Genomic DNA, 67,896 nt, shown 5'->3' with positions numbered 1-67,896 from the left:
CTTTGTCATTATGGGGTATTGTGTGTAGATTGATGGGGGGGGCTATTTCATCAATTTAGAGTAAGGCTGTAACGTAACAAAATGTGGAAAAAGTCAAGGGTTCTGAATACATGTGAATATCCTCAGTCTCAAATCAAATGGCCATAAGCCAGTTCCTTCCCACAACATGTTTTCAATTTTGACAACAGAGTTCACACATGCCAAAGTATATATGGCAACATTGGCCTTGACAAGTTCTCAACTTGAAAAAATAAACCAGGTTGAATCTGTCATCAATACTGATAGGCAGTGTTCACTTTAGAGAGAGGTGAAATACAAGTAATTATTCAAGGGGCAGTATTGTATCAACCAAGTTTCCTCTTAGAGTTTTCAGAATGTCAGCGACGTGATAAAAGCAAATATTTAGCATTCAGATACTTTTAATTAAAGACCCAGTGTAGTCAAAATTCAGTTTTTCCTGCATTTTATATCATATTGTACAACAGCTGATGAAACTAGCTGATGTTTTCTCCTGATAGTTGTTGGTTAAAAATACAATCTACACTAGACCAATAACAAAGAGTTCCAAACCTCTCTGCCAATAACAGCTAGTTTTCTGTTTTCCCCCTCCCCACCCAGGCAGTCCCAGCAAAATTATTGGCAATTTTAATGGAAATCTATTACAGTAAGGTTTTTAATTGTTATCCATAAATTATTTGATATTGATATAAAAACAGCTGCATTTCCTTAAGAATCCAGGGGAGCCAGGTTCTATTTTTAAAGCATGCTCATAACCTGTTCAAAATGCACTATGGTCTTATCAAGAAGGAATTTACAAGATATATTGTATTCTATTATATTTTTGTCAATAAGCAGATGCTTTTATCCAGAGCATTTATTAATTGCCCTAAGGGGACAAGTTGTATTGAATTGAATTGATTAGAAATTTAAATGGGCAATTATTGAAATGCAGTGCCATTTGTGTCCCTCGGATTTGCAACCGTGAAAAACACTTTAAAATGACGTTTTGGTTTACAGTATATTGAACTGTGTATTAATGATAAAACAAAATGCAAGTGGTTTATACTACAAAACTTTGTTTATGCATTGTTTAAAGTACTTAGGGCAGGGGTGCTCAAACATTTGGTCTTGGTGGGCCAAAATATAATCTGAGTGGTGGGCCATGGGCCGAAGAAATATAGAAGGTAAAACATTGTATTTTAGGGTCTTGAAACAACAGCTTTTTTTCATGAAATTACACTTCAAACAATCAAATCGTAGCAATATAACTTGACACCTAACAACACATTCTGATTACCAGTATTAAAGATGTATTACATTTTTACCATTGCAACCAAGTTTCTATGTTCGTAAGGCTAATCACTTGAATAAGGGCAGTTTTGAAACTAATTTCATGTGATTCTTATTGTGCCATGGGATAGAGAGAATGTTGCAGTTTTAATGCTAATTCCTTGTAGTTCTACGCATTTTGCCCTGACTTATGCCATGTTCATATGCTATCTGAGTGAGAGTGACTAACAAAATCAATGGGGGCCCCCTGGAAGTCAGGGCCCCTGGGCACGTGCCTTGGGTTTCCCGGTCAGTAATATGGCCATGATTACTACAAGGTTTAGATAGCTGACTGGACTAACTTACCTAGCAATCTATAAAATGTTAGCTGACATGGGCTAGTTAATTGACTGTCAGTGACTGACATTAGAGGAAAACTGCTGAAGCACTACCAAATTTCGAATTACATGTTGTGTATTCTACATGTTGTGTATTCTACTATGCTATCTCTCAACAGTAAATTGAGACCCCAACTGACTTCCTAATTCAATTTCTTTTGAAAGATAGACATACTGTACAGTATAGACCTGGTGGGATTTGTAGTGATTCGTGCTTGTACTTGGCTGTCAAATATATTGAAAACTGGCATATGGTAAGGAAATTCACGCGGAAACATGTATATATTTTTTTAATGAATCGTAAATGACTGCGTTTCCATGACTTTGACGATGCAATTTTGAGACTCATTCATAGCCTACAAAACGAGAACCCGGAAGTAAAAAAGTTGCGTCACTTTCATGGCATATAGCTAATCGCTTGTGACATAAAATAAACGTAAATGTAGAAATATGTTGCCGATACTTGCTTCATCTGAGATAGGGGAATAAAAATCTTCCGGGTAAGAGCACAGCATCACTGATTCGCTTGACGAATCAAAGTAGTGGTCGAAGTGGAGGCAGGATTTTAGCCAGAATTTACGTAGTGGGGAGGGGCTGAATCTCCCTTTTGCGCTCAGATTTTCACAATCCCCAAACATAAACAAAGTAGCTAGCTCGATAGTGCACACAACATAAGACAACTACAATATGTAAATTAAAATAAGTAAAACGCACACATTTACATTTTTTATCGTTTTTAATAATATGCAAAGGAACATAAACAAGGAACACAAAACATTTACACTAAAGACCGACCTGACAAATCATATTAATAGTTGAAAATTGACAATCAATTTACAGATTACGGGTGGGGGTCGTTCTTAATAAATAAAGACACATTCAATAGTAGTCACTTCCCATAAAATACGTTGTAAAAATCAACAAACTTTCAAAGATTAGGTAACACCATTTTGATGGTCAGAATTGCCTCATTTTTTTGGACATTTTAGTCATTTAGCAGACGCTCTTATCCAGAGCGATTTACAATTAGTGAGTGCATAAATTTTTCATACTGGCCCCCCATGGGAAACGAACCCACAACCCTTGCGTTGCAAGCACCATGCTCTACCAACTGAGCTACAGGAGGGCCTCATATCTTTAAGAAGTTATGCAACTTTGCACTTAGCAATTCCCAAAAATGTAACTCACAAAATATATAAATCGTCAATACTACTACAGAAGGTAGTCAAAAAGCATTATCAATTGATTTTGTAAGAAAAAAATTCAGCCATAACATTTTGTAAGAGACATAAAAATGTCAGTAACACGTACACAAAGTAATTATACCATTTACACAAAAACAGGTTAATATACTAGTTTATAAATACATACAGCTATGTCCATTTTGACTTTTTAATATACTTGTGATGTAATTTACTTGTAGGCTTATATGGATATTTTAAATACATTTTGTCATTTTGATTCAATGTTGGTCTACCATGGTACATTTAAAGTAAAGTTAATTATGGCAAATCATTTATTGCTTGACAGAGCAGTCCTGTTCTCCAAGTCAATCTAAAAAGCATGTTGAAAAAATTTATAATGATAAACAAAATAGTAATTGCATGATTACTGGATGTATAAAGAGAAATAGCTTTATCTTTGTGATAATTTCCTTTAAATCAGAGACCATTTTACCATCTAATTTACCTCAGAATTTACCTCAGAATTCAAATTCAGTCATGTGGGCTCAGTATGGTAGACCCAACTGTGGCTAATTTTACTTTACAGATGATTTAAGAAGTTACACAAACTGTAAAATAATATATGGTACAAAATCTCTGCTTTTTAAGGCAATTCTATGGCTTTCATATTTAGGGCCCTATAAAATCTGCGATGTGGAATCACGGAATCCAGACATGAAAACAGATTTCAACAGTATTCAAAAGTGTGTTGAATTTAGTCTAATATTAATCAAATGTATTGAAAATGTGTTTATTTGCAGAAGTTTCTCACAAGATATTAAAATAATCCATCAGTTATTTTTTCCCCTGATACTTTCTGAAGAAGCAATGGCATGGGAATGCCCATCTGTGTGGTGGCCGCACTTTGTGTAGCCAATTAGAGACGCTAATGATAACTGTATTGTGGGTATTGTAATTTTGACAGTGAAAAAGAAAAGAAACTGAGAAAAAAAATCTGAAACCAGAAAAAATATAAGCGAGAAAACGTAACTTGGGAAAATACTAAAATGAATTTGACAAAAAATATAACCGATTGTACATTTTGAATTTGTACTCAGAAATATTTTCCAATTTGGGGTGCCTGATTTGGGATGTTCTTTTGAGGAAAACCATGTAATGAGTATATTTTCTTCTCAAGATCAGTAACAAATTAATACAACAATACCAATGTACCCATGGTTTCTACAAATTGTCATCTGATGTATTAAACATTTTCTTATCAACATTCAAATTAACAAGGTCATTGCTTGTAGGCATAGCCTATGTCTCTCCAGACGAGAAAATGTCAGATATTTTCAATGAGCAATTGTAACCTAGGGCTGAATTCAATCAAATCTGCCGTAGCAATATTTATGTAGTATCCTTGTGTACACAACTTCTGTCATGTACAAGTGTCTTAATCTGCTGTTTTTACCAAAACCATGTTGCCGTTTTGTTTAGCACTTTGTGACAACTGCTGATGTAAAAAGGGCTTTATAAAATACATTTGATTGATTAATTGTTTGTAAGGGAAATAGTATATTTGTATACATGCTACTGCTTCAATATTGCAATGGGGTTTGATTGAATTGAGATCCTTGATAATTGCAGTCCATTTATAAGAATTATGGTGGTCAACAACAAAAGTTCCTCATAACACAAGAACTTTAACTTACATTTTACAATGCTTTTGATTATGGTCTCAATTGACTTACAGTAATATGCATTATAGAGAGAGGATTTAAGTCACAATGTAAATACAGCTTTATGCACAAGCTATTGAAGAGATATACACTCAGTGGCCAGTTTATTAGGTACCCCTTTCATGAAAATGGTTTGCTCCTACAGACAGTGAGTCACGTGGCCGTGGCTTGCTGTATAAAGAAGGCAGACAGGCATCGAGACATTCCGTTACTGTTCGATTTAATGTTAGGATGGGCAAAGCGAGTGTCCTAAGCGACTTTGAGCGTGGTATGATTGTCGGTGCCAGGCGCGCCGGTTCCGGTATCTCAGAAACGTCCGGCCTCCTGGGCTTTTCACGCACGACAGTGTCTAGGGATTACCAAGAATGGTGTGACAAACAAAAAACATCCAGTCAGCGGCAGTTCTGTGGGTGAAAACAGCTCATTGATGAGAGATCGAAGGAGAATGGCAAGAATCGTGCAAGCTAACAGGCGGGCCACAAACAGGTAAATAGCGGCGCAGTACAACAGTGGTGTGCAGAACGGCATCTCGGAACGCACAACTCGTTGGTCCTTGTCACAGATGGACAATAGCAGCAGACGACCACACCGGGTTCCACTCCTATCAGCTAAAAACAAGAAGAAGCGGCTCTAGTGGGCATGCGATCACCAACACTGGACAATTGAGGAGTGGAAAAACATAGCCTGGTCCGATGAATCCTGGTTCCTGTTGCGTCATACTGATGGCAGAATCAGGATTTGGCCCCATCCTGCCTGGTGTGAACAGTACAGGCTGGTGGCGGTGGTGTAATGGTGTGGGTAATGTTTTCCTGGCACACGTTAGGCCCCTTGATACCAATTGAGCAATGTTTCCATACCCTGAAGAATTCAGGCTGTTCTGGAGGCAAAGGGGGTCTGATCCGGTACTAGATGGGTGTACCTAATATACTGTCCACTGAGTGTATGACAGCACTATACTTGACAAGTTTTCTGCATGCCCAGCATAGACTATTTTTGCATGCATAACATGCATGTGTCTGAGAATGAGTGCAATTGTTGTGAAGGATGCATGTTATTGCCATTTATGGTGATAAAACAACAACAACAAAAAAACTAAAATTCTCTCTCGTTTCATCCCTGGACATTTTTATGGTGTCAAGCAAAGAAAAGTCAAATTCACAAGTGTAATCAATTACTGCTTAAAATCTGAGAAGCATTTGTATTGTAACACAAATTCATTACAGTGTTGATTAGTGCTAGCTGTTTTCAGTCTGGAGTCATACATATTCTAATTAAGCAGCTATGGTGTTGTTATAAATGGGTTAACACCTGCAAGTAATTGCATGGTGCATGTGAAGTGTATTCAGACAACCCATTCTTTCCACAGCCTATTTAGACCAAGTTGCTTCCCAGAAAATTAAATGTAACATTACTGGTTAATCAAATCTTGAACCACATTTTAATCATTTAGCAGACGCTCTTATCTAGAGTGACTTACAGGAGCAATTAGGGTTAAGTGCCTTGCACATTAACAGATTTTTCACCTTGTCAGCTCGGGGATTCAAACCAGCAATCTTTCAGTTACTGGCCCAAAGCTCTAACCGCTAGGCTACCACCATTTGTTCAGTCAGATGTCGAAGGCCATGAAAATGGGATCTTTCTGGAGTTTTTTCTGTTTTCAAGAAATCTACATGAAGAATTCAGCATTTTAAAGGCATATAATTACATTCTTAATATGATAATGCATTTCACCTAATCTAAAATATGAAACTGTTTGATTTTATGAAGTAATTTAAGCCAGAGCTGGAATATAAAAACAAAGACAGGGAATTAAACTATTGTTTTGTGCTATCCTTGAATCCAAAGTGTTATTTTGTTGAGGTATCTGAACAAAAATGTCACATTCACTTAGTTTGTACTAATGACTGTATATGAATGGACAAAGCCATTGATCACGTGACACAATTCATTCCTATGTGAAGACTCAATAGCGCATTTGAAGCCAAGGAAGTCTGTTAAGATGGCGTCTCATGGGTACATACTGTAACATGCGCAGTTTGAGCTACTCCAGGAAGTGACATTACAGGCTAGCTCTGTGCTGCCCCCTCTCATTGTGTAACTCATGTTGAAGGTTGACCGGGATACTGCAGGCTGCCATTAGCAACTAAATTGTCTTTATAATTTCTTCTGTGTGCAATTTTAAAATAATTTGTTCAGGGACATGCATCTGGTGTAATAGAGGCAATTATTGGCACCATGATTGTGTTATTATTTTACACGAAGATAGCCATTTTCCCATTCACTATAATGGGGGATCCTGTTTTCTGCAGACAATGCCTGCAGTACCGCAGTCGGCCTTGTACTTCGTGGCTTCAACGAGAGGAGGCATTCGTTCTCCCCTAGTTTGAACATTGTTTGCATTTAATGGACCTTATGATATACATTTTTTTTTTTTTTTTTACTACTTTTCTAAACAAGCAAATATATAAAATATTGTATAATTTATTTTATTTTATCAGCTGATTTATCAAACACAAGTGTCTGGAAAGACGATTCTCTTCCTCAAAAGTGTGCAGCGAATTCTACTAGATGAAAAGCCAAAATGAGTATAACATCCTGGCATCTAAAGCATACTAGATTTTTGAAATTTCACATTCTATAAAATGTTATAATTTTGCATACCTAAATGCTTACTATTTAGAACGCAAGTATGGGTATTCAGACACGGCCATTGTTTGAACTATTTGACTTGACTCAATCTAAACTAATGAAATGTTAACATGCTTTTAAAGGTAGAATGGCATATGTGGGATTACTCTGAACACAATAACTATCATAATTGCACTGAAATTGCCAAAATGTACACCTACTTGACAGTTACAAAGGGCCACATGAATTTAGCATGCATTGTTTTCAATAAAGATTCAATCATTCTAACATCTACAAACACATGGAGCATGCACCTCTGTATGTTCTGATGATGAACTAAAGAATGCAAATATTCAGGCCATGTTAAACCTTAGAAGAGGATTTTTAGCATTGAGAGATTGAATATGTTCAGTTTGACCAACTAACTTTGGCACAGTATTGTCATGTGTGAAGCAAAATAGTCATCTGAAACTACATGCAGACAAAATGTGCAGCCAAGTTGTAGAAGGTTTCATACTATAATTTACTTTTAAATTACTCACTGCCACTGAAAATATTCTGAAAAGTTATTAATTGCAATTGTCTCGCTCTGTGTGTCTGGAATTAGTTAATCACTTTGGGTGAATAGATGGAAGTATGATGGTACCATTAGAATTACTGTTTGTTCACTACCTAAATAACTAGCAAGAAAGTTTTAAATACTGTACAATACATTTAGCGATGTATGCATTGTATATGTATATTGAAAATAGCATTCTATTACACCATAGTCACAGTCAGATACAACCATTGAGCAGTTAGCTAGTAAATACAGATAGACTACTGTGTATGTAAGAGTATGCTGCAAACAACTATTTCACGTTCCTTTTGGTAATAAAAAAAATTGCATAGCACAATCTCATCAAAGTTCCTAAAGTAGAGATATGCATAGATATGTTTAACTGTTTATGCATTTGTTTAGTTTTGTCTTCATTGATTCAATGGATGATATTCTTCTGTTTCTTACATTTGACATAACACTACTAGTCTTGTGTGATTTATTTTTCTTGAAATACAGGACAGATTGAAATACAGGACAGATTGGGCCGTCAACAAGGTGACACCTTGCAACGCTTGAAATAAATGCTAAAACCTTGCAGCCCATCTGAGAAAATGATCTCAATTATGTCTGATAAGCGGCTAAACTACTGTAATGATGCAATGATTTCAAAAATGGTACATTGAGCTATTTAAAAAAAAAGGAGAGGGAGAAAACATTACAAGGGAAACACTACAGAGCCTTGGCTGAAGTATATAGAGGCAGCTTGGATCAGATGTTCTCAGTATGATGGCAAATCCTGCTACTTGCTACTTGTGGAACAGGATTGGTTTGGCCAAGCCTGCCAGGATCTTTGGCAAATGTACTGAGATTATCTCTGCAATCATCTCTGGAAAGTTGACCTTGGTGGGAAGAGACTGGGCCTGGACAAACAGATCAAATGTAAACTGCTGGAGTTTCCTCACGACCTGGGGGTTGGAAAGATGGACAGAGACAAGACAAAGTTACAATTCTGTCACATTCTACGATTTTGCTCTGGAAAACATTAAGTAAGAATTTCATAACAGATAAAACGTCATCATACATTCTATGACAACAGAATAAATCAAATACAGTTATTGAGGATGCACATTGTCTCTCACCGGTTGGAGGGAATCCATGAGATGGGTGAGTTGATACAACCTCTGAGAGCAGTTAGACTTCCTTCCATAGTTAATGACGCGATCAAGTTCATTGATGTAGGTCAGCCGCAATTCATCAAAGTACTTCTGACTCTTAAGACCGTCCACTGGAACTGCAAAGGAGACAGCATGTAGTTGTTTTGTTCACAATATTGAATCTCTGTTCAACTATAAAAACACACTGTTTGGTTTCATCAATCGAAGCTACACTATACTGTATATACAAAAGTATGTGGACACCCCTTCAAATTAGTGGATTCGGCTATTTCAGCCACACCTGTTGCTGACAGGAGTATAAATCAAGCACACAGCCATGCAATTTCCATAGACAAACATTGGCAGTAGAATGGCCTTAATGAAGAGCTCAGTGACTTTCAACGTGGCACCGTCATAGGATGCCATCTTTCCAACAAGTCAGTTCGTGAAATTTCTGACTTGCTAGAGCTGCCCTGGTCAACTGTAAGTGCTGTTATTGTGAAGTGGAAACGTCTAGGAGCAACAACGGCACAGCCACGAAGTGGTAGGCCATACAAGCTCACCGCCGAGTGCTGAAGCACGTAGCGTGTAAAAATTGTCTGTTCTCTGTTGCAGCACTCACTACCGAGTTCCAAACTGCCTCTGGAAGCAACATCAGCACAAGAACTGTTCGTCGGGAGCTTCATGAAATGGGTTTCCATGGCCGAGCAGCCGCACACAAGCCTAAGATCACCATGCTCAATGCCAAACGTCGGCTGGAGTGGTGTAAAGCTTGCCGCCATTGGACTCTGGAGCAGACTCAATCACGCTGTACCATCTGGCAGTCCGACAGACAAATCTGGGTTTGCTTGATGCCAGGAGAACGCTACCTGCCCCAATGCATAGTGCCAACTGTAAAGTTTGGTGGAGGAGGAATAATGGTCTGGGGCTGTTTTTCATGGTTCGGGCTAGGCCTCTTAGTTCCAGTGAAGGGAAATCTTAACACTACAGCATACAATGACATTCTAGATGATTCTGTGCTTCCAACTTTGTGGCAACAGTTTGGGGAAGGCCCTTTCCTGTTTCAGCATGACAATGCCCCCGTGCACAAAGCGAGGTCCATATAGAAATGGTTTGTCGAGATCGGTGTGGGAGAACTTAACTGGCCTGCACAGAGCCCTGACCTCAACCCAATCGAGCACCTTTGGGATGAATTGGAACGCCGACTGCGAGCCAGGCCTAATCGCCCCAACATCAGTGCCCAACCTCACTAATGCTCTTGTGGCTGAATGGAAGCAAGTCCCCGCAGCAATGTTCCAACATCTAGTGGAAAGCTTTCCCAGAAGAGTGGAGGCTGTTATAGCAGCAAAGGGGGGGAACAACTCCATATTAATGCCCATGATTTTGGAATGAGATGTTCGACAAGCAGTTGTCCATATACTTTTGGTCATGTAGTGTATCTGAAATTGCTTGCAAGTCAATTTCATAAAAGAAGAAATACACAATGTGATGCTTTCTAAAGTATTTTAATGGACCTCTCAGCCTTCGGCTGGGCAGCAACACTCACTGATGCTGAAGAGGAGCAGGGCCTTCATGCAGAGGAACTCTTCCTGAGTGACTTGCAGCAGGACAAACTCTTGGGAGAGGTGTCTCATCCGTATGCAGTGATCGAACATGCTGGAGATGTGCATCCGATGGCTGGGGACGTGAGAAAAGAGAGGAGGGAGGGGGGCAGTGAGAGTCAGGGTGAGATACAGTATAATGAGAATGAGCCAATAAAAAGACCAGAGGGAGTGGGGTAGCCTATGGGGAATATATTAAGAGAGGGATCCTCTGTGAGTGTGTTGCTATGATAGATATGGATAGAGGGGGCAAATAGATGAGAGGATATGATGGTGAGACCATTATGTGAAACTTTTGCAATGATTACAAAATTGTCATCCTCCCTCTTTATGACGATAGTTATATGCTCATATGTGACCTACTGCCCAGCGGGCAAAGCTGCTTGAAATGATGTCATCTCAACCAGTTTTGCCCGCAGGGTATACATTTACATTTTAGTCATTTAGCAGACGCTCTTATCCAGAGCGACTTACATGAGCAATTAGGGTTAAGTTCCTTGCTCAAGGGCACATCAACAGATTTTTCACTTAGTCAGCTTGGGGATTAGAACCAGCGACCTTTCGGTTACTGGCACAACACTCTTAACCACTAAGCTACCTGCTGTATACAGTCTTGGCAGTGATTGGTACTGAATGCTGCTGTTACACAGGTTTCCTGCAAATGTGACCTGATTATACATCTAATGTATAAATAATTTGCAGACCTATAGTAAGTGTTGAGGAGTAGTGACCTACATGTAGTTCAACTAGTAATGTAACTACATTTTGCAGGAGCTTGGAGGTAGTTGAACTAAACTCAAATCTTGGTAGTGTTTTCAGTAGTTAATAACTATTTTTTCCAAGTAGAGGTGTAGCTAACTACTGGAACTACACATAAACTTTTTTGCAAAAATAAAATATGGGTGAAGTAGGAAAGAATTTCCTTTCTTTTTCGGCATCAGACCTGCCTCATTCTCACTTGAATCATAGTTTTTGTGTTTCATAGGCTAAACTACAAATTCTGTTAACATCTGACTCCAAAGTGATCTGTTCTTGCAATTTGTAGTCTATGACATTTCAGATCTAGATATGATAAATATTACAAAGTAGTTTGGAAGTAGTGAACAATTTTTTCAAAGTAACTTCAGTTAAGTAAACTATATTTTACTCAAGGGTAGCTTTAGTGTAGCTTAACTTCTTCCAGTGTGAAGTAATTGGTAGCTTGGTAAACTATATTTTCAGAGTAGCTTCCCCAACATTTCTTGTAATGCATGGTAGTAGAAGGTTGTATTCTCTACATCTTATTTAGCTACATGGATCAATGCTAATAAGGATGCTCTAGTTCTAACATTTATTTTACCAATAATTATTATTTTATTATAGGTAATATACACTACATGACCAAAAGTATGTGAACACCTGCTCGTCGAACATCTCATTCCAAACTCATGGGCATTAATATGGAGTTGGTCCCCCCTTTGCTGCTATAACAGCCTCCACTCTTCTGGGAAGGCTTTCAACTAGATGTTGGAACATTGCTGCGGGGACTTGCTTCCATTCAGCCACAAGAGCATTAGTGAGGTCGGGCACTGATGTTGGGCAATTGGGCCTGGCTCGCAGTCAGCGTTCCAATTAATCCCAAAGGTGTTCGATGGGGTTGAGGTCAGGGCTCTGAGCAGGCCAGTCAAGTTCTTCCACACCAATCTCAACAAACCATTTCTATATGGACCTCGCTTTGTGCACGGGGGCATTGTCATGCTGAAACAGGAAAGGGCCTTCCCCAAACTGTTGCCACAAAGTTGGAAGAACAGAATCGTCTAGAATATCATTGTATGCTGTAGCGTTAAGATTTCCCTTCACTGGAATTTAGGGGCCTATCCCGAACCATGAAAAACAGCCCCAGACCATTATTCCTCCTCCACCAAACTTTACAGTTGGCACTATGCATTGGAACAGGTAGCGTACTCCTGGCGTCTGCCAAACTCAGTCCGACGGACTGCCAGATGGTGAAGCGTGATTCATCACTGCAGAGAACGCGTTTCCACTGCTCCAGAGTCCAATGGCGGCAAGCTTTACACCACTCGAGCCGACGCTTGGCATTGCGCATTGTGATTTTAGGCTTGTGTGCGGCTGCTCGGCCATGGAACACCATTTCATAAAGCTCCCGACGAACAGTTCTTGTGCTGACGTTGCTTCCAGAGGCAGTTTGGAACTCGGTAGTGAGTGTTGCAACCGACAGATCATTTTTACGCACTACGCGCTTCAGCACTTGACGGTACCGTTCTGTGAGCTTGTGTGGCCTACCACTTCGCAGCTGAGCCATTGTTGCTCCTATATGTTTCCCCTTCACAATAACAGCACTTACAGTTGACCGGGGCAGCTCTAGCAGGGCAGAAATTTCACGAACTGACTTGTTGGAAAGGTGGCATCCTATGACGGTGCCTCATTGAAAGTCACTGAGCACTTCAGTAAGGCCATTCTACTGCCAATGTTTGTCTATGGAGATTGCATGGCTGTGTGCTCGATTTTATACACCTGTCAGCAACGGGTGTGGCTGAAATAGCCGAAACAAACTAATTTGAGGGGGTGTCCACATACTTTTGTATATATAGTGTAAATCTGTGCATATTCCTCAGTAATGAATTACTTTAAATGTCATTGAACTCCCTCAGTCACCTATGATACTAGCGTACACAGTAATATTCAGAAATGAACTAAATATCACTACTTCCCCTGACACCTGCACCATTTACAGTGCCTTCAGAAAGTATTCACACCCCTTGACTTTTTCAAAATGTTGCTTTGTTACAGCCTGAATTTAAAATTGATTAAATTGAGATTTGTTGTCAATGGCCTACACACAATACCCCATAATGTCAAAGTGGAATTATATTTTTAGACATTTGTACTAATTAATTACCAATGAAACGCTGAAATGTCTTGAGTCAATAAGTACTCAATCCCTTTATTATGCTAAGTCTCAATAAGTCCAGGAGTAAAAATATGCCTAACAATTTACATAATAAGTTGCATGGACTCACTCTGTGTGCAATAATAGTGTTTAGCATGATTTTTGAATGACTACCTCATCTCTGTACCCCACACATACAATTATCTGTAAGGTCCCTCAGTTGAACAGTTAATTTCAAACACAAAGAACAGGGTGGTTTTCCAATAACTCGCAAAGAAGGGCACCTATTGGTAGATGGGTAAAAATAAAAAAATAAAGCAGGCATTGAATATCACTTTCGAGCATGGTGAAGTTATTAATTCACTACAAAGATACAGGCGTCCTTCCTTACTCAGTTGCCGTAGAGGAAGGAAACCGCTCAGGAATTTCACCATGAGGTCAATGGTGACTTTAAAACAGTTACAGAGTTTAATGGCTGTGATAGGAGAAAACTGAGGATGGATCAACAACATTGTAGTTACTTGACAATACTTACCTAATTGACAGAGTGAAAAGAAGGAAGCCTGTGCAGAAAGCAATTCACTTTTTGTCCTGAATACAAAGTGTTATGTTTGGGACAAATCCAATACAACACATTACTGAGTACCACTCTCCATATTTTCATGCATAGTGGTGGCTGCATCATGTTATGAGTATGCTTGTAATCGTTAACGACTGTGGAGTTTTTCAGGATAAAAAAGAAATGGAATGGAGCTAAGCACAGACATAATCCTAGAGGAAAACCTGGTTCAGTCTGCTTTCTACCAGACACTGGGAGATTAATTCACCTTTCAGCAAAACAATAACCTAAAACACAAGGCCAAATCTACACTGGAGTTGCTTACCAAGAATACAGTGAATGTTCCTGAGTGGCCGAGGTACAGTTTTGACTTAAATCTGCTTGAAAATCTATGGCAAGACTTGAAAATGGTTGTCTAGCAATGATCAACAACCAATTTGACAGAGAAAATAATAATGGGCAAATATTGTACAATCCAGGTGTGCAAAGCTCTTAGAGACTTACCCAGAAAGACTCACAGCTGTAATCACTGCCAAAGATGATTCTAACATGTATTGACTCAGGGGTGTGAATACTTATGTAAAATTGATATTCCTGTATTTCATTTTCAATACATTTCCTAACATTTCTAAAAACATGTTTTCACTTGGTCATTATTGGGTACTGTGTGTAGATGGGTGACAGAGAACAAATATATTTAATCCATTCTGAATTCAGGCTGTAAGACAAATAAATGTGGAATAAGTCCAGGGGTATGAATACCTTTTGAAGGCACTGTATGATTGAAGTCTGAAAAAAATCTAATCTTCCTCCGGACTTTCCACGTGACAAAAGAACACCGAACAAGGAAATTAAATATAAATGTTACTGAAAGCCAGGCTTGTAAGCCCTTCTGCACATGTAATTCTAGACATATCGGTGAGAAAGAGAGACTGAGAGAGACTGAGCGAGAGTGAGCGAGAGTGAGAGAGAGTGAGAGAGACTGAGAGAGAGTGAGAGAGAGTGAGAGAGAGACTGAGACAGGGAAAGAGATGGACCAAAAAGTGGAAATTGGCATCTGCCATACTTATGACAGCCAACTCACTGGAGGAAATCTCCACCAACATAATGGGGACAACACTGAGTTGGTGGCCCTTGTGGTAATATGGTAATTTAGCAGAGATAATTGAATTCACTATCACATAGCTGCACTTACTCATTGAAAACAAGGTCCGGGGCGAAATAGAGCATTTTGCCGTTGACATTCTTGTAGGACCTCCATCCCAAGCCGAACACCATCACCCCCATCCATGAATGCTGGATGACTGTCATCTGGTCATCCACATGCAGATTCCGAAAACCTGAGAAGAAAATGAAGAATCGGAAATCGGAAATGGATAACTATCATTGATTACAATATAATTATTATGAAAACATGATACATGCCTTCACTACCTCCAATTTGCTGCAATGCCATTGCAAACTTGTTATAAATCAAATGATGACATCTTCTAAACAATTAACTTATCAAGGACAACATGGAAATACGTTTCATATTCTTCTTCTAGTCCAGCACTGTACCTGGCAAGCCTTTGGCCCACTTGACCACTTTGACAAGTTGGCGCTCCCCGAGTTCGTTGAGGCTGGTGAGCAGTGCTGCAGCGGAGTCCGGCTGGCCTTGGTCGTGTCCCGCATTTACCACCTCTGGCTCGATGGACTCCAAGATGTTAAGGAACACCAGCTGGGAATGGAAGCTCAGGCCAGATTGAGGAGAGACGCACTGGATGGCATCAGTGGGGCCTTGGGTGGGCAGATCCTCCTCCGGGCTCTTCAGCTGTCCAAGCTTCTTCAGTTTACGTGCTACATAAGGTCAGGAAATAGGACATGGATGAGTAATGGTAGAAGAATAGTGTAATATTTGGTGCAGCTATTAACAACTGCCAAATCAGAGGAAAGGAAAACGTGAGAGGAATGAAAGTTTAAACATAACAACAGAACAACAACAAAGAAGAAGGACGTACCAAGGGAGAGCATACTCTTGACAGGTGAGACTGTAAGATATGTCACACTCTAAGCTATAGTGAAAAGACTCCTTTTTGTTTCAAATAATATCCCATTCAAAGTTTTATTATGATAGACAGTGCATTCGGAAAGTATTCAGACCCCTTTACTTTTTCAACATTTTGTTACGTTACAGCCTTATTCTAAAATGGATTGAATAAAAAATTTCCTCATCAATCTACAAACAATACCCCATAATGACAAAGTGAAAACAGGTTTTTTGAAATGTTTGCAAATGTATTAAAAATTAAAAACTGAAATATCACATTTACATAAGTATTCAGACCCTTTGCTATGAGACTCGAAATTGAGCTCAGGTGCATCCTGTTTCCATTGATCATCCTTGAGATGTTTCTACAACTTGACTGTGGTAAATTCAATTGATTGGACATGATTTGGAAAGGCACACACCTGTCTATATAAGGTCCCACAGTTGACAGTGCATGTCAGATCAAAAACCAAGCCATGAGGTCGAAGGAATTGTCCATAGAACTCCGAGACAGGATTGTGTCAAGGCACAGATCAGGGGAAGGGTACCAAAAAATGTCTGCAGCATTGAAGGTCCCCAAGAACACAGTGGCCGCCATCATTCTTAAATAGAAGAAGTTTGGAACCACCAAGACTCTTCCTGGAGCTGGCCGCCCGGCCAAATTGAGCAACCGTTCCTCTGTGGAGATGGGAGAACCTTCCAGAAGGACAACCATCTCTGCAGCACTGCACCAATCAGGCCTTTATGGTAGAGTGGCCAGACAGAAGCCACTCCTCAGTAATAGGCACATGACAGCCTGCTTGGAGTTTGCCAAAAGGCACCCAAAGGACTCTCAGACCATGAGAAACAAGATTCTCTGGTCTGATGAAACCAAGATTGAACTCTTTGGCCTGAATGCTAAGTGTCACGTCTGGAGGAAACCTGGCACCATCCCTACGGTGAAGCATGGTGGTGGCAGCATCATGCTGTGGGGATGTTTTTCAGCGTCACGGACTGAGAGACTAGTCAGGATCGAGGGAAAGATGAACGGAGCAAAGTACAGAGAGATCCATGATGAAAACCTGCTCCAGAGTGCTCAGGACCTCAGACTGGGGTGAAGGTTCACCTTCCAACAGGACAACGACCCTAAGCACACAGCCAAGACAACGCAGGAGTGGCTTCAGGACAAGTCTCTGAATGTCCTTGAGTGGCCCAGCCAGATCCCAGACTTGAACCTGATCGAACATTTCTGGAGAGACCTGAAAATAGCTGTGCAGCAACGCTGCCCATCCAACCTGACAGAGCTTGAGAGGATCTGCAGAGAAGAATGGGAGAAACTCCCCAAATACAGCTGTGCCAAGCTTGTAGCGTCATACCCAAGAAGACGCGAGGCTGTAATCGCTGCCAAAGGTGCTTCAACAAAGTACTGAGTAAAGGGTCTGAATACTTATGTAAATTATATATATATTATCATTAATTTTGTTATAAATTTGCAAAAAATCTAAAAACCTGTTTTTGATTTGTCAGTATGGGGTATTGTGTGTAGATTTGAGGAACAAAATACAATTTAATCCATTCTAGAATAAGGCTGTAACGTAACAAAATGTGGAAAAAGTCAAGGGTTCTGAATACTTTCCGAATGCACTGTAAGAGAGCATAGAATTCCTTCAAATTTGAATGATGGAATTGTGGTACTGTGGCACTGCAGCTGTGATGGGGTTATGGTCCATTTAAATTCAAGGCCCTGATCAAACAGAACTTGTATCAGGAAGGTTGGTGGCAAAACAGCAATCCTTTCTGAAATGTGAAAATGAAGGTCTGGATTAATAGTTGTTTAGATGTTTACATTCCACATTCTGATCTTAAACATCTTCCACTATCTAATCTCATTCCAGGTTACTATGGAAGTGGAAAATGTTTCCATGTAAACATAAATTCCAGTTTAGCATTTTTTTGTAACACAACAGGAAGAGAGTAGAAGGAGACTAATACGCTAGAACAGCGTGGTCTTCTAATATGTACTTCCAAAATTGAACTGGTAGAGAAGCATGGGATAAATGAAAGGCCAGTGCATATCATACACATCACACTCTTATCATGTTATGTTCCTGTCCTAAATCATGTTGAATAAAGAGGACCTCTTTATTGTACAGAACTGCTCTATTCTGAATATAAATATTTTCAGATGCTAGGAACTCTGCTTTAATTAGCTCAATCATTCGGTAGTATATGGTACAGTAGTATACCCACAATCAATAACAACCACCTAAACTCATTTGGATATAATCGGAAGTCAACTGCTAAAGAAACTGCTTAAGATAAAGATGGATTAGGCAATGTCTCAAAATATTATTCCTTCACTGACAACAAAACTACAACTTTATTGGAGATAAGGAGATACGCTAGTATTATCGTAACTTGCGGGGGAATAAGAGAAAGGTCAATTTGACCCCCGCAATACAATACCATGATGAATTTGATGGATTGGAAAATATTTTCCCACCGTAGCTACTGGCTTTCTGTGGCTTTACACTACGCAGTACTACTCAATTCCTCATTTTATGATTGGATCCCCCAATTATGCTTTTGATTTGGCCCCGTCCTCAGAGGCCGTGGTTTGTGAAGGGTAATCACCCTAAGAATACTTTCAGAACCATATTTATATTTGATTTCAATTGAGAAAATCTATAAAATATATTGGCCCACCCTAGTCTTTATTGACAGAGTTGCATGTGACATTGCAAAGCAGTAAGCTGGTTTATTTCACCTTTATAAATGTTTTCGTGTTGACTTCAATATGGAAGGGAATTTAATTTATTTTCAACTATTCGGTTAGTTAAGAAAAAAATCGTATTTACAATGACGGCCTACAAAACCAGGTACTGGTGTTTGTATGTGCTGTTTCTTGATGAGTAAAATGTATTCTTATACTATAGTTTTGTGCAACAATAGTAGCAGTTCATTCAATTGGGGGAGGTGAGGGGACATGGGGGGAGGGGGGCATAGGATCTTCCCCCATGATGCAAGGGGGCCATGTCTGAAAAAGTTTGGGAAGCACTGATCTAGCTAATGATTAGCACAAATATAGATGAGTAACCCCATGCTTCAGCCTATTTATCTATAGCCACTATGCTGCATCAGTTGGGCTACAGGTGACCATTCCAAATCAAATCAAATCAAATCAAATGTTATTGGTCACATGCGCCGAATACAACAGGTGCAGACATTACAGTGAAATGCTTACTTACAGCCCTTAACCAACAGTGCATTTATTTTAACAAAAAAAGTAAAAATAAAACAACAACAAAAAAAAGTGTTGAGAAAAAAGAGCAGAAGTAAAATAAAATAACAGTAGGGAGGCTATATATACAGGGGGGTACCGGTGCAGAGTCAATGTGCGGGGGGCACCGGCTAGTTGAGATAGTTGAAGTAATATGTACATGTGGGTAGAGTTAAAGTGACTATGCATAAATAATTAACAGAGTAGCAGCAGCGTAAAAAGGATGGGGTGGGGGGAGCAGTGCAAATAGTCCGGGTAGCCATGATTAGCTGTTCAGAGTCTTATGGCTTGGGGGTAAAAGCTGTTGAGAAGTCTTTTGGACCTAGACTTGGCACTCCGGTACCGCTTGCCGTGCGGTAGCAGGGAGAACAGTCTATGACTAGGGTGGCTGGAGTCTTTGACAATTTTGAGGGCCTTCCTCTGACACCGCCTGGTATAGAGGTCCTGGATGGCAGGAAGCTTGGCCCCAGTGATGTACTGGGCCGTACGCACTACCCTCTGTAGTGCCTTGCGGTCGGAGGCCAAGCAGTTGCCATTCCAGGCGGTGATGCAACCAGTCAGGATGCTCTCGATGGTGCAGCTGTAGAATTTTTTGAGGATCTGAGGACCCATGCCAAATCTTTTCAGTCTCCTGAGGGGGAATAGGCTTTGTCGTGCCCTCTTCACGACTGTCTTGGTGTGTTTGGACCATGATAGTTCGTTGGTGATGTGGACACCAAGGAACTTGAAGCTCTCAACCTGTTCCACTACAGCCCCGTCGATGAGAATGGGGGCGTGCTCAGTCCTCTTTTTTTTCCATTCTTATTGCTAAATAACACACCAGCCTGATAATATGGACCAATATGTTGTTATGCTCATTTTTGGAGGGGAAATCACTTTCTGAACTGTTAGAGTTAGACCAACAGTTTAAAGCAATACAGAAAATATTGGTATTTCAGTTGTGGTTGGGATACATTGACCAAATTATCAGGAACGTTTTTGATGTATTTTACCTTCAAAATTCAAAACACAATTCATTTCACAGCTATTTCTTTAAAATAAATCTCCCAGGAGGGCACAACCCTGGACTCCCCTAGAAAGGTGTTGACCCTGGAACCCATTGAACATGAACCCCCCCCCCCCAATATGCAACGAAAAAGTTACATATTGCAACTTGCTACCATCTAGCACGCTATATGCTACCATCTGGCAGACAGCGACGTACAGGTGCATCAAAGCCGGGACCGAAAGACTGAAAAACAGCTTCTATCTCCTGGCCATCAGACTGTTGAACAGTAATCACACCATCTCCTGTAGTAAGAGACAAAGATAGACTCACTCACGCAAAATACACACACAAGCTCACACACACAATGTTAGGAATTGAAAACCGGTCGAGGTGTGGAGAAATGCTCGATACAAAATATAAGGCGAACAACTTCTAGATTTAAAGGTTTAATAGTCAAAGACAGACATAGACAGACACATTCCTCTAAGAGTTTCACAGCAAATCTCTCCCCCTCCAGAGGGGAGGGCAGACCTAAATAATCTTGACTTATCTGTTCAGTTTCACCCTTCCGTGCCTGGTGCCAAAGCATTAAATCAAGGCTGAGACCTTGAGGTTGAATAGACTATACATTTGAAACATCTTAATCACTTAAGGACACCCATGGCCGATTTTTATGGCTCAAGGGCCAAGATACAAGTTAATGAGACCTGCTTTATGGTGACCTCTGGCATTAGAGACGGTACCTAAAGGCCAAATTCCAATAGGGAATAATCAACAGAAAATAGCGTTCTTAACAACACACACACAGACACACCTCATACACAAGCAGACTCCTGTACTCACAAATACACTCACACACATGCATACGCCCATACTCACAAACACACGCACATACACACACACTCAAACACACACAGCCAATGCTGCTGACCCATGTATATAGAGACATTAAACACTGGACACTTCCTTTATACAGTTTTTCATACTGTGTATTTATATACTGTATTCTTCACATTGCTCATTCTAATATATCTACTACTGTGCATTCAACCGTGAAGGGGGTGGCAGCATCACGCCGTGGGGGTGCTTTGCTGCAGGAGGGACTGGTGCACTTCACAAAATAGATGGCATCATGAGGAAGGAATATTATGTGGATATATTGAAGCAACATCTCAAGACATCAGTCAGGAAGTTAAAGCTTGGTCGCAAATGTGTCTTCCAAATGGACAATGACCCCAAGCATCCTTCCAAAGTTGTGGCAAAATGGCTTAAGGACAACAAAGTCAAGGTATTGGAGTGGCCATCACAAAACCTTGACCTCAATCCTATAGAAGATTTGTGGGCAGAACTGAAAAAGTTTGTGCGAGCAGGAGGCCTACAAACCTGACTCAGTTACACCAGCTCTGTCAGGAGGAATGGGCCAAAATTCACCCAATTTATTGTGGGAAGCTTGTGGAAGGCTACCTGAAACATTTGACCCAAGTTAAACAATTTAAAGGCAATGCTACCAAATACTAATTGAGTGTATGTAAACTTCTGACCCACTGGGAATGTGATGAAAGAAATAAAAGCTGAAATAAATAATTCTCTCTACTATTATTCTGACATTTCACATTCTTAAAATAAAGTGGTGATCCTAACTGACCTAGGACAGGGAATTCTTACTAGGATTAAATGTCAGGAATTGTGAAAAACTGAATTTAAATGTATTTGGCTAAGGTGTATGTAAACTTCCGACTTCAACTTTATAAACCCACCATTCACTCAATATAATTATTTCTGCCAGATAACACCAACACTGTGGAGTTGCTGAGCTCTACGTTCACACTGTTAGTTCAGCTGCCTCTATATGCTTGGCACTTGCGTGGCAGTGTGAGTGACAGAGAAATGCAAATTGTTGCTTCCCAACTATCGGATCAATAACCTATAGGCATTTCAAATACTCTAACTGAATGGTATGGCTAAGGTTGATAGGAGACATCCTCACTGCTTTTACAAAGTTTTGTTGAAGTCTAAGGTGAAAATAATTTTCCTGTGCATAGTTACTTCTCAGGTCAGAAGTTTAGTTCAGCACAGTGGGACACTAGATGGAATCTAGAGGATAAGGGATTTGCTTATATGGGATCTTCAGTCTGCTTCCCCGTTTATCCCAGGCTTAAGAAGCCCCTGAAGGATTGACTATTGATGTCCCTCAACATGTGGTGCATGCATAGTAGCTCTGCATAGTAGCTCTAACCTGAATGCAATCATGGGAACTTGAGACTTCATCTTCTCAGTCTTTGTGTTTGTGCCATTAACGAGGGGCGTTATGCTTAAAACATGCATAGTAATATTAATAACAGTATTAGACAAATTATTAATAAATTATAATAAATGAGTAACAATTATGATTTTACTCAGTGTGTGCCTCAACAGGCTTGGCCCCCACTACCACTACCACTACTTTCCTCAATGGCTCTGAGAACTATTTTAATTATAGCTTGGCATATCGCTTTATGAGCACAGGCCCAGAATAGCCATGTCCAGTTCTGATACAGTATACTGTACATGTGAACACCTTTTTTAACCCTCTCAGAGCCTACTCATGTGAAATACATTTTTGGAAGCAATTGTAAAGATAATGGTGGAGAAATCATTGCATATTAATCCCCAAAACGTATCATGTACTGCCAGTACTTAATCTAGCCAAGCCATCCATAGAAACCCAGCCACAGGAAAGGAAAAATCTAATCTTGAATATTACCATAATTCTTCCAAATGCATAAAAGATCAATACACCAGGGCAAGGGATGACACATGGTAATGCATTTAGTGTCAAACGTGTTTGAGAGTTGCATTGTTAGAAGAGTCCAATGTTCCACAGAGGAAAAATATACCAGTTGTGAAGGATAACTAGGTGAGCAATGTGAGAGGGAGGATGGTATGTTGGCTAGCGAATCAATGGCCATGGCAACAGTGGGCAGAGCAGGACATTTGGTAAGGTCACACTTGACAGAGTCAATGGGCACACCATGTCACAGGGATACACCTTGATGATATTATTAGCAGCTGAACAAATGTAGCAATCATTTACTGTACTGTTACAGTATTATAATGGATGTGCTTCAACACAGCAAACAAATTATTTCCATATTTCAACGTTGGGATTAGTGTACTTTGTAATGTGTTATGCTGTTTTTCTATAAGTGTCTACCAGGAGTAAAGTGCTGTGAAAAAGCATTTGCCACCTTGTGGTCCTCTGTAGCTCAGCTGGTAGAGCACGGCGCTTGTAACGCCAAGGTAGTGGGTTCGATCCCCGGGACCACCCATACACAAAAATGTATGCACGCATGACTGTAAGTCGCTTTGGATAAAAGCGTCTGCTAAATGGCATATTATTTATTATTATTTGTTTTTTTCTATAATTGTATATTTTTGACACTGAATTTTCAACCAATACCTAATATTAGATCAAGGAAACCTGAGTGAACAAATAACACATTTGTATACTTATTTCATTTATTTAATTTAGCAAAGTTATGCAACACCCAATGCCACTGTGTGAAAAAGTTATTGACCCCTTACACTCAATAACTGGTTGTGCCACCTTTAGCTGCAATGACTGTAACCAAACGCTTTCTTGTAGTTGTTGATCAGTCTCTCACATGGCTGTGGAGGAATTTTGTCCCACTCTTCCATGCTGAACTGCTTTAACTCAGCAACATTTGTGGGTTTTTGAGCATGAACTGCTCGTTTCAGGTCCTGTTATAACATCTCCATTGGGTTTAAGTCTGGACTTTGGCTAGGCCATTCCAAAACTTTATATTTGTTGCTTTTCAGCCATTCTGATGTAGACTTGCTTGTGTGTTTTGGATCATTGTCTTGCTGCATTCCCCAGCTGCACTTCAGCTTCAGCTCATGGATGGATGGCCTGAATTCTCCTTTAGAATTATCTGATACAGAGCAGAATCCATGGTTCTTTCAATGATGGCAAGTCATCCAGGTCCTGAGGCAGCAAAGCATCCCTAAACCATCACACTACCGCCACCATGCTTGACCATTGGTATGAGGTTCTTACTGTGGAATGCAGTGTTTGGTTTTCGGCAGACATAATGAGACCCATGTCGCTCAGAATTAGCTTAAAGGGGCAATCTGCTGTTGAAACAATAACAAAGTCTATTCCCTGCCACTGTTTCTGTAAAAGGCTGTGATGGGGCTGGAGAAATGTAACCACTCTCAAATTCATAGACAGAGCTCTGGACTGACCATCCATTATATTAAAACTAGAGTTTCAACTCTGTTTTGAGGCTATACAGTGTTTGTTTACATTTACTTTATTTACAAACATTGGAGTAAAACAAGCTTATACAGTATTTGGGGTTCTGATGGGGTATGACAGTTGAACTAAGCTCATGAGGAATTTATAAGTTATATTCTTAAAGAATCAATAGGTACATCTAACTAATTTATAAGTCAAAAAATGGATAACGCAACTGCAGATTGCCCCTTTAAGGAAATGTAGAGTGAACCATCGGCGCACCCTTGGATCCCAGTCTTATTGTTCATTAATTTTTTCAATCTGAGTAATGAAAAGTGCCTCAGTAGCTGAATCATAATATGCTGGTAAATCATGACATTTCTATTTCAGATGTAATAAATAACCCTTCATGTAATTTAGAGAAAGAAAATAATTAAAACATTCCTCCAAAGATTCCCAAATATATTAAAAATGTTAGTATCTTATCTTGGCACTGATCTTTGCATAACACATAGTAAATAGGTCAGGTTAAGATCTTCGCCCCCTTCAAACTGTTGCCAACCCAAACAAAGGCAGCCAAGATATGAGTTTTCTCTGTAACTCACCCAATTTAGAGGAAAGCTAAACATATACAATATACTGATTTCCACATTCTTTACGGAATGGCTCAGACGAGCGTTGGAGATCTATTAATTAAGAGGTACACATGGCATTTGGTATTATGTCAGATTTGTAGGTATAGCTAAACAATATCAAGCTGTAAATGAATTAATACTTGAGCTCCTCCTGGTTTGAATGAGGTTAGAATAACTGTAGTACACTGAGTGTAGAAAACATTAGGAACACCTTCGGAAAACGTTCCAAAGTGATGCTGGCCCATGTTGACTCCAATGCTTCCCACAGTTGTGTCAAGTTGGCTGGATGTCCTTTGGGTGGTGGACCATTCTTGATACACATGGGAAACTGTTGAGCGTGCATTGCAGTTCTTGACACACTCAAACCGATGCTCCTGGTACCTACTATCATACCCCGTTCAAAGGCACTTAAATCATTAGTCTTGCCCATTCACCCTCTAAATGGCACACACATACACAATTAATGTCTCAATTGTCTCACGGCTTAAAAATCCTTTAACCTGTCTCCTATCCTTCATCTACACTGATTGAAGTGGATTTAACAAGTGACATCAATAAGGGATCATAGATTTCACCTGGATTCACATGGTCAGTCTATGTCATGGAAAGAGCAGGTGTTCCTAATGTTTTGTACAGTCAGTGTATATTATGTGGTTGCAGTATATTGTTCAGTTTACACAAAGGGTACAACTTCTGCTTGGCCTACAAGTGTATATGACTTAAATATAACAATGTTACATAACACAGCATATAACTACATTATGCATAAATTATGCTGATAATTTAGATCCAAACGATCCTGATATCAAAATAAAAATCTTAAACAAACGTGAGTAATGAACAACTGGAATGGGTTAGGTTTAAGCATGCTGGCGGGTAGTTATGGTTACAGTTTCATGTCTAAGGTCGATGTCCGCACCCCGTGGAAATCTAAATAGCATAATAATAAAAATCCCGATCAAAATCCATCAGTTTAAGCTAGAGAGATCTGTTGGATGCGTCTCAATCCACCGCATTTGCCTATGTCACACTTCCGCATCTGCGGTGAAAGGTGACAGAGCTAAAGCAGTGTTTGTCAGACCATGAGACATCCCGAAAATCGGTCTTCTCACAAAATGGTCTGTAGCATCTGAACGGTTTGGCCTACAAACTGTTATGACCCCTGTATGGAACGATGAGACTCTCACGAACACAAGCGTCTTGGGACTCGTCTGAAGTCGGTACTGCCAATCTGCCAACTTCTGTCTGTAGTGCCCGAACAGTTTGGGCTACACACTAATATGACCCCTCTGTGCAAAGGTGAGACGCCCACAGGCCTCACAAGACTCGTCTGAAAGTCTCCCGTTACCAGTTGAAAAAATTTATGGAAGTACATAAGTAGACTGTTTAGTGCCAAAAATAAGGTGTTAAATACATGTAAAAACAAATGTTTCCTGATCTTTCTTATGTCTCAGATATAGGACATACACTTAAGAACAAACTTCCTTTAGATTTTTTGAGGGACTATCAGTTGTTCCATGTAGTGAATCTGTTATTTACAGGCCGCAGGTAGCCTAGCGGTTGGGCCAGTAACCGAAAGGTCGCTGGTTTAAATCCCTGAGCCGACTAGGTGACAAATCTGTCAATGTGCCCTTGAGCAAGGCACTTAACCCTAATTGCTCCTGTAAGTCGCTCTGGATAAGAGCGTCTGCTAAATGACTCAAATGTAATTCAATGTGTTTGTAAGGGCTAATATCAGTAAGGCCAAATAAAATGTTTCTCCAAATATTTATTTATATTTGTTATACTTCAAGGGGTCTTAAAATTCAAAATCAAATAGCAAAATGATCCTTTGTATGACCTTCTTAAAACAATTCCTTAGTAGAACCCCCCCTGCCCCAGCTTAGACAGGGCTTAGACTCTTATTTAACATTATTATGATTTTAATCGTCTAACAGTAGTATATACCTTGACACATTTTCATAAAGGTATTGGTGAACGATCATATGCTAGCACATACTCAAACAAATATTTGGCACTTGCTTGTTACTTTCCTGCACAAAATTTTGTTAGAGACTTCTACGCACTCTTCAAAAACATTTTATTCATCATGGTATTTCAATTGTCCTTCACCAAGGCAAATGCAGAGTGGAACGTTTAATGATCTTTTGGATTATGGGAAAAGGTCCAAGTCTCAAGTTCAAGTCATAATTATTTTTTTAAGCAAGAGGAGGTAGGGTGGGTATTGGGAGACAGGGTACCTCTAATATTCCTGGAGTTGGTGTAATTACCTTAAACTGCTACTATACCCTTCTAGACACAACACATTTAATCCCAGGGTTGATTACTAGGCCTCAGCCAACAAAGAAAGTATATCCTCTAACCATATGGCATGTCTCTTTTTATATGCAAATGAGAAGGTTAGGAGCAGGAAAAGGTCGCCCAGGTTATTCAATTATATTTTCTCTTTCAATGAACCTCTGCTAAATGAAATAGCTTAAGTGGATCTGTAAAATGAACTGCCATATCAAAATGTGATGTTCTATTAGGGAAAGTAATTACAGTTCTGAGAGTAATAACGTAATATGGAATTCTGCATTCCAAATGAAAACCTCCATGCAACGATACTTGACTGGTCTCTTCCATTCTTCAGTAGTAGCAAATTCAACCAATGCATTATTCCGTATTCAGAGAAGAATCTTTCATATTTGAAGCTCTCCTCTGAGCTTTAAAATTACTGTCCTTAATTTACCTGTGAGAAAGTGCACAGTGCACAATAAAAATCTATGAGAGAAGCGTCTGAGGGGAAGGAAGGCTCTTTCTAACTACAGCCGGAATAGAGGTACCTTTTCCCTGACAATCACAGCATCACATCACATTTTCCCCCCATGGGCTTGTCAGCGGCTGGTGGCTAAATTACCAGCATTTCTGCTCCTTTAATTCACGTGTCTCGTGTCTACTTTGTGTTTCTCTGTGCAGTTGTCACCATTAACAGAATGAGAAAATGTACTAAAATTAGTCCAGAACATGTCCATCTTTGAGACCTCATATGACAAACAGCTCTGGGTGACTGTAAGGGAAAGTGAATGAAATAGGTCTAAATTGCCTGGTGGCAGTAGTATTCTTCGTTGTGATGCAGCGATTCAAAAAAGCTGGCTAAGATGTGTAGTACGGGTTGAAACATTCACAAGAAATCAGGTACTTAGCCTAAAAGAGACAATGTCTACAAAATAATCTATGCTGAGTTAAACCCTGAAGTTCAGTTGTATGCCCTAAAACTGGAAATGCGCTGGGGGCCTTATGCTGTATATGGGGGATTCTACCGAAGTGGTGCAAATTGCAGTCCCACCCCCAAAAAACGATTTAAAAAAACCTAGGGCATTTACTTACATCATGATATGTTCAAATTCAATCCAATGCAATAACAAACATATTGTTAAATTAATATAGTACAAAGTCATTGTTTATACACCTATTTCTATTGAGAGGTGGCTGTCCCAAACCCTGACTCCTAAACTTAATGTTTGAAAATTAACGCTATTATTAATGATTTTTATAAAAAAATGTAACACTATTATTTCAGTAGAATATCTTGAGTTGTTCTATTATTACACTGAAATATACTGATCTAATTAGTCGTTTTGTTTATTGTTAAACATCTTTTTTTTTCTTTTTATGCTGTCCCAACTTTTGATGTCACTACCGAAACACACACACTAAAAGACTGTAGAATGAATGTGCCTTAAGCCAACCAATATCACCAGGTGATGGCAAATCACCCGACCCAACACAATACGCCTTTTACTAACAGAAGCATCATCAGACTTTAGTAGTAAACAATGTGTTTGTAAGGGCTATTATAAAATGCAAAGACTATTTAATTTCTCTCTTTCAACGCTCTTGAAACCAAGCAGAAAATGCTGTGCACTAAAGCCACACATACATTAGAAGATAATTGTCGATCTGATTAGAAACTGTGCTCACAACCTTTATCTCCTAAATGATGTCACTGGTGTATTTTGTTTGAATTTAGAAATACATTATATTGTGCAAAGGTTTTTGCGAGGTGCAAGTCCATCCAGGCTCGAGTCCCGTGCACAAAACAACACACAACGAGCTCGAGAAATGTATACTGAAGCAAAGTTTAAACCACTTTTTAGATAAGAACATTTCTGCCTGGGTGCCTCCCGAGTGGCGCAGCGGTCTTAGGCACTGCATCGCAGTGCTAGAGGCGTCACTACAGGCCCGGGTTCAATCCCGGGCTGTATCACAACCGGCCGTGATCGGGAGTCCCATAGAGCGACTTTACTTGGCTCATCGTACTCTAGCAGCACCTTGTGGCGGGCCGGGCGTCTGCAGGTTGACCTCGTCGTCAGGTGAACAGTGTTTCCTCCTACACATTGGTGCGGCTGGCTTCCGGGTTAAACTGGTGGGTGTTAAGAAGCGCAGTTTGGCGGGTCATGTTTCGGAGGACGCATGACTCAACCTTCGCCTCCCGAGCCCGTTGGGGAGTTGCAGCGATGAGACAAGATCGAAAAAGGGGGTAAAATACCAAATAAATGAATAATAATAACAATAATATCCGCCTACCTTTCTGTCATGTCAACTATCCATCCAAATCAAATAAATCCATGTGTCAGCCTTTTGTCTTTATTAACTTTCACATAGCCTATTCCATGATATGGGGTAATGTAATGAGCAACACTGCAGCTGTTGATTGCAGTGATCATCATTGATCACGTACTGTATGTATGCTGTACACTGAGTATACCAAACATGATGAGCAGGAAACAAATGATGCCAGTCAGCCTGCACAGCCGGCCCATACAAACTACACCTAAACTATGCCGAAACTAATTTCACATATAATAAGAGTTAGCCTATAGACAATATTAAATTGACAATAATCTGATGAGTGACAATATTAGGCCTATCAGTTGTCAAATTGTACATGAAGAGATGGGCGCATCTTGTAATTTACAGATGCAGGGAAAGAATCATCACTTTATCAAATCCTCCTTCAGAGTCACATGCATGTGAAACATTTTGATTTCTATATTCTGCAGTTTCTATTACACTTACACTATATACAGTGCATTCAGAAAGTGTTCAGACCCCTTCCCTTTTTCCACATTTTGTTACATTACAGCCTTATTCTAAAATAGATTGAATAAACATATTTTCCTCATCAATATACAGTTGAAGTCAGAAGTTCACATACACATAGATTGGAGTCATTAAAACTCGTTTTTCAACCACTCCAATAATTTCTTGTTAACAAACTATAGTTTTGGCAAGTCGGTTAGGACATCTACTTTGTGCATGACACAAGACATTTTTCCAACAATTGTTTACAGACAGATTATTTCACTTATAATTCACTGTATCACAATTACAGTGGGTCAGAAGTTTACATGCAGTGGGGAGAACAAGTATTTGATACACTGCCGATTTTGCAGGTTTTCCTACTTACAAAGCATGTAGAGGTCTGTAATTTTTATCATAGGTACACTTCAACTGTGAGAGACAGAATCTAAAACAAAAATCCAGAAAATCACATTGTATGATTTTTAAGTAATTAATTTGCATTTTATTGCATGACATAAGTATTTGATCAACTACCAACCAGTAACAATTCCGGCTCTCACAGACCTGTTCGTTTTTCTTTAAGAAGCCCTCCTGTTCTCCCCTCATTACCTGTATTAACTGCACCTGTTTGAACTCGTTACCTGTACAAAAGACACCTGTCCATACACTCAATCAAACAGACTCCAACCTCTCCACAATGGCCAAGACCAGAGAGCTGTGTAAGGACATCAGGGATAAAATTGTAGACCTGCACAAGGCTGGGATGGGCTACAGGACAATAGGCAAGCAGCTTGGTGAGAAGGCAACAACTGTTGGCGCAATTATTAGAAAATGGATGAAGTTCAAGATGATGGTCAATCACCCTAGGTCTGGGGCTCCATGCAAGATCTCACCTCGTGGGACATCAATGATCATGAGGAAGGTGAGGGATCAGCCCAGAACTACACGGCAGGACCTGGTCAATGACCTGAAGAGAGCTGGGACCACAGTCTCAAAGAAAACCATTAGTAACACACTACGCCGTCATGGATTAAAATCCTGCAGCGCACGCAAGGTCCCCCTGCTCAAGCTAGCGCATGTCCAGGCCCGTCTGAAGTTTGCCAATGACCATCTGGATGATCCAGAGGAGGAATGGGAGAATGTCATGTGGTCTGATGAGACAAAAATAGAGCTTTTTGGTCTAAACTCCACTCGCCGTGTTTGGAGGAAGAAGAAGGATGAGTACAACCCCAAGAACACCATCCCAACCGTGAAGCATGGATGTGGAAACATCATTCTTTGGGGATGCTTTTCTGAAAAGGGGACAGGACGACTGCACTGTATTGAGGGGAGGATGGATGGGGCCATGTATCGCGAGATCTTGGCCAACAACCTCCTTCCCTCAGTAAGAGCATTGAAGATGGGTCGTGGCTGGGTCTTTCAGCATGACAACGACCCGAAACACAAAGCCAGGGCAATTAAGGAGTGGCTCCGTAAGAAGCATCTCAAGGTCCTGGAGTGGCCTAGCCAATCTCCAGACCTGAACCCAATAGAACATCTTTGGAGGGAGCTGAAAGTCTGTATTGCCCAGCGACAGCCCCGAAACTTGAAGGATCTGGAGAAGGTCTGTATGGAGGAGTGGGCCAAAATCCCTGCTGCAGTGTGTGCAAACCTGGTCAAGACCTACAGGAAACGTATGATCTCAGTAATTGCAAACAAAGGTTTCTGTACCAAATATTAAGTTCTGCTTTTCTGATGTATCAAATACTTATGTCATGCAATAAAATGCAAATTAATTACTTAAAAATCATACAATGTGATTTTCTGGATTTTTGTTTTAGATTCCGTCTCTTACAGACCTCTACATGCTTTGTAAGTAGGAAAAACAGCAAAATCGTCGGTGTATCAAATACTTGTTCTCCCCACTGTACACTAAGTTGACTGTGCCTTTAAACAGATTGAAAAATTCCAGAAAATTATGTAATGGCTTTAGAAGATTCTGATAGGCTAATTGACATCATTTGAGTCAATTGGAGGTGTACCTGTGAATGTAATTCAAGGCCTACCTTCAAACTCAGTGCATCTTTGCTTGACATCATGGGAAAATCAAAAGAAATCAGCCAAGACCTCAGAAAATGAATTTGTAGACCTCCACAAGTCTGGTTCATCCTTCTGAGCAATTTCCAAATGCCTTGAGGTAACGCGTTCATCTGTACAAACAATAGTACGCAAGTATAAATACCATGGGACCATGCAGCCGTCATACCACTCAGGAAGGAGAGGCGTTCTGTCTCCTAGAGATGAACGTACTTTGGTGCAAAAAGTGCAAATCAATCCCAGAACAACAGCAAAGGACCTTGTGAAGATGCTGGAGGAAACAGGTACAAAAGTATCTATATCCACAGTAAAACGAGTCCTATATCGACATAACCTGAAAGGCCGCTCAGCAAGGAAGAAGCCACTGCTCCAAAACCGCCATAAAAAAGCCAGACTACGGTTTGCAACTGCACATGGGGACAAAGATCGTACATTTTGGAGAAATGTCCTCTGGTCTGATGAAACAAAAATAGAACTGTTTGGCCATAATGACCATCGTTATCTTTGGAGAAAAAAGGGTAGGCTTGCAAGCCGAAGAAGACCATCCCAACCGTGAAGCACAGGGGTGGCAGCATCATGCTGTGGGGGTGCTTTGCTGCAGGAGGGACTGGTGCACTTCACAAAATAAATCGCATCAAGAGGAAGGAAAATTATGTGGATATATTGAAGCAACATCTCAAGACATCAGTCAGGAAGTTAAAGCTTGGTCGTAAATGGGTCTTCCAAATGGACAATGACCCCAAGCATACTTCCAAAGTTGTGGCAAAATGGCTTAAGGACAACAAAGTCAAGGTATTGGAGTGGCCATCACAAAGCCCTGACCTCAATTCTATAGAAAATGTGTGGGCAGAACTGAAAAAGCGTGTTCGAGCAAGGAGGCCTACAAACCTGACTCAGTTACACCAGCTCTGTCAGGAAGAATGGGCCAAAATTCACCCAACTTATTGTGGGAAGCTTGTGGATGGCTACCAGAAACGTTTGACCCAAGTTAAACAATTTAAAGGCAATGCTACCAAATACTAATTGTGTGTATGTAAACTTCTGACCCAGTAGGAATGTGATGAAATAAATACAAGCTTAAATAAATCATTCTCTCTACTATTATTCTGACATTTCACATTCTTAAAATAAAGTGGTGATCCTAACTGACCTAAGACAGGGAATGTTTACTAGGATTAAATGTCAGGAATTGTGAAAAACTGAATTTAAATGTATTTGGCTAAGGTGTATGTAAACTTCCGACTTCAACTGTACACACACTACCCCATAATGACAAAGCGAAAACAGGTAAAGACATTTTTGCAAATCTATTACAAATAAAAAACAGAAATACCTTATTTACATTAGTATTCAGACCCTTTGCTCTTTTCTACAACTTGATTGGAGTCCACCTGTGGTAAATTCAATTGATTGGACATTATTTGGAAAGGCACATAGCTGTCTATATAAGGTCCCACACTTGACAATGCATGTCAGAGCAAAAACCAAGCCATGAGGTCGAAGGAATTACCCGTAGAGCTCCGAGACAGGATTGTGTTGAGGCACAGACCTGGGGAAGGGTACCAAAAAATTTCTGCAGCATTGAAGGTCCCCAAGAACACAATGGCCTCCAACATTCTTAAATGGAAGAAGTTTGGAAACACCAGACTCTTCCCAGAGCTGGCCGCCCGGCCAAACTGAGCAATTGGGGGAGAAGGGCCTTGGTCAGGTAGGTGACCAAGAACCCGATGGTCAGAACTCCAGAGTTCCTCTGTGGAGAAGGACAACCATCTCTGCAGCACTCCACCAATCAGGCCTTTATGGTAGAGTGGCCAGAAGGAAGCCACTCCTCAGTAAAAGGCACATGACAGCCTGCTTGGAGTTTGCCAAAAGGCACCTAAAGGAATCTCAGACCATGAGAAACAAGATTCTCTGGTCTGATGAAACCAAGATTGAACTGTTTGGCCTGAATGTCAAGCACCATATCTGGAGGAAACCTGGCACCATCCCTATGGTGAAGCATGGTGGTGGCAGCATCATGATGTGGGGATGTTTTTCAGCAGCAGGGACTGGGAGACTAATCAGGATCGAGGGAAAGATGAACGGAGCAAAGTACAGAGAGATCCTTGATGAAAACCTGCTCCAGAGCGCTCAGGACCTCAGACAGGACAACGACCCTAAGCACACAGCCAAGACAACGCAGGAGTGGCTTCGGGACAAGTCTCTGAATGTCCTTGAGTGGCCCAGCCAGAGCCCAGACTTAAACCCGATCAAACATGTCTGGAGAGACCTGAAAATAGCTGTGCAGCGACGCTCCCCATCCAACCTGACAGAGCTTGAGAGGATCTGCAGAGAAGAATGGTAGAAACTCCCCAAATACAGGTGTGCCAAGCTTGTAGCGTCATACCCAAGAAGACCCGGGGCTGTAATCGCTGTCAAAGGTGCTTCAAGAAAGTACTGAGTAAAGGATTTGAATACTTATGTAAATGTGATATTTCCGTTTTTTAGTTTTTTATAAATGTACAACAATTCTAAAACCCATTTTTTGCTTTGTAATTATGGGGTATTGTGTGTAGATTGATGAGGGGGAAAAAACTATTTAATCAATTTTAGGAAAAGGATGTAAGATAACAATATGTGGAAAAAGTCTTCAAATTAGTGGATTCGGCTATTTCAACCACACCCGTTGTTGACAGATGTATAAAATCAAGCACACAGTCATGCAATCTCCATAGACAAACATTGGCAGTAGAATGGCCTTACTGAAGAGCTCTGTGACGTTCAACGTGGCACCGTCATAGGATGCCACCTTTCCAACAAGTCAGTTCGTGAAATTTCTGCCCTGCTAGAGCTGCCCCGGTCAACTGTAAGTGCTGTTATTGTTAAGTGGAAACGTCTAGGTGCATCAACGGCTCAGCCGCGAAGTGGTATTCCACACAAGCTCACAGAACGGGATCGCCGAGTGCTGAAGCGTGTAGCGTGTAAAAGTTGTCTGTCCTCGGTTGCAACACTCACTATCGAGTTCCAAACTGCCTCTGGAAGCAACGTCAGCACAAGAACTGTTCGAAGAGAGCTTCATGAAATGGGTTTCCATGGCCGAGCAGCCGCACAGAAGCCTAAGATCACCATGCGCAATGCCAAGTGTCGGCTGGAGTGGTGTAAAGCTCGCCACCATTGGACTCTGGAGCAGTGGAATCTTGTTGTCTGGAGTGATGAATCACACTTCACCGTCTGGCAGTCTGACGGACGAATCTGGGTTTGGTGGATGCTAGGAGAACGCTACCTGCCCGAATGCATAGTGCCAACTGTAAAGTTTGGTGGTCTGGGGCTGTAATGCAAATAGTCCGGGTAGCCATGATTAGCTGTTCCGGAGTCTTATGGCTTGGGGGTAGAAGCTGTTAAGATGCCTTTTGGACCTAGACTTGGCGCTCCGGTACCGCCTGTCGTGCGGTAGCTGAGAGAACAGTCTATGACTAGGGTGGCTGGAGTCTTTGACAATTTTCATGGACGGCAGGAAGCTTGGCCCCAGTGATGTACTGGGCCGTACGCACTACCATCTGTAGTGCCTTGCGGTCGGAGGCCGAGCAGTTGCCATACCAGGCGGTGATGCAACCAGTCAGGATGCTTTCGATGGTGCAGCTGTATAACTTTTTGAGGATCTGAGGACCCATGCCAAATCTTTTCAGTCTCCTGAGGGGGAATAGGCTTTGTCGTGCCCTCTTCACGACTGTCTTGGTGTGTTTGGACCATGATAGTTTGTTGGTGATGTGGCACCAAGGAACTTGAAGCTCTCAACCTGTTCCATTACAGCCCCATCGATGAGAATGAGGGCGTGCTCAGTCCTCTTTTTTTTATGTAGTCCACAATCATCTCCTTTGTCTTGATCACGTTGAGGGAGAGGTTGTTATCCTGGCACCACATGGCCAGGTCTCTGACCTCCTCCCTATATGCTGTCTCATCGTTGTCTGTGATCAGGCCTACCACTGTTGTGTCGTCGGCAAACTTAATGATGGTGTTGGAGTCGTTCCTGGTCATGCAGTCATGGGTGAACAGGGAGTACAGGAGGGGACTGAGCACGCACCCCTGAGTGGCACCCATGTTGAGGATCAGCGTGGCAGATGTGTTGTTACCTACCCTTACCACCTGGGGTCGGCCCATCAGGAAGTCCAGGATCCAGTTGCAGAGGGAGGTGTTTAATCCCAGGGTCCTTAGCTTAGTGATGAGCTTTGAGGGCACTATGGTGTTGAACGCTGAGCTGTAGTCACTGAATAGCATTCTCATGTAGGTGTTTCTCTTGTCCAGGTGGGAAAGGGCAGTGTTGAGTGCAATAGAGATTGCATCAGCTGTGGGCGGTATGAAAATTGGAGTGGGTCTAGGGTTTCTGGGATAATGGTGTTGATGTGAGCCATGACCAGCCTTTCAAAGCACTTCATGGCTACAGACGTGAGTGCTACGGGTCGGAAGTCATTTAGGCAGGTTATCTTAGTGTTCTTGGGCACAGGGACTATGGTGATCTGCTTGAAACATGTTGGTATTACAGACTCAGTCAGGGACATGTTGAAAATATCAGTGAAGACAATTGCCAGTTGGTCAGCGTTTGCTCTGAGTATACGCCCTGGTAATCCGGCCTTGTGAATGTTGACCTGCTTAAAAGTCTTACTCATATCGGCTACGGAGAGCGTGATCACATAGTCATCCGGAACAGCTGATGCTCTCATGCATGCTTCAGTGTTGCTTGCCTCAAAGCGAGTATAGAATTGATTTAGCTCGTCTGGTAGGCTCGAATCACTGGGCAGCTCGCGGCTGTGCTTCCCTTTGTAGTCTGTAATAGTTTGCAAGCCCTGCCACACCCGACGAGCGTCGGCGCCGGTGTAGTACAATTCAATCTTAGTCCTGTATTGACTCGTTGCCTGTTTGATGGTTCATAGGAGGACATAGCGGGATTTCTTATAAGCGTCCGGGTTAGAGTCCCGCTCCTTGAAAGTGGCAGCTCTACCCTTTAGCTCAGTGCGGATGTTGCCTGTAATCCATGGCTTCTGGTTGGGGTATGTACGTACAGTCACTGTGGGGATGATGTCATCGATGCACTTATTGATGAAGCCAGTGACTGATGTGGTGTACTCCTCAATGCCATCGGAAGAATCCTGGAACATATTCCAGTCTGTGCTAGCAAAACAGTCCTGTAGCTTAGCATCTGCTTCATCTGACCACTTCCTTATTAACTGAGTCACTGGTGCTTCCTGCTTTAGTTTTTGCTTATAAGCAGGAATCAGGAGGATAGAATTATGGTCAGATTTGCCAAATGGAGGGCGAGGGAGAGCTTTGTACGCGTCTCTGTGTGTGGAGTAAAGGTGGTCTAGAGTTGTTTTCCCTCTGGTTGCACATTTAACATGCTGGTAGAAATTAGGTAGAACGGATTTAAGTTTCCCTGCATTGAAGTCCCCGGCCACTAGGAGCACTGCCTCTGGATGAATGTTTTCCTTAGTGCCAGCGTCAGTTTTTGTTGTTAAATAGACAGCTACGAAAAAGAAAACTCTCTTGGTCAATAGTGTGGTCTACAGCTTATCATGAAATACTCTACCTCAGGCGAGCAAAACCTTGAGACTTCCTTAGTATTAGAGTTCGTGCACCAGCTGTTGTTTACAAATATACACAGACCGCCACCCCTTGTCTTACCGGAGTCAGCCGTTCTATCCTGCCGATGTAACGTATATCCCGCCAGCTGTATGTTATCCATGTCGTCGTTCAGCCACGTGAAACATAAGATATTACAGTTTTTAATGTCCCGTTGGTAGGATATCCTTGATCTTAGGTCGTCCATTTTGTTTTCAAATTATTGTACGTTGGCTAATAGAACTGATGGAAGAGGCAGATTACTCACTCGCCGTCGGATCCTTACAAGGCACCCCAACCTACGTCCACGATATCGCCATTTCTTTCTCATGCAAATGACGGGGATTTGGGCCTTTTCGGGTGTCTATAGAATATCCTTCGCGTCCGACTCGTTGAAGAAAAAATCTTCGTCCAATACGACGTGAGTAATCGCTGTCCTGATATCCAGAAGCTCTTTTTGGTCATACGAGACGGTGGCAGAAACATTATGTACAAGTGGCGCAGTGGTCTAAGGCACTGCATCGCAGTGCTAGCTGTGCCACTAGAGATCCTGGTTCGAATCCAGGCTCTGTCGTAGCCGGCCGCGACCGGGAGACCCATGGGGCGGCGCACAATTGGCCCAGGGTAGGGGAGGGAATGGCCGGCAGTGATGTAGCTCAGTTGGTAGAGCATGGCATTTGCAACGCCAGGGTTATGGGTTCGATTCCAGTATAAAAAATAAAAATGTATGCACTCACTAACTGTAAGTCGCTCTGGATAAGAGCGTCTGCTAAATGACGTAAATGTACTTTAAAGTATTTTTACTTAAGTACTTTACACCACTGATTATTAGCCTAAATGACTATCCAATCTACTCATCACATTACGAATAGTTGGCTGTCTTACATAAGTCTGCAAGCGCAATGATGCATGGAATGCTTTATTAGAAAGGTGCATTTTTATGGTGAAAATTATCTTCCCCAAACTTGAAACTCACGCGCCGCCTGTGTCCCTACATTGATTCTATTGATGGAAAACCGTTGTTTACCTCATGTCGAACACATTTGACATTTCATTCACAATCAAGGACGGCTGTGTATTCCCTCCAGTAGTTGTGAAGTGTAGGCCTATGACTATGTAGCATTGTGACAGTGTCCTACTGCACTCTGTGCCTGTCCCTACTTAAATGTAATAGATTGTTGAGAAATAGCATCCACACATGGGGGCGGCTTCAACTTACAGAGCTCTCTGAAATTAGATGTTCTGGTCCCCCTTGGTCATGCCAAAGTAATGATCGGAGACCTCTATGTTGATAAATGTGTCTATTTTTCTTAATATGTTTTGTAATTTTCTATATTGTATGTGTTTGATGTATTTCTGCAGGGCTCATCTGTAAAAGAGACACTAGTCTCAGTATGACTTCCCTGTCAAAATAAAGGTTAAATAAAAATATATATTCCATTCTCCTTTCTCTTGTTTATATTATGGCTATATTACCACTAATATTCCTTTATGTAATTAAGCTTTTACATATGTATTTTCTGTCTTTATAATAATAATAATAATAATAATAATAATAATAATAATAATAATAATAATAATAATAATAATAATAATAATAATAATATTGAATTTGTAGAGCGTATTTCCCACGCTCAATGCACATGTTGCTAAATGCTTGTTGGGGCTTACTTCTGTGCGCAAATCATTTCACGGCTATAGTTTGAGCGTATTTATTCCCTTTTATTTATGAAAAGAAGGCCTTTATTATTTACCATTTATTCAAGATATTTTAGCTTAATTAAATTGATTTATATTATGGTGTTTCTATTCCAAGAAAAACAAAAATATATTTTACAGTAGCCTATGTATTGCCTACCTAAAACATCCGTTAGTCCTTCAAAAAAGAAACTACATATCCTAATGTTAGAAACTAGATATAGGATACTGTGGGTGGGATATGCTAAATAATTACAACTGAATAGGCCTAATTAAAAACATGGTGATAATGGAAACGAAATATTCTAGGCGGAGCATGCCCAAAGCTTGAGGCTGAGCAGTACCAGAGCAAAATTGGAGCTGAAGAGAAGGCCACATTATTATTTTTGTATCTGCATGCTCTGGCATTCAAAAGCTGCCATGATTTAGGCTATCAAAGAACTGTCAATCATATCAATGGATGGAATCAGTGAATGAATGGTTGCAGCAACCATTACATGGTCTGACAAGCTGCATAACAAATGGGGCCTGATTAGACAAAATAACAATTATCTAGTTTGAATGACTTAGTATCTCATTCAAAAGACTTCGTATCTTGTTTGAATGACTTAGTAAAAACAAACGTGATACTAAGTAATTCAAACGAGATACTAAGTTGTTTGAACAAGATACTTTTAAATGATGGAAGCCCTCAATGGCAATGTCTATACTAAAATGAGTTACATCCATCTAGAGTCCTCCATTTATTCATATGATTCACACTTGACACCGAAACACCTCTTATGTTGCCAAAATAAACATAGGTAAAGCAATAATTTAAACATCTAACAATATAGTTAATTAGATGCATAACTAATTCAATCGATCAACAAGTTTCAGATTCATAAAATCAACATTGAACATTTTACAGAGAACAATAGAGATTATATTTCTCTAAATTAAATTGAAAGGTTTTGAAAATCAGGTAAAAAATCATGTTTTTACTATTTTGTTAATTTTGTATGCAAATGCAATTTCAAAAAAATATCTGTAATGGAAGGTTAATCAAAATGATTACTACTGTGCATTGTTCTCCCTTTATTGCAACTGTTTTACTATGTTTCGGTAGTGACAAATTTAGTGGGGTGGTAAGGAATTCAGGTAAATATTTCAAATATGCTGAGAGGTAGATTAATCTCCCAGTGTCTGGTGGAAAGCAGACTGAACCAGGTTTTCCTCTAGGATTTTGCCTGTGCTTAGCTCCATTCCGTTTATTTTTTATCCTGAAAAACTCCCCAGTCCTTAACGATTATAAGCATACCCATAACATGATGCAGCCACCACTATGCTTGAAAATATGGAGAGTGGTACTCAGTAAGGTGTTGTATTGGATTTGCCCCAAACATAACACTTTGTATTCAGGACAAAAAGTGAATTGCTTTGCCACATTTTTTGCAGTATTACTTTAGTGCCTTGTTGCAAACAGGATGCATGTTTTGGAATATTTGTATTCTGTACAGGCTTCCTTCTTTTCACTCTGTCAATTTGGTTAGTATTGTGGAGTACTGTTACTACAATGTTGTTGATCCATCCTCAGTTTTCTCCTATCACAGCCATTACATTCTGTAACAGTTTTGTAGTCACCATTGGCCTCATGGTGAAGTCCCTGAGCAGTTTCCTTCCTCTCCGGCAACTGAGTTAGGAAGGACGCCTGTATCTTTGTAGTGACTGGGTGTATTGGTACACCATCCATAGTGTAAATAATAACTTCACCATGCTCAAAGGGATATTCAATGTCTGATTTTTTTATTTGTACCCATCTACCAATAAGTGCTCTTCTTTGCGAAGCATTAGAAAACCTCGCTGGTGTTTGTGGATGAATCTGTGTTTGGAATTCACTGCTTGACTGAGGGACCTTACAGATAATTGTATTTGTGGGGTACAGAGATGAGATACTCATTCAAAAATCATGTTAAACACTATTATTGCACACAGAGTGAGTCCGTGTAACTTATTATGTGACTTGTTAAGCTAATTTTTACTCCTGAACTTATTTAGGCTTGACATAAAGGAATATTGGGGTATTTACTGGGGTACTTATAGACTCAAGACATTTCAGCTTTTCATTTTTAATTAATTTGTAAAATATATATATATAGTGGGGAGAACAAGTATTTGATACACTGACAATTTTGCAGGTTTTCCTACTTACAAAGCATGTAGAGGTCTGTAATTTTTATCATAGGTACACTTCAACTGTGAGAGACGGAATCTAAAACAAAAATCCAGAAAATCACATTGTATGATTTTTAAGTAATTAATTTGCATTTTATTGCATGACATACAGTGAGGGAAAAAAGTATTTGATCCCCTGCTGATTCTGTAAGTTTGCCCACTGACAAAGAAATTATCAGTCTATAATTTTAATGGTAGGTTTATTTGAACAGTGAGAGACAGAATAACAACAAAAAAATCAAGAAAAACGCATGTCAAAAATGTTATAAATTGATTTGCATCTTAATGAGGGAAATAAGTATTTGACCCCCTCTCAATCAGAAAGATTTCTGGCTCCCAGGTGTCTTTTATGCAGGTAACAAACTGAGATTAGGAGCACACTCTTAAAGGGAGTGCTCCTAATCTCAGTTTGTTACCTGTATAAAAGACACCTGTCCACAGAAGCAATCAATCAATCAGATTCTAAACTCTCCACAATGGCAAAGACCAAAGAGCTCTTCAAGGATGTCAGGGACAAGATTGTAGACCTACACAAGGCTGGAATGGGCTACAAGACCATCGCCAAGCAGCTTTGTGAGAAGGTGACAACAGTTGGTGTGATTATTCGCAAATGGAAGAAACACAAAATAACTGTCAATCTCCCTCGGCCTGGGGCTCCATGCAAGATCTCACCTCATGGAGTTGCAATGATCATGAGAACGGTGAGGAATCAGCCCAGAACTACACGGGAGGATCTTGTCAATGATCTCAAGGCAGCTGGGACCATAGTCACCAAGAAAACAATTGGTAACACACTACGCCGTGAAGGACTGAAATCCTGCAGCGCCCGCAAGGTCCCCCTGCTCAAGAAAGCACATATACAGGCCCGTCTGAAGTTTGCCAATGAACATCTGAATGATTCAGAGGAGAACTGGGTGAAAGTGTTGTGGTCAGATGAGACCAAAATCGAGCTCTTTGGCATCAACTCAACTCGCCGTGTTTGGAGGAGGAATGCTGCCTATGACCCCAAGAACACCATCCCCACCATTAAACATGGAGGTGGAAACATTATGCTTTGGGGGTGTTTTTCTGCTAAGGGGACAGGACAACTTCACCGCATCAAAGGGACGATGGACAGGGCCATGTACCGTCAGAACCTCCTTCCCTCAGCCAGGGCATTGAAAATGGGTCGTGGATGGGTATTCCAGCATGACAATGACCCAAAACCCACAGCCAAGGCAACAAAGGAGTGGCTCAAGAAGAAGCACATTAAGGTCCTGGAGTGGCCTAGCCAGTCTCTAGACCTTAATCTCATAGGAAATCTGTGGAGGGAGCTGAAGGTTCGAGTTGCCAAACGTCAGGCTCGAGACCTTAATGACTTGGAGAAGATCTGCAAAGAGGAGTGGGACAAAATCCCTCCTGAGATGTGTGCAAACCTGGTGGCCAACTACAAGAAACGTCTGACCTCTGTGATTGCCAACAAGGGTTTTGCCACCAAGTACTAAGTCATGTTTTGCAGAGGGGTCAAATACTTATTTCCCTCATTCAAATGCAAATCAATTTATAACATTTTTGACATGCATTTTTCTGGATTTTGTTGTTGTTATTCTGTCTCTCACTGTTCAAATAAACCTACCATTAAAATTATAAACTGATCATGTCTTTGTCAGTGGGCAAACGTACAAAATCAGCAGGGGATCAAATACTATTTTCCCTCACTGTAAGTATTTGATACATCAGAAAAGCAGAACTTAATATTTGGTACGTGTAGCTCAGTTGGAAGAGCATGGCATTTGCAACGCCAGGGTTGTGGGTTCGATTCCCACGGGGGGCCAGTATGAAAATGAATGCACTCGCTCTGGATAAGAGCGTCTGCGTAAATGTAAAATGTAGATGTAAGGTACAGAAACCTTTGTTTGCAATTACAGAGATCATATGTTTCCTGTAGGTCTTGACCAGGTTTGCACACACTGCAGCAGGGATTTTGGCCCACTCCTCCATATAGACCTTCTCCAGATCCTTCAGGTTTCGGGGCTGTCGCTGAGCATTATGGACTTTCAGCTCCCTCCAAAGATTTTCTATTGGGTTCAGGTCTGGAGACTGGCTAGGTCACTCCAGGACCTTGAGATGCTCTTATGGTGCCACTCCTTAGTTGCCCTGGCTGTGTGTTTCGGGTCGTTGTCATGCTGGAAGAACCAGCCACGACCCATCTTCAATGCTCTTACTGAGGGAAGGAGGTTGTTGGCCAAGATCTCGCGATACATGTCCCCACCCATCCTCCCCTCAATACGGTGCAGTCGTCCTGTCCCCTTTACAGAAAAGCATCCCCAAAGAATGATGTTTCCACCTCCATGCTTCACGGTTGGGATGGTGTTCTTGGGGTTGTACTCATCCTTCTTCTTCCTCGGCGAGTGGAGGTTAGACCAAAAAGCTCTATTTTTGTCTCATCAGATCACATGACCTTCTCCCATTCCTCCTCTGGATCTTCCAGATGGTCATTGGCAAACTTCAGACGGGCCTGGACATGCGCTGGCTTGAGCAGGGGGACCTTGCGTGCGCTGCAGGATTTTAATCCATGACGGCGTAGTGTGTTACTAATGGTTTTCTTTGAGACTGTGGTCCCAGCTCTCTTCAGGTCATTGACCAGGTTCTGGGCTGATTCCTCACCTTCCTCATGATCATTGATGCCCCACGAGGTGAGATCTTGCATGGAGCCCCAGACTGAGGGTGATTGACCGTCATCTTGAACTTCTTCCATCTTCTAATAATTGTGCCAACAGTTGTTGCCTTCTCACCAAGCTGCTTGCCTATCCCAGCCTTGTGCAGGTCTACAATTTTATCCCTGATGTCCTTACACAGCTCTCTGGTCTTGGCCATTGTGGAGAGGTTGGAGTCTGTTTGATTGAGTGTGTGGACAGGTGTCTTTTATACAGGTAACGAGTTCAAACAGGTGCAGTTAATACAGGTAATGAGTGGAGAACAGGAGGGCTTCTTAAAGAAAAACTAACAGGTCTGTGAGAGCTGGAATTCTTACTGGTTGGTAGGTGATCAAATACTTATGTCATGCAATAAAATGCAAATTAATTACTTAAAAATCATACAATGTGATTTTCTGGATTTTTGTTTTAGATTACGTCTCTCACAGTTGAAGTGTACCTATGATAAAAATTACAGACCTCTACATGCTTTGTAAGTAGGAAAACCTGCAAAATCGGCAGTGTATCAAATACTTGTTCTCCCCACTGTATATATATATAACAATAATAATAACTCATTCCACTTTGACATTATGGGGTATTGTGTGTAGGCCAGAGACAACAAATCTCAATTTAATCCATTTAAAATTCAGGCTGTAACATAACAAAATGTGGAAAAAGTTTAAGGGGTGTGAATACTTTCTGATGGCATGGAGGTTGGAAGACGTGTGCTGAAAGTTTGGGAAAAATAGGATACAAATTAGCTTTTTTTTCAAACCCCAATTTGCACCACTTCTGTAGAATGACCCATATACACTCACCGGCCAGTTTATTAGGTAGACCCACCTAGTACCTGGTCGGACCCCCCTTTGCCTCCAGAACCGGCTGAATTCTTGGGGGCATTTTACAAGGTGTCGGCAACATTCCACAGGAATGTTGTTCCATGCTGATGCGATGGCATCACGCAGTTGCTGCAGATTGGACAGTGGTACGTTCATGCTGCGAACAGCCCGTTCCATCTCATCCCAAAGATGCTCTATTGGGCATGGCCGCTGGAAGATGTTTTGGGGTGGGGGTGCTGTAGGGAATAATAAAGGCCTAGTGCACTATTTTTATTGTATTTTTTCAGGGGGGGGTGCTGCAGCTCCCTCAGCACCCCTACTTCCCGCAGCTATGCTATTGGGTTGAGGTCTGGGGACTGTGCAGGCCACTCAAGTAAACTGAACTCGCTGTTATGTTCAATTGTCTAGTGTTGGTGATCGCGTGGCAATTGGAGCCACTTCTTCTTTTTTTTAGCTGATAGGAGTGGAACCCGGTGTGGTTGTCTGCTGCAATAGCCCATCCGTGACAAGGATCGACGAGTTGTGTGTTATGAGATGCTGTACTGCACACCACTGTTGTACTGCACCGTTATTTGCCTGTTTGTAGCCCGCCTGTTATCTTGCACGATTCTTGCCATTCTTCTTTGACCTCTCTCATCAACGAGCTGTTTTCGCTGACTGGATGTTTTTTGTTTGTCGCATCATTCTCAGTAAACCCTAGACACTGTCGTGCGTGAAAAGCCTAGGAGGGCGGCTGTTTCTGAGATACTGGATCCGGCGCCCCTGGCACCGACAATCATACCACACGATTTGTTTTGCCCATTCTAAAGTTCAATTGAACAGTAACTGAATGCTTCAATGCCTGTCTGCCTGCTATATATAGCAACCCACAGCCATGTGACTCACTGTCTGTAGGAGCGATATGTTTTCATGAACGGGGTCGTGTACCTAATAAACTGTCCGGTGAGTCTATGTAACAGTTCATTCACAAACTTTTGTCCATGATTATCGATCAGTGGGTGGGTGGATGGGAGGCTAAGTACTTACAGTGAGGGAAAAAAGTATTTGATCCCCTGCTGATTTTGTACGTTTGCCCACTGACAAAGACATGATCAGTCTATAATTTTAATGGTAGGTTTATTTGAACAGTGAGAGACAGAATAACAACAAAAAAATCCGGAAAAACGCATGTCAAAAATGTTATAAATTGATTTGCATTTTAATGAGGGAAATAAGTATTTGACCCCTCTGCAAAACATGACTAAAGTACTTGGTGGCAAAACCCTTGTTGGCAATCACAGAGGTCAGACGTTTCTTGTAGTTGGCCACCAGGTTTGCACACATCTCAGGAGGGATTTTGTCCCACTCCTCTTTGCAGATCTTCTCCAAGTCATTAAGGTTTCGAGCCTGACGTTTGGCAACTCGAACCTTCAGCTCCCTCCACAGATTTTCTATGGGATTAAGGTCTGGAGACTGGCTAGGCCACTCCAGGACCTTAATGTGCTTCTTCTTGAGCCACTCCTTTGTTGCCTTGGCCGTGTGTTTTGGGTCATTGTCATGCTGGAATACCCATCCATGACCCATTTTCAATGCCCTGGCTGAGGGAAGGAGGTTCTCACCCAAGATTTGACGGTACATGGCGCCGTCCATCGTCCCTTTCATGCGGTGAAGTTGTCCTGTCCCCTTAGCAGAAAAACACCCCCAAAGCATAATTTTTCCACCTCCATGTTTGACGTTGGGGATGGTGTTCTTGGGGTCATAGGCAGCATTCCTCCTCCTCCAAACATGGCGAGTTGAGTTGATGCCATTTTGGTCTCATCTGAATCATTCAGATGTTCATTGGCAAACTTCAGACGGGCCTGTATATGTGCTTTCTTGAGCAGGGGGACCTTGCGGGCGCTGCAGGATTTCAGTCCTTCACGGCGTAGTGTGTTACCAATTGTTTTCTTGGTGACTATGGTCCCAGCTGCCTTGAGATCATTGACAAGATCCTCCCGTGTAGTTCTGGGCTGAATCCTCACCGTTCTCATGATCATTGCAACTCCACAAGGTGAGATCTTGCCTGGAGCCCCAGGCCGAGGGAGATTGACAGATCTTTTGTGTTTCTTCCATTTGCGAATAATCGCACCAACTGTTGTCACCTTCTCACCAAGCTGCTTGGTGATGGTCTTGTAGCCCATTCCAGCCTTGTGTAGGTCTACAATCTTGTCCCTGACATCCTTGGAGAGCTCTTTGGTCTTGGCCATGGTGGAGAGTTTGGAATCTGATTGATTGCTTCTGTGGACAGGTGTCTTTTATACAGGTAACAAACTGAGATTAGGAGCACTCCCTTTAAGAGTGTGCTCCTAATCTCAGCTCGTTACCTGTATAAAAGACACCTGGGAGCCAGAAATCTTTCTGATTGAGAGGGGGTCAAATACTTATTTCCCTCATTAAAATGCAAATCAATTTATAACATTTTTGACATGCGTTTTTCTGGATTTTCTTGTTGTTATTCTGTCTCTCACTGTTCAAATAAACCTACCATTAAAATTACAGACTGATCATTTCTTTGTCAGTGGGCAAACGTACAAAATCAGCAGGGGATCAAATACTTTTTTCCCTCACTGTAGATTATTTCTCATTGATTTAAGAAATTGACATAATAGTTGTATTTACCTCCGAGGGTCATCCCAGCTTCAAAACACCTCCTCAGTCGACATGATGGGCAGTTCTTCCTTCTCAGTTTATCGATGGTACAGTCGTTTCTGCTGGCACACAGGTATTTCTGTTTCCCTAACAAAGACGCAAACAGAGATGAGAATTCTACTTTGAATGAGGAGGAAAGTTACGTCATGGTGGTAAGTTTTCACATGGTTGTTAGTTACATCATGAATGATTACAACAGGAACAGTCATACATTTTGCTCTCTTGCTTATCATGTGGTAATCATAAAAAGCAGGAGCTTAGACTATAAAATCTCCTCAGTGTACACACTTTTGTTGAAGAGTACATTGACGTGCTCTTTGAGTAGCACATTGAATTAATCAAATCTGTAATTTTACATGGCTTGGTTTGATGGCAGTTATGGGGCTTCCACTCACAGTTCGAGTAAGAAAGGAAAATACTGAACAAAACAAATTAATACCTAGGAGGTGGAAGGCAGCATTTAGCTGGTGTTTTCTGTTATTTTCATGGCAGATCATGGTCAATTAAAGAGAAAATATATTGCATCCAAAACTGCCATTGTAATGAAATAGTAATGAATTAGATATAATTGACAGTAAAAGCCTGATTAGCTTGCCTTGGTAGCTCAGAATGTTTGTGTTTGAATCTGACTTAAGGATTTCCCAGAGGGGTAGGCTAGGATGAATGTAACTTTAGGCAATTTTGTAAAAATAATTACATAGATTGCTGTTGACATATTCCAAAATCAACCATACTATGGACCATGGGAATTTTCCTTTGAAATACATTTAACTATTTTCCTTATGGCATCATTTACATCTATACTGAACAAAAATATAAACGCAACATGCAAAAGTGTTGGTCTCATGTTTCATGAGCTGAAAGAAAAGATCGCAGAAATGTTCCATACGCACAAAAAGCTTATTTCTCTCAAATTTGATGTACAAATTTGTTTACATCCCTGTTAGTGAGCATTTCTCCTTTGCCAAGACAATCCATCCACCTGACAGGTTTGGCATATCAATAAGCTGATTAAACAGCATGATCATTACAGAGGTGCACCTCGTGCTGGGGACAATAAAAGGCCAATCTAAAATGTGCAGTTTTGTCACTCAACACAATGCCACATACATCTCAAGTTTTGAGGGAGTGTGCAATTGGCATGCTGACTGCAGGAATGTCCACCAAAGATGTTGTCAGATAATTGAATGTTAATTTCTCTACCATAAGCTGCCTCCGACGTCATTTTAGAGAACTTGGAAGTACGTCCAACCGGCTTCACAACCGCAGACCATATGTAACCATGCCAGCCCCGGACTTCCACATCCGGCTTCTTCACCTGCGGGATCATCTGAGACAGCCACCCGGACAGCTGATCAAACTGAGGATTATTTCTGTCTGTAATAAAACTATTGCGGGGACAAACACATTCTGATTGGCTGAGCCTGGCCAGTCATGTGAAATCCATAGATTAGGGCCTAATTAATTAATTTCAATTTACTGATTTCCTTATATGAACTGTAACTCAGTAAAATCGTTGAAATTGTTGCATGTTGCGTTTACAATGCATTCGGAAAGTATTCAGACCCCTGGACTTTTTCCACATTTTGTTACGTTACACCCACTCTATTTCCCATCAACAATCTACTCACAATACCCCATAATAACAAAGCAAAAACAGGTTTAGAATTTTTTTGACATTTATAGATATTTTTTTTACGGAAATATCACATTTACATAATAATTCAGATCCTTTCCTCCATACTTTGTTGAAGCACCTTTGGCAGCGATTACAGCCTTGAGTCTTCTTGGGTATGACACTACAAGCTTGACACACCTCTATTTGGAGAGTTTCTCCCATTCTTCTCTGCAGATCCTCTCAAGCTCTGTCAGGTTGGATGGGGAGCGTTGCTGCACAGCTATTTTCAGGTCTCTCCAATCAGGTTCAAGTCCGGGCTCTGGCTGGCCACTTAAGGACATTCAGAGACTTGTCCCTAAGCCACTCCTGTGTTGTCTTGGCTGGTTTTGGTTTCATCAGACCAGAGAATCTTGTTTCTCATGGTCTGAGAGTCCTTGAGGTGCCTTTTGGCAAACTCCAAGCGGGCTGTCATGTGCCTTTTACTGAGAAGTGGCTTCCGTCTGGCCACTACCATAAAGGCCTGATTGGTGGAGTGCTGCAGAGATGGTTGTCCTTCTGGAAGGTTCTCCCATCTCCACAGAGGAACTCTGGAGCTCTGTCAGAGTGACCATCGAGTTCTTGGTCACCTCCCTGACCAAGACCCTTCTCCCCCGATTCCACTGTGTTCTTGGGGACCTTCAATGCTGCAGACATTTTTTTGTACCCATCCCCAGATCTGTGTCTAGACACAATTCTGTCTCAGAGCTCTACGGACAATTCCTTCAACCTCATGGCTTGGTTTTTGCTCTGACATGCACTGTCAACTGTGGGACCTTATATGGATAGGTGTGTGCCTTTCCAAATCATGTCCAATCAATTGAATTTACCACAGGTTGACTCCAATCAAGTTGTAGAAACATCTTAAAGATGATCAATGGAAACAGGATACACCTGAGCTCAATTTCGAGTTTCATAGCAAAGGGTCTGAATACTTATGTAGTTACGTTTTTTGTAAAATGTTTAAAAACCTGTTTTTGCTTTGTCATTATGGGGTATTGTGTGTAGATAGATGAGATTATAAAAAAAGAAAAACAATTTTAGAATAAGGCTGTAAGGTAACAAAATGTGGAAAAAGTCAAGGGATCTGAATACTTTCCGAATGCACTGTATATTTTTGTTCAGTGTAATACATCAAGACATTATTTCCAAAATGCATGAGAGGTGGATCTGACATATGGATCCCATTTCCACCACTGATGCTCTGCTCTGTCTTCTGTGTGGAGAGGTGCAACGGCATATTACTTCATCAAGTCTTACCTTCTGCGGCTCTCTTGAAGAACACTTTGCAGCTGCCACAGGTGAGCGCTCCATAGTGGCAGCCGGATGCCTCTTCTGCACAGATCAGACAGGTCCTCTGGGGCGGGAAGAAGAACTCCATAGGGTACATGTGGTCCCTGCCACCCTCAAACCTTTAGGAATATAGTAAAGGCTTTTAGAAAACAACAAAAACATACACACAAACAGTACAGAATTAGTCAACAGCATAATTCAATAAGCACATGCATTCCTATTATCTTCTGCCTCTCTCTATTGCCACTACATACACTCCGATAAGCCGTTTCCTGCCATTTTAACAAAAGTAATATAATATATGCTATTTAGCAAACACTTTTATCCAAAGCAACTTACAGTCAGTCATGCGTGCATATATATATATATATATATATATATATATATATATATATATGGATGAAACCATTGAGAAAGGACTAGTGGACTTCATCAAAACTATTATGGTATAACTGCTGAGCATCATTGTCCACATGATAATTGACAAACACAGAGCAATTGCTCCGACGAAATTAACATTATGCAAGATACGTCGCTTAAACAAGTTGTTATTTTGCTAAAAATAAACATGTTGAACTATAAGCAACTGACTTAGAAGGGGCAAATGACAACACCCCACACAGAAGCTGACACCCAATCCGGACCATAGTCCATGATCAAAATGAAACGTGATTGCCTCTGGCTGGCATTCTATAGTACTCCTCACATTGAGGCCTCAGGTGCAATACTACTACCATCAAGTGCATCACCTATTCATGTGGTTCTGTAGAAATAGTGAAAAGGGTAAATCCATTTGAATTCAATCACTTTTTGACAGCACCCCTTTTAACTTGAATGAAACCTTCCATACATATTTGCCCATTGTAGAGGTGTAGTAAAGAACAAGAAGGCCCACACACTCTTTAAGCTCCCAATTCACCGCTTTATTGACTACATTTCGATCCCAAACCGATCTTCGTCATGTTTTTTTGTTTGACCTGACGAAGATCCGTTTCGCATTCAAAACTTAGAATTGTTCAATTTAAATGATTATACAAAATTCCTGCAACCAATAGAATGTTATTTATATGGGGGATTCAACCTTCCCAGCTCTGCAGATTTTACTGCGAAGAGACAGAATCATTAGATCATTTGTTTTGGTACTGTCCATATGTAGCTTGTTTTTGGTCACAGGTCCAGGAATGGCTGAGGAATTGCAATATTTACCTGGAGCTAACCCAGCAGATAGCACTACTGGGTGATCTGAAAAGTCATAGTGAATCGATCAATAATATATTCATACTTTTAGAAAAAAAACATATTTTCAATTTACAATCTGTAGAAACAATGAGAATAGAAAGGTTCATAACTTTTGTGGCACATCACAGCACAGTTGAAAAATATATGGCAAATAGAAATCCAATATGGATGGTGTTAAGAGATAGATTGAATTGAATGGAGCTAAAGGTTGGGACTAATAACAACTAATAACAACAAGATAACTAATGTAAAACATACTGTGTCCGTAAAACGTATACAGCACCAGTCAAAGGTTTGGACACGCCTACTTATTCAAGGTTTTTTCTTTATTTTTACTATTTTCTACATTGTAGAATAATAGTGAAGACATCAAAACTATGAAATAACACATATGTAATCAAAATATATTTTAAATTTGAGATTCTTCAAAGTATCCACCCTTTGCCTTGATGACAGCTTTGCACACTCTTGGCATTATCTCAACCAGATTCATGAGGTAGTCACCTGGAATGCATTTCAATTTGTGGAATTTCTTTCCTTCTTAATGAGTTTGAGCCAATCAGTTGTGTTGTGACAAGGAAGGGTTGGTATACAGAAGATAGCCCTATTTGGTGAAAGACCAAGTCCATATTATGGCAAGAACAGCTCAAATAAGCAAAGAGAAACAACAGTCCATCATTACTTTAAGACAGGAAGGTCAGTAAATCCAGAAACTTTCAAGAACTTCAAGAAAAACCATCAAGCGCTATGATGAAACTGGCTCTCATGAGGACCGCCACAGGAAAGGAAGACCCAGAGTTACCTCTGCTGCAGAGGATAAGTTCATTAGAGTTCCCAGCCTCAGAAATTGCAGCCCAAATAAATGCTTCACAGAGTTCAAGTAACAGACACATCTCAACATCAACTGTTCAAAGGAGACCGTGTCAACCAGGTGGCGAATCGCATCTCTGCATGTCTGGCAGACATATCAGTGTGGATGACAGATCACCACCTCAAGCTGATCCTCGGCAAGACGGAGCTGCTCTTCCTCCCGGGGAAGGACTGCCCGTTCCATGATCTCGCCATCACGGTTGACAACTCTGTTGTGTCCTCCTCCCAGAGTGCGAAGAGCCTTGGCGTGACCCTGGTCAACACCCTGTCGTTCTCCGCTAACATCAAGGCGGTGACCCGATCCTGTAGGTTCATGCTCTACACGTACTCTACAACATTCGGAGAGTACGACCCTGCCTTACACAGGAAGCGGCACAGGTCCTAATCCAGGCACTTGTCATCTCCCGTCTGGATTACTGCAACTCGCTGTTGGCTGGGCTCCCTGCCTGTGCCATTAAACCCCTACAACTCATCCAGAATACCGCAGCCCGTCTGGTGTTCAACCTTCCCAAGTTCTCTCACTTCACCCCGCTCCTCCGCACACTCCACTGGCTTCCAGTTGAAGCTCGCATCTGCTACAAGACCATGGTGCTTGCCTACGGAGCTGTGAGGGGAACAACACCTCCGTACCTTCAGGCTCTGATCAGTCCCTACACCCAAACGAGGGCATTGCGTTCATCCACCTCTGGCCTCTGCGGAAGCACAGTTCCCACTCAGCCCAGTCAAAACTGTTCGCTGCTCTGGCACCCCAATGGTGGAACAAGCTCCCTCACGACGCCAGGACAGTGGAGTCACTCACCACCTTCCGGAGACACTTGAAACCCCACCTCTTTAAGGAATACCTGAGATAGGATAAAGTAATCTTTCTACCCCCCCTTACCCCACCCCAAAGAAAGAAAGAAAAAAAATAACATTTTGTAAAGTGGTTATCCCACTGGCTATAAGGTGAATGCACCAATTTGTAAGTCGCTCTGGATAAGAGTGTCTGCTAAATGACGTAAATGTAAATGAATCAGGCCTTCATTGTCGAATTGCTGCAAAGAAATCACTACTAAAAGGACACCAATAAGAAGAAGAGACTTGCTTGGGCCAAGAAACACGAGCAATGAACATTAGACCAGTGGAAATCTGTCCTTTGGTCAGATGAATCCAAATTTGAGATTTTTGGTTCCAACCGCCATGTCTTTGTGAGACGCAGAGTAGGTGAATGGATGATCTCCGCATGTGTGGTTCCCACTGTGAAGGAAGAGGAGGTGTGATGGTGTGGGGGTGCTTTGCTGGTGACACTGTCAAGTGATTTATTTAGAATTCAAGGCACACTTAACCAGCATGGCTACCAGAGCATTCTACAGCGATACGCCATCCCATCTGGTTTGCGCTTAGTGGGACTTTCATTTGTTTTTCAACAGGACAATGACCCAACACACCTCCAGGCTGTGTAAGTGCTATTTGACCAAGAAGGAGAGTGATGGAGTGCTGCGTCAGATGACCTGGCCTCCACAATCCCCCGACCTCAACCCAATTGAGATGGTTTGGGATGAGTTGGACCGCAGAGTGAAGGAAAAGCAGCCAACAAGTGCTCAGCATATGTGGGAACTCCTTCAAGACTGTTGGAAAAGCATTCCAGGTGAAGCTGGCTGAGAGAATGCCAAGAGTGTGCAAAGCTGTCATCAAGGCAAAAGGTGGCTATTTGAAGAATCTCAAATATAACATATATTTTGATTTGTTTAACACTTTTTTTGGTTACTACATGATTCCTTATGTGTTATTTAATAGTTTTGATGTCTTCACTATTATTCTACAATGTAGAAAATAGTAAAAATAAAGAAAAACCTTTGAATGAGTAGGTGTGTCCAAACCTTTGACTGGTACTGTATATATTTGCAAAAAACATATATGGGGGATTGGAAGTGATGCAGACAATTACATTGATGGAAGCTACAATCTATCTGCAATATTAAAGCTGATCTACCACACATCCGAAAATGTTGACTTGAATGGGTATATCTGTTGTTTTAAATTATACTGTCAATCCTCCATAGGAAACCTATTTAAATCATAGCAATATAGATAATAGAATAGACTTGACCATTTAAGTTGACATACAATGGGTGGACCTGTGGTATAGTAATTAGTTGTTAAAATTTCAATTCAATTTAAATGTCAATTGTGTACCATCTACATTGCAATGGTCTGAAGAGACCTGTATTCAAGAGCATGTTATGTCTTAACCGATGGCGGGCACATCACAAAAACCTCAGATGATGTGAAATAGAGTGTAAGCTACAACATATGCAGATATTTTTTTTTAAATTGTAGTTTACGCGTTTTTAGGTTAAAATTACAATTTGTATTCCTTTTTTTTTCTTAAGAAATAATACAATTGATTGACAACACTGTGTGTGAGCTTTTAAATGATATCAAACTCAAATGTTTTTATTTTCCAGGGATGCAAAATGGGTCAACTTTGAGCATCTTCATCTCCTGAATGTTTTGGCATTCAGGTCCAAAAAGTCCCTTTCTGACCACTTATTCCATTAAAGTTTTGTTTAAATCAAAAGGGACACTGTCAAAAAGTGATTTAATTCAAATGCATTTACCCAAAACTTTATTTGATTAACAGATCCCGATGTATTGAATCATTTTCACAGTTTCTAAGTGAGATCCTCACCGGGTGAACCAGACTGGGTAAGACTTTTTCTGATCTCCCATTAGAGCTGGGCAGAGGGTGTGATGATGAGAGAGTGTGGGAAAGGTGTGAACAGCAGTGCCAGGACCAAGGGGGGCAAGAGGGGTGCTCTACTGCAGCCGTGAGCACAGGAAGAGATTGGACAGTATGTACAGACATAACTATACCTCAATGACACGCAACGTAGGATGTCAAGGCTCTATATAAAAAAGACAAGGACAAAGCTTATAACCAAGCACCAAAACAATAATCTCTACAGTATCTGCAGTAAGCTGAATGTCCACTGACTTGGTCAGAATCTAGAGCAAGAGAGTCCAGCTGTAAGGGAATAAAGCAAAAGGATCCGTTTTGTCATAGTTACCTCTGAACAGCTATCAGTGGCTTAATATTTAATTTGATATGACTGTAAATCTATTCTGATTACCTGCCTGATGTTACTGGGAGATTGAGGTAATTAATCCATAGACATTAAAGGGAGATTGATCTGGTTAATCATAAATCAGTAATAAATGTACAGTAGGTACTTGAAATGTGTGATTCAATTATTGATGTAATCAATGCAAGGATAAAAATGTCACTATGCTGCTCTTATCCACTTTTGCTATAAACATTTCAGATAAATAATTAGCATTCTTGGAATTCCAAAATGAGAAGTGCATTCAGGATATGTGGCAATACTATGATGTGGCGGCAGGTTGCTTAGTGGTTAAGAGCGTTGTGCCAGTAACCGAAAGGTTGCTGCTTCTAATCCCCGAGCAGACTAGGTGAAAAATCTGTCGATGTGCCCTTGAGCAAGGCACTTAACCCTAATTGCTCCTGTAAGTCGCTCTGGATAAGAGCATCTGCTAAATGACAAAAAATAAATACTGCAGGAAATTAATATGTTGATGGCATATCCTGTGGATGTCAACATGGCGTATTAATGTGAATGTATAGGGCAGGCATGGCAAGGCAGGGGTAAATAGAAATTATCAGAAAAGCTGAATTATTTTCATTCTGACCATTTTGACTATTCATAAAACTCTATTAAGCAAAACATCTCCACATATATATTGTATTGTTAAAATCATAGAGGATGAAAAAAATATGTCATTTTATATTGGAAACTAAATAATCTTACTCCTCTGAAATTACCGTTCAGCCTCACTGTCAAAGACTTGCCATGTAACCACAGAATACTACTGAATCAAAGCAGATGTTCTTTGTAGGGGAGAGCCGGGACAAAAGTAACACGGGGCGAAAGTAACACGCCCATTTTCTCAGATAACACAGAAGCTAGAATGATGTAGTCAAGTCAGTACATGCCTAATGTGGAGTAACGGGGCTCCCTGCAAAGAAACAGCCTAGTCCGACCATGTTTCGCCGAGTTATCAACAAAAAGTGGTTTTGAGCGATGTAAGTAAAAAACGGACCAGGAAGTGTTTTTTGGTTGTAGAGTTGTGTTTAGTTATTTAAGGTTCCAAAGATATGTAATTTTCTTAACCCATCTAGTGACTAAATGACAGCATAGGTTTCAAGTATCATGCTAGCTAGTCTTGGGTGTTAGCGGTGGAGAAGTTACAGGAGAGACGGGTGGGACGAAAGTAACACAATGTAAACTAATGACTTGGAATAAAATAAAATAAATGTTTAAGCACAGGCCATTACATTTACATTTTAGTCATTTAGCAGACGCTCTTATCCAGAGCGACTTACAGTTAGTGAGTGCATTGTCTCCTCTAGTTCATATTGCTTTAGCAAAACATCAAGAAGTGACTGAATGTTTGAAAATTATATATGACATCATTAGAATTATGCCTTAATCAACTGACTTGATGGATCAGCTTCTCACATAAGCTTTTATCGACAGGTTAGTGGTTAAAAATATATATCTTTATGATTCTGGGGGTCAATTACCTTATGTCAAGCCATGGAAATGTGATAAGCATGATGAGTTTGCCGTTTGTGAAGAGAATGAAGACATTTATTCTATCAAGACACGAGGAGTGCGCATGACAAGGACAGCTGGAGCACACCTGATTGGTAGGGCTAAGCATGAATAGTAATTGAAAAGGGTGAAAAACATCTCTTACTACATTCCCATTAAAGTGAGATGAGAAGATAGCTATTATGTGATCCATTTTAGTCCGATTAATATTGTAAGGCAAAATATTGTGGTTGCGCAGCATTGCGATGTTGACGCATGGTTCATTTTCATACATTTATAACCTATAGCATTAATTATTCAAATTGGCACAAACATGAAATGATGGCTGGTAGTACATTTGTTGAAAGTAAAGACCATTACAAACCAGAAACATAGAGGTAAAACAGATTTTGTGCACTTCTCGCCAGCTGTTATTTCCGTCCCAAGGCTGTGTTACTCCCGCCGGCAGTTACAAAAGTAAAGTCGCAGTAGTTCTGTTCAATGTCTATTTCATTTCAACTCATTTACCCTAGAAATGAAATTACAGTTGATAATGGTAGAGGACATATATAAGTTGTTTGTCATAAAATATGGTGTATCTAGCTCTATCGATCTCTGAGTAATTAGGAAAAAAACTAAGTGCTAAGTGTTACTTTTTTCCCGGTTTTCCCCTACCCACCCCATCTAACTAGTTTGAAATTAAATTCACATTCAACATTTCCCCCAAATAAATGTAGACTAGGTGAATGACTACTCCACATGAGCAAAATAAGCTATACTGAATTTGATATAACAGGAGGCTGATATCAAGAATGCAGCCCATAAGCTAATTGGAGCAAATAATGGTTTGTAAGTTCCAAACACTGAAATAAATAGCACTAAGAAATGTTAGACCTTGGAATCCACATAATATTTTACACTGCAAGTGGTGTGTGACTTTGACATGTGAATTGTCATTAGCACAGCACTTGCACGCTTGAGGTGCAATTTGGAGAGTAATTTAGAATCTCAGGTAAATTCACTGTCTCACTTGGTGTGTGGATCAGATTGTTAGGTCATCATAAACAGCAGTGGAGTACTGACCATTAGTGCATCCAGCCCTTTGTCCTAAAAAAGAGCACAAGTGCGCACACACAGGTAAACAGACACCCACCTCAAATTACAGAACAAATTCAAAACAACCTTTCCCAGACATAAAGCCCAGTGCATTGCAGGCTGCCACCTGCTTGTGTTGTGAGTGTATAAAAACAATTCCATAATGAGCCATGGGGCCAAGGAAGGGACATCAAATAGGACAAGAGGGATCTGAGGCATGAAGCCCACTCTTAGTCCAGTGGGGGGTGAGAGTGATCAGAGAGAGGGCGTGGTGGAAGAGGTGATCCACCCATGGTAAAGATGATTAAACTTTACAGCCAGACAATTCTGATGAAATACCACAGGGATCATTAATCCTACACTGATTGGGAGTGATGGTGGAATAAACACAGATATAGTAACAGTACTGAGCAAACAATATGCACTGAATGCACTCACAGCATCGCAATTAACATACTCTAGAGAAAACTCATTAAAAACAGTACAGTGACTGCAGCATTTCATGGATAGGGCTAGTTTTAAAGCAACTTTTATATAGTTTTGAATAGCGAATGCAGGAATATAAGTTTTATTGTTGTTTTTTTCAATGTAACTACAAACTCAAACCATCATCCTGAAATATGGTCAATGTGGTGGTAACCAATAGCTTTTATTTTTAAAACCTGAATCTTACAGTGTAAAGAACTATACTGCCTGTGTGATATTGGGTGGAAATCCGTCCGGCTCCTATAATGTGGAAACTATAGAACAATGTCATCTTCATTAATAGTGAAAAATATGCAAATATGCCTCTAAAGGTAAGGAACAGTCCACAAATAAAAGTGTTAGGTGCCAGTGACTGCTGAGTAAGACTGAAATATATTTTCACACCAAGCAGAGCATAATTGCTGCAACAGAAATTGACAACTTAATTGACCCTTTGCCTAACAAGACTTTTAGAGGCCTATCTTGTTCTTCCACACTTCCATGTTCCATTCAGTCACTGTGCTGCGCTTTTTGGAACTACAGTATATATTCTCAATTGATAATATATTATTACTGACCAATTTTAACATTTATCAATAGTACACTGTAACATCTATGTAACATGGTTGGTGAATTACCTCTGATTTTTGTATTTAATTCCATAGTTGGATGAAGCCTGATCAGACATGCTTTGTTATAGTTCCAGTCCATAAAAAAAAGAAATTCACCCTTGGATCATACATTGCTTATAAAAGCATCCTATAGAGCAGGGGTATTCAACTCTTATTCTACGACACGTGTCAAACTTGTTCCACGGAGGAGCCAAGTGTCTGTGAGTTTTCGCTCCACCCTTATACTTGATTGATGAATTAAGGTCACTGATTAGCAAGGAACTCCCCTCACCTGGTTGTCTAGGTCTTAATTGAAAGGGAAAAACTAAAACCAGCAGACACTAGGCCCTCCATGGAAGGAGTTTGACACCCCTGCTGTACGAGGTCCGGAGCCTGCTGGTTTCTGTTCTACCTGATAATTAATTGCACCCACCTTGTGTCCTAGGTCTAAATCAGTCCCTGATTAGATGGGAACAATGACAAAATGCAGTGGAACTGGCTTTGAGGTCCAGAGTTGAGTTTGAGGGCTATAGAGGAATCTATAACAATTAGCACTCATGTGTAATTAAAAAGACATGGTCTGGTTGTCCCTTCACAGTTTTAAGCTGGCTATAGGATACTTCTAGGACTGTATACACACAATGTACACCAGAGGGTTTACTGTTTATGTTTACTAAAATACCAATCTTAAAAGCACTTAATGTGATGTAATAGGTCTATGTGTGGTAAAATTGTAGTTACTGCTGTTATATTGCAGATCAGAACAATGTAAGTGTTAATGACACAATGTGAAACATTTTCTGACAGAGACAATATTACTTTGTCTATGGGGGTAATTGAATAAACAATCAAGTTGACATGGGAACTCAAGCTAGGGCTCAGTTATAGTGGGCCTATCAGACCATTTAAAAATGTATATACACTACCGTTAAAAAGTTTGGGGTCACTTAGAAATGTCCATCAAATTGATCAACTGGCAGCTTCATTAAATAGTACCCGCAAAACACCAGTCTCAACGTCAACAGTGAAGAGGCGACTCCGGGATGCTGACCTTCTAGGCAGAGTTGCAAAGAAAAAGCCATATCTCAGACTGCCCATCTTAATCTTTTATTTTTATTGGCCAGTCTGAGATATGGCTTTTTCTTTGCAACTCTGCCTAGAAGGTCAGCATCCCAGAGTCGCCTCTTCACTGTTGACGTTGAGACTGGTGTTTTGCGGGTACTATTTAATGAAGCTGCCAGCTGAGGACCTGTGAGGCGTCTGTTTCTCAAACTAGACACTCTAATGTATTTGTCCTCTTGCTCAGTTGTGCACCGGGGCCTCCCACTCCTCTTTCTATTGTGGTTAGAGCAGCTTGCGCTGTTCTGTGAAGGGAGTAGTACACAGCGTTATACAAGATCTTCAGTTTCTTGGCAATTTCTCGCATGGATTAGCCTTCATTTCTCAGAACAAGAATAGACTGACGAGTTTCAGAAGAAACTTATTTGTTTCTGGCCTTTTTGATGCTCCAGATACTCAACTAGTCTCAAGAAGGCCAGTTTTATTGCTTCTTTAATCAGCACAACAGTTTTCAGCTGTGCTAACATAATTGCAAAAGGGTTTTCTAATGATCAATTAGCCTTTTAAAATGATAAACTTGGATTAGCAAACACAACATGCCATTGGAACACAGGACTGATGGTTGCTGATAATGGGCCTCTGTACGCCTATGTAAATATCAGCCGTTTCCAGCTACAATAGCCATTTACAACATTAACAATGTCTACGCTGTATTTCTGATCAATTTGATGTTATTTTAATGGACAGAAAAATTGCTTTTCTTTCGAAAACAAGGAAATGTCTAAGTGACCCCAAACGTTTGAATGGTAGTGTAGATGAGCTCTCCAAGTAAGACAAAGATATTCAAAAATATGGCCATGTGTATGAATAATGTGGGGCTGCTATCAAACGGGCAGTAAAGTGGATCACCATAGTTAACTCATGTAAAACTATATCTCTATCTCATGACATTAATCAAAGTAGTTCTAAATGTACAGATTTCTGACAATGTGGAAACGAGAAATACTATACAGGCAAACATGCAAATGTAGTGTTATTGCTACCCATTACAATGCATGCAATTGTTTGATTATAAATTCCATACCACTTCAATATCTTAGAAACATCTTATAAATGCAAATAGCAAAATGCAAAACAACAGGGCAAAATTAATCAACAAGTAAGGGCACCAATGATGCACTATTATCCTGAGTTGGAGAAATATTGCTCCCTGTAACAGATATTATAGAGATGCTTCTTGTCTAAGTCTTTGTCTTCTGGTTGGGAATAATTGAGGTACAGATTCAAACATGTTTGAGATTCAAACATGTTTGAGATTCAAACATGCTTTCTCACGGGGCAGGAAGGAAGAATGTTGTTTCTATATCTCCTGTAACTAAATTTAAATGAAGAGGTCCACGTCTCATATGATCATGTTAGTAAATGGTTTATACTGTAAACAAGATTTTATAGCATTTCTTGTTCTGAATATATGTGAATTGAGATCATCAGTAGCCATCTTTGGAGTGAAACATTTTTTTTGGACTGGACCAATAACAAACTTCTCCCTCAACTCAGTGTTAGGGTATGCAGTGTCTTGTGTGTAAGATAAGAAAGTATGTTCATTGAATTGTTACAGCCCCTCAGAAGCCTATCTTCACAGAGCCTGTACACCAGGGATCATCAACTAGATTCAACTGTGGGCTGATTTTTCCTTGAGCAGTTGGTCAGGGGGCCGTAACATAATTACAAATAATTTGTAGACTGCAAATTGACCGCAGGAAGCCCAAACAGATACATTTGACTAAAACATAATCATTTCAAACCTGCTTACATTTGTATACAATCACATGTGTCTCTCTATTATATGGGAGAATACCTTGGAACAGATTTTCAAAATTAAAGGCACTTGGAGCTGATTTGCTGGTTTTTAGAGTTTATTAATTTTTATGCTCAGAAAACTTGGGGGGCCAAATAAAATTACCTGCGGGCCAAATTCGGACAGCGGTCTACCAGTTGGAGAACCCTGATCTTAGGAAGAAAGATGTTATCTAGAACCTAAAAGGGTTCTTCGGTTGTCCCCATAGGAGAACCCTTTGAAGAACCCTTTTGGGTTCCATGTATAACCCTTTCCACAAAGGGTTCTACATGGAACCCAAAATAGTTATTATACCTGGAACAAAAAAGGGTTCTCCTATGGGGACAGCCGAATAACTCTTTTGGAACTCTTTTTTTCTAAGAGTGTAGTCTATATATATAATTATCTTATTCTGTAGGCTACATGATAAGTTCTTGAAAAATGACAGGTCCTCTTTAAGGTTGAGACATTGATTTGACTACCTTTCTGTGCAAATTTCTGAGCACATACTGTTGAATGAAAATAATGTACACCATATATTGCACTATACAGTTACAGCTATCATTTAGAAACCTTTAGCAACCTCAGAAATAAGGAGCAGGAAGTTAAATGAGTGTGCCAACCTCCAGGTGAGAGCAACATGATCATTTAGCAACATTTGCTCAGATATTTGCTCAGACATTTGATCAGAAAGGAAGTCAGAAATGTTTGATTCCTGCCGCTCAAACATAAACAATATGTAAAAACAGATATTGAATATAAAACACTGGGATTCTACTATTGCACAATGATCTTGATCACTGAACTTCAGACCCTGCGTGGTCCAATAAGGGCTCTCTTTTGTGCCATTCCATCCATCCTGCTACACCAAACACCATTAAAGATTAAAACAAAACATTAAAGACAACTAACATTTGCTCAAGGACCGTACTCAGTGTAATACAGATACTACACATATGATGCTTGCTTTTTTGCATGATATTAGTTGCACATTCTACAAGCAGGATTTATGTTGGACAACAGTTCATTTTCAAAGTAGCCTATGAAAAGCATTGTTAATCAATTCAACAATACATTTATTATTTTGCGATTGAGAAATGTTCCATGGATCTGTACACAACAAATACGTAAATCATGTGGCATGTGGCTTTGTGTCCAATCAAATTAGAGGAAAAGGTATACAGACAACAGTATAATTTAAATAAGTTCTTATGAAGCCTAGAAGGTATTATTTAGTTTAAAAAAGCAAAACAGACAAGCACTCTGGTATACACTATTCAGAGCTTATAACTAAAGATGCTCAAAGTAGGCTACAAAGTAGGCTTATAACACCTTTATTTTCTGTAATGACAATGAGCAGCACCTAACAAATCACCTTGATTGCAAAGTCCCTTGAGAGAAAAACATGTGCATTAATGGGGCACCCCAAAGCTGATTGGAGTGTGATCATGAACATATGGAGGTGCAACATTGCAATTCCTCTATGATTTACAAATCTGAACTGTTAAAATGTGATGTTTTTTCTGTCCTTTTAACACTATTCACAGCTATCCTTTTCAGGATCAGTAGTGGCCTAACTCATGCAGAATTCGTTCTCATTCTATGTTACTACTGCAGTAACCACCGCAGAGAGTGCTACTGAGAGTGCTAAAATGTATTAAAGAGAATCAAATAAAACACTATATCATTTGCAATATTACCATTTGACAATGGAGTAGTTGATTTTGTTTTTCATCAAATACATATTATCAATATAACAGTAGCCGCCCTATTATAGTAAATTGTGATAGTCTGTTAGAAGAGGGAATGAAGAATTATGCAGCCCATAACATTGTAAAACGTGACAGGTGACAGATTGCTTTGTAACACTGAATTTACACATGTAGGTTAATTACACAGTAATAAGGGCACTGTAATGTAAAGTGTTGCTGTGTATTTGTGCATGTCAATAAAGTTCTTACCTGGCATCTGTGTAAGAGACATCCAGACTGTCACCAACCTCATTCTTTAGGCATGGGGAGTTGGGATAGGGCATCCTCCCTAGCATCTCGCCCGGGTACCACTGCTCAGGGGTTGGCCGCTCTCTGCGCACGAGACCACCACCCCTCTCATATTCATAAGGGTTACAGATGAACGCAGTGTCCGGTCCCGCACTGTATGGATTCATACCCTGCCTCGGTCCATATTGTGTATTGTCATTGTCATTATACCTGTACTGAAAGCCCCATGACGTTCCGGCAGGTTCATTAGGCCTATTAAAGGCCTCAGATTTGATCTTGACACTGTACTGTTGTTGTAAGTAGTCAGCATATTTGTCCTCCATAGTCTCTCCAGTTTCACCGACATGTGCTGGGAGTTTGTTGAACACACGAGACGAGTTTCTGTCTGAGTCGGTTTGACTGAAGTGTGCCAAGTGTGCTGGCAACAGTTGGTCAAAATGATAAGACGCCTGATCTGTTTCTTTTGAAGTCGGGTCATCCCTGTTTTCATTCAGTCTAAACTCCTGTTCATCTGTGGATGGATGTCCGGAGCTAAGGTGCTGCATGGTCGCCACTTCTTCTGTAGGGTTGTTTGCAGGGGAACGTTGAAACATCTCAACTAGTTGTTTATCACTTTGTAGTGGCCTGGCATTGCGCTCACTGGCGCATTTGTAATCGGTTATGGAGACGTTTTCTCCAGCTCCAGAACATTTCAATAGAGGCACCTGAAACAAATAGTTTTCTTGACTTTGGTCATTTGCACTGGATGGTGCGTGATTAGGTCCCAGATCAGTCATCTCATTCGCGTCCATGGTTAATCCCAGTGACACAGAGACAGCGTTGCAGAGCTCCCTCGCCGTTTTTGAGATTGTGGTGCAGGCAGAACTGGAACAATTGTTCGCCACACGGGCGTCATTGTTAGGATTTAACTCATTTCCGTGATGGGACACAGTGGGTTGACAGCACTGTTGTTCCGTGTTGGAGACTTGCGGTCCAGAGCGACACGAACCGTATCCATTCGCGTTTGGATTGTCTGATTCGTTCAAAGAGGAAAACCCGTCTTTGTTTCCTGTTGAGCTTTTGGCAAAATGGATACGATTTGCCACTGATTCGAATGTTCTGGAAAAACTAACGCTGTCATCTTCCCTCACTTCAATATCAGAATTGCGAGCAGTCCCTGACCATATTTCTTTTCGGGATGATTGCCGGTTCGTTTGGCGCATCTCCCAGGGGTGTTTATTCTGCAAAAAACTGTACTTTGAACTACAAAAATCGAAGCTTTCGGTGACAGTCGTGTTACTCGGCAGTGCTTGCACGTTGTGGAAAACGTTTTGGAAAGGTCCGAGAAAAACTAGGTTTGGGGAGTCACAAACTCCTCCTAATCCAACCGGAATCTCCATAGTCCAAAAAAACGGCGTTTACAGTGATTGGCCGTCAGAGTTGTAAAAATAATGTTTGTGAAAACGTAGGCTTATTGATCAAGTTCATTGATTAGAATTTAAAGTAATCGGCCTATAGGCGTATAACAAAACAATGAGTCAACTAATTAGACCTAGCCTAAAAAATAAGAGGATAGGAATATGGCGTAATTTAATAGCTTTTTTTGTCAGAAATGTTTAGCCTAAACCAAAAATGATTTACCCAGTTTATATAAAATGGGTTTGAAAACAAATATGTCGTTATTTCATAAAAAAAATAAAAATAGATTAACATTTTGCTTACGGATTCAGATATAAAAAAGTATATGCATACATTTTGACATTATAAAGCCAACAGAAGAATCCTACATGTCAGATTTGCGCTCACCATCCAACAGAAGTATCCTACATGTCAGATTTGCGCTCACCATCCATGAAGGCGAAAATGAAACCTGTCCTGCCTAAAGTGATGAGTTCTGAAGTCGATGGACTATAATCGTGTCTTTTTTTCCTGTTGAAAGAGAATGCGCTCTGTCTGTGTTCAATCTGGCAAATGCATAACCGGAGAGAAGCGCTGCCTGTTTCAATCATGAAACTCCTCTAGTAAATGAATGTTTAATATCCATGTTAAAGGTTCAAGTCTACAAAAGAATGATGCACCCAAAAAAAACTTGTTAAATAACTGAACACACCCTGGTAGAACAGCAATTAATGCTTGGTTTTAAAAATGTTTGGATTGCTGCAAGTTTGCGCAGGGATAAAGTTATCTTCCAATGTCCTTGAGCGCTTTTTGCCGTCAGCCTGTGAGTTTGGCAGCATTCCCTAGTGACTAAATAAATATCCTTGGATTAAGGCCAGTCAATATATATATATATATATATATATATATATATATATATATATATATACAAAGCATGTAGAGGTCTGTCATTTTTATCATAGGTACACTTCAACTGTGAGAGACGGAATCTAAAACAAAAATCCAGAAAATCACATTGTATGATTTTTAAGTAATTAATTTGCATTTTATTGCATGACATAAGTATTTGATACATCAGAAAAGCAGAACTTAATATTTGGTACAGACACCTTTGTTTGCAATTATAGAGATCATACGTTTCCTGTAGGTCTTGACCAGGTTTGCACACACTGCAGCAGGGATTTTGGCCCACTCCTCCATACAGACCTTCTCCAGATCCTTCAGGTTTCGGGGCTGTCGCTGGGCAATATGGACTTTCAGCTCCCTCCAAAGATTTTCTATTGGGTTCAGGTCTGGAGACTGGTTAGGCCACTCCAGGACCTTGAGATGCTTCTTACGGAGCCACTCCTTAGTTGCCCTGGCTGTGTGTTTCGGGTCGTTGTCATGCTGGAAGACCCAGCCACGACCCATCTTCAATGCTCTTACTGAGGGAAGGAGGTTGTTGGCCAAGATCTCGCGATACATGGCCCCATCCATCCTCCCCTCAATACGGTGCAGTCGTCCTGTCCCCTTTGCAGAAAAGCATCCCCAAAGAATGATGTTTCCACCTCCATGCTTCACGGTTGGGATGGTGTTCTTGGGGTTGTACTCATCCTTCTTCTTCCTCCAAACACGGCGAGTGGAGTTTAGACCAAAAAGCTCTATTTTTGTCTCATCAGACCACATGACCTTCTCCCATTCCTCCTCTGGATCATCCAGATGGTCATTGGCAAACTTCAGACGGGCCTGGACATGCGCTGGCTTGAGCAGGGGGACATTGCATGCGCTGCAGGATTTTAATCCATGACGGCGTAGTATGTTACTTATGTTTTCTTTGAGACTGTGGTCCCAGCTCTCTTCAGGTCATTGACCAGGTCCTGCCGTGTAGTTCTGGGCTG

General features: G+C 40.7%; 1 protein-coding gene across 1 annotated transcript; it reads right to left on the bottom strand.

Annotated features, from left to right (window-relative positions):
• Positions 1–8,223: 8,223 nt before the first annotated feature.
• ar (androgen receptor) lies at positions 8,224–66,021 on the bottom strand. Its single transcript, XM_041885913.1, has 8 exons — positions 64,604–66,021; positions 50,839–50,990; positions 47,895–48,011; positions 15,506–15,784; positions 15,141–15,285; positions 10,442–10,572; positions 8,881–9,032; positions 8,224–8,706 (listed from the first exon to the last, which is right to left on the bottom strand). Exons 1-8 carry the CDS (start codon positions 66,019–66,021, stop codon positions 8,548–8,550), a joined length of 2,553 nt encoding a protein of 850 aa, XP_041741847.1. The 3' UTR covers positions 8,224–8,547.
• Positions 66,022–67,896: the final 1,875 nt, after the last annotated feature.

The sequence above is a fragment of the Coregonus clupeaformis genome, chromosome 9, assembly GCF_020615455.1.
Source record: "Coregonus clupeaformis isolate EN_2021a chromosome 9, ASM2061545v1, whole genome shotgun sequence".
Lineage (NCBI taxonomy): Eukaryota > Metazoa > Chordata > Actinopteri > Salmoniformes > Salmonidae > Coregonus > Coregonus clupeaformis.
The sequence above is the reverse complement of the archived record's forward strand: the minus strand, read 5'-3'. Positions and strand labels throughout refer to the sequence as shown.

Coding starts and splice junctions, on each gene's coding strand:
- ar (XM_041885913.1), bottom strand. CDS start 66,021: ATGGAGATTCCGGTTGGATTAGGAGGAGTTTGTGACTCCCCAAACCTA. Junction 48,012..50,838: donor CTTCAAGAGAGCCGCAGAAG/GTAAGACTTGAT, acceptor CGTCTTTGTTAG/GGAAACAGAAATACCTGTGT. Junction 15,785..47,894: donor AGCTGGGATGACCCTCGGAG/GTAAATACAACT, acceptor GACCTTATGTAG/CACGTAAACTGAAGAAGCTT.